Source organism: Microplitis mediator, chromosome 6, assembly GCF_029852145.1.
Source record: "Microplitis mediator isolate UGA2020A chromosome 6, iyMicMedi2.1, whole genome shotgun sequence".
NCBI lineage: Eukaryota > Metazoa > Arthropoda > Insecta > Hymenoptera > Braconidae > Microplitis > Microplitis mediator.
The window spans coordinates 1903665-1975753 of NC_079974.1; the positions used below are offsets into that span (position 1 = coordinate 1903665).

Consider the following 72089-nt stretch of genomic DNA (forward strand, 5'->3'; position numbering starts at 1 on the left):
GTCATTCATCGTTTTAACAGTAATTTATAACGTAATCAGTTTTATGCTTGTAATGTACCGACGTTCTAAAAAATTCAAATTTTTTCATTATGAGCATTAAAAACTTGTGTTTTTCTTTATATATGTTGCAAATAAAATTGAACTCATTTTTCACTTATAAACCATAACACCAACTCCTAATTAACCTCAAACTTCAGTTTTCAATGTACGCTTGGAGTAATGTTAGCAGATAAGGTAGTTTTAAGTTTAGAATCCAAGCTTAGGAGGAATCTTATCTTACGCGTGGAAAAAAAGTTAATAGAAAGGTATATTTGGAGGTTAGTTACACTTTGAAGACTTGTCATAGAATTCATTCTAATAACAACCTAGAATAAAGCTTACAAAACAAGACTTAGATGTTAAGCTAAAATAAAGCTATTTTGAAGTTTCAAACTTGTCCGACTAAGACAATTTTCTACCTGGGTACATATAAAATTCAGTATCAAAGTATACATATACGAGTGATTTGTTTTGAACTAAAATATTTTTTAGGAAAATCTCTAAATCCAAAAGGGTGGATAAAAATATATATTTATTTGGAATTTGTAGGGCAAAATATCGATTTTACGACTTTAATTTTCGCTGCGTAACATTACAGAAATTAGTAGAACAAAAAAAAAATGGATTTGTAGGTTTTTTTGAAATTTCAAGTTACCAATCAAAATTCACTTACCCAACCACCCGCACATCCTTTAACTGCAACAGTATAAAGGCCAATCATCAAGAAAATTGATAATAATAATAAAAGTGTTTTCGACATCTTGGTTCTGATTCTGGAAAAATAGTAAAATTATTATTTAAATAAAATATTCTTGCTATGTTATCAAGTTTATGTAAAACAATCATGTTTTTTTGAGAAAATCAAAATTTCTATGAAATAATTTGGATAGGATTCTATTCAGTCTCTCAAACAATATTTGATGTTAGATAGGACAAAAATTTTCTTATACATTTTAACAAAAAATTAAATTTCTTAAAAATAAAGAAAGTCTTGAATCATTTTTAGATATGCCAAAAATTCTTCAAGTTATTAAAACGTTGCTTTTACTATGGTAAAATTATTCTTGGAAACAATTATCTTACGTACGTCTTCAACAACGATTTCAGTATTTGCCAGTCGAACACAAGATTGCATATAAATTATTTACTGTTGAGTTGGGCCATAAATAGTAATTTTGCTGGAGGCTTTTTTCCTTTATTTGAACAATCGAGATTAGATCTTCAGTTCAACAGATAAAAAAAATTAAGTATCACAAATAACCTCCGATAACTTTTGGTTGTAAGACCTTTGAAATGTTTTAGAATGTTACTAACAGCGTAAATTTTCCATCATTATTTTATTTCATCACTTTTTGCTTTGATTCTTAGTAAGTTATCGTAAATCCTTGCTCGATAACCTCATCTCTTTATCGATAGATTGAATCATTTCTTATAGAAAAAAATGCGGAAACTTTTCGCTATTTTAAGGAACATAAGAAGCTTTAAAAATAATTATTGCCAACATTTGTTCAAGCTCTTTGAGCTCGGCAATACCTTTAAGTACTTTTATATTTTCGAGCTTGATAATTTGATAATTCATTATTTTCAAAATTCGATAATTCATTATTTCCATTTTTTTTAAGTTTTAAACATAAAAGTGTGATTTTAACGATGTATGACACTTTTTTTTTCTTGAAAAAAATCTCAAAAATAAAGTATGTTGTACTGAAAATTTTGAGCCTGATCCGATCATGCGGTTCCGATCTGTTCTATTTTTCTTAAATTAAAAAAAAAAAAATAAATTCTGCCTTCCATGCGTCACGTTTTCAATTGTGAGAATGTTGTTGTTGCATAATAGCGAGTAGTGGGAGTTCCTTATTGCATAAATACTTCTTTTTTTTGAATAAAAATTTTTTTTAATTGATCTTATAAAAATCTCACTATTGTATTTGTCCTCATGACGCAGCTTTACGAAAATTTTAACATTTTCTATCTATTTCAATCAAGAAGGTTCCAAAAATACTATTGGTGAAAAAATTGATATATATATATATATATATATATATATATATAGGGGAAGGGGGGGCAAAACGGGGTAGGGTGGGCAAAACGGGGTACCCTCAAAATTTTATGAAAAAAAAAAATTTTTTTTTTTCGTCTAATTAGTATAAATCCGATATATTTGCGCACTTTTAGCCCTACGCATGACTCCTGGGGCAAAATGGACCAGCCGAAAATCCTGAAAAAATGATTCTTTCAAATTTTTATCGTTAAATTAAAAAAAATTTGATATAATTCCGCATTTTTAGCCTTACCCATAACACCTAGGGCAAAATGGACCAGCCGAAAATTTTGAAAAAATGATTCTTTTATATTTTTATCGTCAAATTAAATAAATTATGATACATTAATCCATTTTTCGGCTGATTTGTTATAGCTGGGGCAAATTTGGCCACTAAAAATATTCGAAAATAATATTTTATTGTTTTATTGATAAAATATTTTAAATAATGCAAAATAATCTGCAATCTAAAAAATCAAAAAACACGTTTTTTGGGTTCAAAATAATGACAAATAAGAAAAACAGAATTGTTTTTTTTTATTAAATAGCAATTAGTAATTAAGCTAATCGAGGTGAAACGATTTATTACACTTGAAAAAAATTTTCTTGAGTATTATAAAACCAAAAATAGTTGTCAAGAGAAAGAAATACATTCTTAATAATGAAAACAATTTAAAAAAAAAAAAAAAAAAATATCATTTTTTGGAGGGAGGCCTCTCTGCCCCACAAAAATTTTTTTTTTATAACTGCTGCCTTTAAAGTTCAATATTCGAGCGTCGTGTGGCGCGAGTAAAATAGGTCTTTCTCTCGATAGCTCGACGAAACTATAGAACGATGTCGAAAAATCAGCTGTCCCGGGAAAAAATCACCATGCATGATCATGTATGATCATGCAGGATTCATGCATGATTCGTTCCTGATCGTGCATGATTCATGCATAATTCAGGCTTGATCCTGCATGACTCATTCATGGCCAGGCATGACTCATTCTTGATCAAGCATGATCATGCATGACTCATTCTAGATCAAGCTTGCGCATGCATTAAGTTTGAAATAATTGTATCCAGAGATATTATCCATCAGGAAAGGTCATGTTTGAGCATGCTCTATTATGCATGACCATGCATGGTTCATACTTGATCATGCATAACTCATTCATGGCCAGACATGATTCATTGGTGATCAAGCATGATCATTCATGGCTCATTCTAGATTAGACTTGCTCATAACTTACGTTATGAATAATTGTCTACAGAGATATTATTTATCAGGAAAGGTCATGATTGAGCATGCTCTGTCATGCATGACTATGCATGGTTCATACTTGATCATGAATAACTCATTCATGGCCAGACATGACTCATTGGTGATCAAGCATGATCATGCATGACTCATTCTAGATTAGACTTGCTCATAACTTACGTTATGAATAATTGTCTATAGAGATATTATTTATCAGGAAAGGTCATGATTGAGCATGCTCTGTTATGCATGACCATACATGGTGTAATGGGTGTACTTATTACATGAATTTAATTGTGGTCTCCATGCAACGAGTATCCCACTCATGTACAAAACTTCAGGTGTTTTGTAAACCTGTCTGACTATGCTCAGGATCTCCAGGTGAGGGTGAAACCCAACTGGACCACGCAGCAAATTAAAATTTAAGAGAGAGAAGATATTTGTTATAACTTATACTTATAGGGGAAAATGTTTGATTAATTAATAAGAAATTTATATAAGAGAATGAGCCTGGTATTTATTGGAGACGGGTCGTCTTACAAAAATTTTATGACAGTGAACAATTAATAAAATGAACGGTGAAGGTGACTCGACAAAATTTTCCTTGAAAATTATATTTTACAGTGACTCTACTGACAATACCAATTGACTCTACTGACAATACAAAATGACTCTACTGACAATACAAAATGACTCTACTGACAATACAAATTGACTCTACTGACAATTTTCACAGAAAGACTCCACTCACTTTTACACTATCCTCTAGCAAACTCCCAAGCCGTGAAAATTCCAATGGTGTTGCTCCTCACTCTCAAAAACCAAGTCCTCTGTCCTCGATATTTACTCCAGACCAATATTCCAAACTCCACAGTAATTTATATTTCCAGGGTAATAAGCTTCCACTAGCCAGTGGGCTTATTTGCTCTTGGCAATTGGCGTATGTACGAATAGCTTGTACTGGATATTATTTTATATAAGAATTTTATGAACTTCTATTGCAGCGGGTAATTGCGTCCGTCTTCTATGGAAGCCAAAAACCAAGAGGCCGACTCTCGACAATCGCCGAGCCTCATACCCCTCGCTTGCAGGTTGGCCAACATCGACTGAAACAAAACTGTCCCCAAAACTCGACAGCAGTGACCCCAGCGATAAGTGGACTGTTTAATTATCGGCTGTCGTTGTGGGAGGAGGTCGCTCTCGTTTTGGCGCGAGTCGAAAATTGAATTTAAACTTAAAACATGAATTTCACCCCGTTACATGGTTCATACTTGATCATGTATAACTCATTTGTGATCAAGCATGATCATGCATGATTCATTTTAGATCAGGCTTGCTAACGACTTACGTTAGAAATCATTGTATCTCGAGTTTTTTATATATAGTGGAAACCCATTTGAATATAGTGAAAACCTAAACATGCAAACCTCTCAATAAGACAATTTATAGATAAATTGAGAATAATATAGATAGCCCGAACTGGGAATCGAACCCAGACCAATTCGGTATCGCGCCGAGTGCTCTACCAGTTGAGCTATCCGGCACTATACTATATTCTATTCAATTTGATCTATAACTTATTGAGCCACACCGTCCATCGTACGGTAATACACCATTTAAATATAGTGGAAAACTAAACATATTAATGGTTAAATAAATAAAAAAACAATTTGTATTCATAAATTTTAATTGTTTAATGCATTAAGTGAATAATATGTTAAAAACAGTTTTTAATGAAAGTTCAAAATAAAAGAACCAATGAAAATTGATAAATTACTCTCTATCATTTGTATAGTACGATTAATTATATACCTTAGTTTCTAATACTTACAGCAACATCTTTCAAATAAATAAGCTATGGGAATGCATGTGCATGCATAATAACGCGTGCTCATGTATGGGAATGCCTGATCGTATTTTTCGTAAGCAGCCAATATTTAAATACGACCAAACGTGCTCGAGAGCAATCACAGATTATAAAATCATATGCCTGCTCAGGGAAGATCATGCATGATAATGTATGGTTATGCATGATAATGTATGGTCATGCATGATCATGCCTGGCCAAAATTCAGGTCTGATCATGCATGACTGGGCACGATCATGACTTCTCAGGCAGAATCATGCATGATCATGACTGCTCAGGCAAAATCATGCCTGTTCATGTCTGGCCAAAATTCAGGCCTGATCATGCATGAGATTTAAGCCTGCTCAGGCATGATCATGCATGCTGATTTTTTCCCGGGGTTGGACTTTTCAGCATGATTTTACTGTGCTGAAAAGTAATTGCCTATAGGAAATGTATACAAATTACCTAGCAACCGTCGTTCACTCGAGTTAGAAAAAGATAGTGATACTTTTTTCTCCATATACTCCTACTGTCGCATTTATCCTGAAATTCGCACATGCGCAAATAGAAAGACGACAATTGGAAACCTGCATAGTGATCATATGTTTCTTATTCTTACTGAATATCATAACTTGTGTGTTTGTATTGTGAAAATAATATTATTATCATATTATTAATCGTTCAATAAAAATTTTCACATTATTAAAAACAGTCAGAGATTTTAATTAATAAAATTAATAAACTAATTAATAGAATTCAATTGAAAAATAAAACATGAATAGATTGTTATTATTTACACTTGTACAATTGTTTATATTTAGAAGGTAATTTTTTATTCTTTAAATGATTGAATTCCTCTCGATTAAACTTTAAAGGCAGTCGTTATAAAAAATATTGTTCGATACAAAGGATTAAAAAGAGGGATACGGTATGCATGTATTGTCAACACTCGTCTAGGGATATGTTACATTCACAACGAGAACTCGTACCTACATCTCTCTCGCACTCGCTTCGCTCGTGCGAGAAAGATGTATGTACTCGTTCTCGTTGAGAATGCGGCATAACCCAAGACTTGTGTCGCCAATCCAAGCATGCCGCAAACCCTCTTTTTAATCCTACGTATCGAAAATAGCTATTTTTGCCTTCGTGTCCACCAATGATGTGAAATTTAATTTTTCTTTATGTATATTACATATAAAAGATTCAAGTAATAAAATTTGATCAATTTTCAGAAATTTTTTTTTTCAACTTTTTTTAGGGGTACCCCGTTTTGCCCGCCAAAAATAAAAATTTTATTTTTTAACGGCAGCTAAAAATTTTGTCTATTTACCTTGAATATCACTAAAAACAAAAAGATTTAGCGTATTTTAGCCCTCGAAAACTTAGTATTTCCTTAGGTACCCCGTTTTGCCCCCCCTTCCCCTATATATATATATATATATATATGCACCATTCCATGCCAAATCACCTGATTTTAAAAATCATATTTTTTGATCCGGTTGAATTTTTTATATGTTTTTGTACATATAAATAGACAACTAATCCTCAATTTTGAGCCCTTAATTTGCAACAACCTTGGAGATATGAATTTTTAAAAATCGCGAAAAAATAACGATGAGGTAATTTTCAGAAATTCATAACTCCTGATTAAATTATCGTAATTTCTTTTCAGTAGTGACTATTTTCTTCACGATTAAATGTAGTTTTCGAAAAAAGTTAAAAAAAAAAAATTTTTCTTTTTCACCGTTTTTTCTTCCATTTTAACTCAAATTTTAACTTTTTTGAGAACGGATATTTTTAATTTTCTTGAAGAAAATATAGATGTTACTGGACTGTAAAAAAAATGTTTTAAGCCCTTTGTCGAAGTGGGATTCAAATATCTTCGATTTTTTAAGCAACTTTTTCGCATTTTTTTAAAGAGAAATTGAAGTTTTTTTAAGATTTTTTAATTTTTTACCAAAATTTCGATGTAAATATAAACAAATAATAATTTTCTACTTTGCCAATTATATAAATTGAAAATCTTTATAGATATGTTGCGACGAAAATTTGTTCATTTTTTATTTGATAGTTATCATTTTTTTTTTTGCGAAATAAGTTCGTATTAAAAATGTTTTTATTGAAAATGTTATTTGTTTACATTTACATTGAAATTTTGATGAAAAATTAAAAAATCTTCAAAAAACTCGAATTTTTTATTAAAAAAATGCGCAAAAGTTGCTTAAAAAATCGAAGATATTTGAATTCCACTTTGACGAAGGGCTTAAAACATTTGTTTTACAGTCTAGTAAAACATATTTTCTTCAAGAAAATTAAAAATATCCGTCTTCAAAAAAGTTAAAATGTAAGAAAAAACGGTGAAAAAAAAAATTTCTTTTTTTGCATTTTATTTTCGAAAACTACATTTAATCGTGAAGAAAATAGCCACTGCCGAAATGAAATTATGATAATTTAATCAGGAGTTATGAATTTCTGAAAATTACCTCATCGTTATTTTTTCGCGATTTTCATAAATTCATATCTCCAAGGTTTTTGAAAATTAAGGGCTCAAAATTGAGGATTAGGTGCCTTTTTATATGTACAAAAACATGAAAAATTCAACAGGATCAAATAATACGATTTTTAAAATCAGGTGATTTGGCATGGAAAGTCCCATATATACCCCCTCTCTATGTTACTAACATAATTCTTCTCACGGAATACATGTAAATTTTATCAACAACGTGTTAGTAAAATATATTTTATTACTACGGTATGAAATAAAACTATTCATCCAATTTTACCAAATCCTATTATTTACATGTCTTTTATGATTTATAAATATTAAACATTTACTCAATTTATTACTAGTCATAATCAATGTTCAGCTTACTATGGATGCTACTAAGCAAAGTGTTTTCCATTGATATATTTTAGTTCAATTCTTATCGTTCAAAAAATCAAGTCATAAACTCTAAAACAACGAATTATATTTTCATTGAAACTATGCGTAATAATCTAACATCATCACTTATAGCATAAATATGCATTAAATAGAAAGATATTACTGTAGTAGTGATATAATTTATTCATAAATTGTCCGTACAGTAAAACTCCGATTATCCGAAATCAATTTTGCATCTATAAAAATATCTTGAATACTATTCACACGGAGAAAAATATTGGCTCAAAACCTACCAATTTTTATTATGCTGTCAACCAAACTTGAAACAGGAAGGGAAGCATCCAAAAAATTATTATGCTCTTATGAAAAATTACTATGCCGCATCACAATTATTATAATGTATGGAAGTAATTATTATTAAATCTTATCGATAAGTGTCTTGCGCGTAGTAAGTATATGATACAGCATAATGATTTTTCGTATAAGCACACTGATAGAAGGATTTCTTAGTATTTAAAAAATATTTCTTTGTATTAAAGAAATCATTTCTTAGTATTTAAAAAATATTTCTTTGTATTAAAGAAATCATTTCTTAGTATTTAAAAAATATTTCTTAGTATTTAAGAAATATTTCTTAAATACAAAGAAATATTTCTTAAATACCAAGAAATATTTTTTAAATGCTAAGAAATGATGTTTAAGAAATGATTTCTTAAATACAAAGAAATCCTTCTATCAGTGCATAATAATTTTTTGAATGCTTCCCTTCCTGTTTCAAGTTTGGTCGATAGCATAATAAAAATTGGTAGGTTTCGAGCCAACATTTTTCTCTGTGCATCATGATTTTTCTTATTCTCGTCTATGCTTTATTTTCGAGATAGCCCGGGTTAAAAAAAAAATCTTAAATTAGGCTTGATTTAACTTAATTTCCTTTGAAGTCGTCAATATGCCGACAACTGTATTCCACATTTTAACTTTTTAAACTTTTTTTGACTTAATCTTGACTTTTTTTAACTTTTTGCCTTATATTAGACTTTTTTTGACTGAAATTTTTTAGTTTCCTTTAATTTAACTTTTTTTGGCTTAAACTATTTCATTGCTTTGAAGTTGACTTATTTTGTCTTAAAAAAACAACTGATTATCGATTCGAAATCTAGTTCTATATTTGACTTAATTTTAACTTAAAAATTAAGTCAAATCGAATGTGGTTTTTATACTTATTCATTAATTAAACTAATCTAAAATTAAACCTCAATTTTAATTATAGCAAATTTTTTAAAAATTAGTTTTGATTAAATTAAAATTACTATTAAAAAAATTTTTATTGCAGTGATTTTTTTTTATTCTGTTCCTGAAGAATATAATAATTATTTTTTTTAATTAGTAATATTATTATTCAATACATTATTGTTATCATAACATTATGTCTATAACTTCTATTACTGGTGCTACTACCATTAATGTTGACAATAACAACAATAATAATCATAATAATAATAATAATAATAATAATAATAATAATAATAGTAATAATATATTTGGCATAGTTATTAATGTTCATGTTATTATTATCATTTTTATTATTATTATTACTATAATTAACATTATTATTACAACTGTCGCTAATAATTATTACTATCATTAATTACATGTTACTAATTATAAGTATTTTTTAAATTTGCGTTGTAACTGTCTAATTTTGTTTTATTCTGACTTTCATGTAACTTTTTTTGTCTTAAATCTGAATAAAATATATTTCAATTGAATCAATTTTGACTTAAATGAAACTTTTTTTTAACTTGAATCTAAGTAAAATGTATTTAAATCGACGCAATTCTGACTTGAATGTGACTTTTTTTGTCTTAAATCTAAAGGAAATAGAGTCAAACTGAACCAGTTTTGACCTAAACATGACTTATTTTGTCTTAAATCGATCCTAACTAAGCCACAAAAAGTCAAATCTGAGTCAAATGTTATGGAAATTTTACACTGACTAAAAAAATTAACTTAGTTAAATTTGAAGGATTTTGACTTAAATTTTAACTCATAATTACGATTTTTTGTCGACCCGGGAGATCTCATCGGTGTTGTTAATTAACTTAAAAAGTATCTACGCTCAATCTGGATAAGCGGTATACTTTATTCTCTTTTGATGAACATAGTCGATATGACAGCCCGGCTACTCTTCATTAAAATTCATTGGCAGTGTATCCTCAGCTATCCTCATACAGGCTTTAATACGAAATGAAAACTTTTCTCGCACAAATTTTTGGGGTTTGTACCACTTGAGGGCATCACAATAAACAAAGAATGTTTCGATTGTGTAGAGTTATTCCCAACAGTAAAAAAGTTACGGCCACTTTTCACATAAATACATGAACTGGCATCCTCACCGACCCGACCCCCCCCCTCCTTCCGCGTCTTACACGCTATCATAACTTGATTATAATTTTTTTTGGAGCTTTTTGGGGTTTTTTCACAAGTGAGGATGATAATGAACAAATAACGTTAATATTGTGTAGAGTGATTTTCAACAGTTAAAAAGTTACGGCCGTTTTCTATTTAAATACATGAGCTAGTATCCTCACCGATCCTCCCACGCCTTACACGCCATCATAACTCGATTCTAAAATTTTTTTTCGGAGCTTTTTGAGGTTTATTACCACTAGAAGGCATCAGAATAAACAAAATACATTTGTATTGTGTGGAGCTACTTTAAACAGTGAAAAAGTTACGCTCACTTTCCATGAAAATATATGGATTGGCATCTTCTCTGATTCGCCGACGCCATACGCGCCTCCATAACTTGCTTATAAATTACTCATTGACTGTTTGAGTCAATTTTCTCGAAAGTAAACCTCCGTTTATCCGGATTGTTGATAGTGTTTAATAATCGATGTCCGAATCTTTGTATATCGTTTTGATTATTACAGTCATTACTACAAACTAAAATTTATTACATTTGGCTCGATCACATTCGGATATGTGGTACTTTACTGTAGTATAGTGATATAATTTATTCATAAATTACCTAGTAAAGAAACACGTGCCAAAAGCGATGTACATATTCGTTATTGTTCATACAGATGATGACTAATATTAACAAAATCAACTGATATGCAATCAAAACATTCTTTGAATAATAAAAATGAATATTTTCTAATGAAATTTTTAATCGGATGTGCTATCAACAATATTTCACATAGATGTTTTTCAGGATAGTGATAATAATACCAATTACGCATGCTTTGTTAACGCTTTGCCGACTTTTTAAAATAAAATTTTCGACTAGGGTAAAATATTCTACTTTTTATGCTTCTTATTAGTAGCCAATATAGGGGAAGTATATGTATTTATATATGTCGGAGATGAAAGAATAAAATGGAGTTTTTCAATAGAACGGGAAATTCCCAACAGTCAAGACTAGTTTTTATAGTAGAATTAAATAATAAAATTTAAGTTCTAGTTGTTTACAACTTAAGCAGATTATGTTTATTGCGGGAGGCTTAGGCTCGCTGTGGTAAAAATCTGTTCACCAAACGTAGCCACGGTCACAGGATAGGTATAGTAAGACACAGAGGACAAGATAGTGAGATAATGAGACGGTTGTTCTTCTTCGAATATTTTGACCAAAAAGGTTTTTAAGGAAGAGTACAGAGTTTTTGGACGAGTGGAGTCAGGCAGTTCTGATTGAACGTTCGTTGTGCGAGTACAAGTTTTCCTGTCGACCGTGGATTCGTTCTCGAGCCTAGTTTACCGTAGTATTTGTAAATTATTCGATCAGATTTTATTTGAATATTATTGGACTGTCGTGTATTACAATTATTATAATTTTCTGTGTAATCAATTATTGCATTAATTAGTATTTAGTGTATTTTGATATTTGCGCGACACTATCATCATTATATTACTTGTCTAAGCATCATTATTTGTGAACAATACTTATAATATCAAATCACTGTGTTGCACAATTATTATTTGATTACATTTTAAAGAAAAATGAGAGATATTAATATTTCTCATATATATATTAGGGTGCGCCAAAAATAAGAACTAATTTTTTTTCTTTAGTTACCGTGAAAATATCGTTAAGAATGATGAAAAAAAAATTCTGGTAAAGTTTGAGCTCTTAATATTAATATTAAAAGGTGGCGCTTCGTGATTTTTGATTTCCCGTTTAAATAACATGGAAAAAAAAAATTTTTTTAGTTTGAAATTTTTTACCTCGGCAATGGCTTATTGTACGAATAAGCCCAGCATATATTTTTGTAGAAAATTTAACGCTCTACAAAAAAGTCACTATCATTTTTTGATAAATCCATCTATTCAAAAATTATTGGAGCTCGAAGACAAGTAAGAGTAAATTTCGAAATCTTTTTACTTTTCCGGCGAAACTATCATACTTATCATAAAATGTCATTCAATCTTTTTTGTAGACAATTTTATTTCCTACCAATTATCATGAATAAATTTTTTTCGAATTCTGCATTGTTTTCTAGTTATTTCTATTTTCATGCCAAGCTCCTAAAAAAATAGTGTTCTGATCGAATTTAAGAACTTGGCATTGAAATGGAAATAACTAGAAAACAATGCAGAATTTAAAAAAAATTTATGAATAATAATTTGTAGGAAATAAAATTATCTACAAAGAAGATTCAATGACATTTTATGATAAGTATGACAGTTTCGCCGGAAAAGTGAAAAGATCTCGAAATTTACTCCTACTTGTCTTCGAGCTCCAATAACTTTTAAACAGATGGATTTATCAAAAAATGATAGAAGACTTTTTTGTAGAGCGTTAAATTCGCTACAAAATGTATGCTGAACTTATTCGTACAATGAGCTATTGCCGAGGTAATAATGCCAAACTAAAAAAGCTTTTTTTTCCATGTTATTTAAATGGGAAATCAAAAATTACAAAGCGCCACCTCTTAATATTAATATTAAGAGCTCAAGCTCTATCAGAATTTTTGTTTTATCATCCTTAACGATACTCGGGTCGAAAAATTTTATCTGATTTTAGTCTAACTGGACTGTATTTAGACTACTTGGTCTGTTATTGAACTTCTACAAAAATTTTAATCTGTTTTTGATCTACCCGGACTGAAATATTTGACCTGATTTTAGTCTAATTGGACCATTTGATCTGTTTTTGATCTTTTATAAAAATTTTAAGCTGTTTTTGACCTGCTGTTTTAAAAAACATTTGCGTTACGAGCAGACTAAATTAGATTGATTCGTGAACTTTAAAAAATTTCAGTTCTGAAAATTTACAAGGACAAAACTAGATTAAATCATGGACTTATAAAATTTTTATTTATGGGCAATATTTCTAAAAAAATATTAAGTTGCAGAATTGATTATGTTTTATTTACTATCTTTTGTTGGAAGATGTCGGCAGTTAACGAAAATTTTTAGTTGTCTTCATTGAATATTTATATCATTGAATAAAAGTGATAAAGCAACTCTTAAAATGTCAAGAATTTTTTCTTATTTACTGGATAAAATTGAAAATATTTTGGCATAAGAAAACATCAAAATTCTTGTGCTACGGAGAAAAATGTTGGCTCGAAATCTAGCAATTTTTATTATGCTGTCGACCAAACTTGAAACAGAAAGTAAAGTATCCAAAAAATTACTATGCTCTTATAAAAAATTATTATGCTGCATCAAAATTATTATAATGTATGAAAGTAATTGATATTGAAGCTTATCGATAAGTTTCTCGCGCGTAATAAGTAATGTGATACAGTATAATCATTTTTTGTAAAAGCACGATAATTTTTTGGATGCTTTACTTCCTGTTTCAAGTTTAGTCGACAGCTTTGTAAAAATTGGTAGGTTTCGAGCCAACATTTTTTTCTGTGTGACATCTTATTATGGAAGCCCGGGTCAAAAAAAATCTTATATTTGATTTGATTTCACTTAATTTCCTTTGAAGTCATCGATATGCCGACAACTGTATTCCACATTTTAACTTTTTAAACTTTTTTTGACTTAATATTGACTTAATCTTGACTTTTTTTTACTGTTTTGCCTTAAATGAGACTTTTTTCGACTTAAATTGTTTAGTTTCCTTTAATTTAACTTTTTTTGGCTTAAATTATTTCATTGCTTTAAATTTGGCTTGTTAGTCTTAAAAAAACAACTGGTTATCGATTCGAAATCTAGTTCTATATTTGACTTAATTTTAAGTTTAAAATTGAGTCAAATCGAATGTGGTTTTTGTACTTATTTATTAATTAAACTAATCTAAAATTAAAACTAAATTTTAATTATAGCAAATTTTTTAAAAATTATTTCTGATTAAATTAAAACTACTATTAAAAAAATTTTTATTGCAATGATTTTTTTTTATTCTGTTCCTGAAGAATATAATAATTATTTTTTTAATTAGTAATATTATTATTCAATACATAATTGTTATCATAACATTATGTCTAACTTCCATTACTGGTGCTACTACCATTAATGTTGACAATAACAATAATAATAATCATAATAATAATAACATATTCGGCATAGTTATTAATGTTCATATTATTATTATCATTTTTATTATTATTATTATTATAACTAACATTATTATTATAACTGTCGCTAATAATTATTACTATCATTAATTACATGTTACTAACTATAAGTATTTTTTAAATTTGCGTTGTAACTGTCTAATTTTGTTTAATTCTAACTTTAATGTAACTTTTTTTGTTTTAAATCTGAATAAAATATATTTCAATTGAATCAATTTTGACTTAAATGAAACTTTTTTTAACTTAAATCTAAGTAAAATGTATTTAAATCGACGCAATTCTGATTTGAATGTGACTTTTTTTGTCTTCAACATAAAGGAAATAGAGTCAAACTGAACCAATTTTGACCTAAACGTGACTTATTTTGTCTTAAATCGATCCTAACTTAGCCACAAAAAGTCAAATCTAAGTCAAAAGTTATGGAAATTTTACACTGTTTAAAAAAATTAACTTAGTTAAATTTGAAGGATTTTGACTTAAATTTAAAGTCATAATTAAGATTTATTTTCGACCCGGGAGTGCATTAGCATGTTTTAAATACCAAGAAAATTAAAATAAATTAACAAATCTAGATTTTATTTATATTTATAAAAAGTCCTATATTTGTCCTTAAAAACAATTGAACACAGACTAAAAATATAGAAAATAAAGTCTGTTTTTGTCCTAAAAAATATAATTGAACACAGACCAATAATTATAATTAAAACGTCTGTTTTTAGTCTAAACCCGATTTAAAACAGACCAAATATCATACGAAATTAAGTCTGATATTGGCCTGGATAATGATTAGTACGGACAAAAACAGATTAAATTCCTATATAAAAAAAATCCGATTTATAAACTTGAATTAAATGAAAAATATTTGAATTTATCATTTATTTTAAAACAGATCTAATTTTTTGACCCGGGTATTTTCAGTGGAACTAAAGAATAAAAAATTAGTTCTTATTTTTGGCGCACCCTAATATATATATATATATATATATATAAATATATATATATATATATATATATATATATATATATATATATATAAATATATATATATATATATATATATATATATATATATATATATATATATATATATATATATAAGTTAATATTTTATTTATAGAATATATTTAATATTTAGTTTTTCTTATTTAATATATTAGATGCTCTATGGTCTTTATTGATATTTAATAATCAATACTCGTTAAATGCATTATAGTTTTAGGTGTATATTTACAGAAATAATGATTACAATTTTACTATAAATTATAATTTTAAAATATTTACGAAGCGTTACATTATATTTTTCAGTCTGTTAAAAAAGTAATAAACTTATGTATAGTTAATAATACCCAGTTACCAAACAGTTTTTAAAGTGTTTGGTTTTTTGCATACATAATTTTCAACTCTTATGAGTTGTGTTAATATTTTAACATTGGAATAAATAATCAGCATTCTCCTATCACTTTTTTTTATAGGAATTACATGCTCAATAATAGATTTGGTTTTGATGCGATATGATATATATGTATTATACATAATCATATCTAATTATATAAGAGTATATATAACTTATATATAATTATATATAATTAGACCTGGCCAATTTTCAGATCTACTTATATATAACGTATTATATATAATCATATATAACCTATATATAATTATATATAATTAGACCTGGCCGATTTTTAGATCTAATTATATATCAGGTCTTATATATAATTATATATAATTAGGCAAAATCATTTTTTCCCGGGAAGGTATGACCCCGGGTCGAAAAATTTGATCTGATTTTAGTCTAACTGGACTGTATTTGGACTACTTGGTCTGTTATTGAACTTCGATAAAAATTGTAATCTGTTTTTGATCTACCCGGACTGAAAAATTTGACCTGATTTTAGTCTGATTGGACTATTTGATCTGATTTTGATCTTTTATAAAAATTTTAAGCTGTTTTCGACCTGCTACTTTAAAAAACAAACGCATTACGAGCAGACTAAATTAGATTAATTCTTGAACTTTAAAAAATTTTAGTTCTGAAAATTTACAAGGACAAAACTAGATTAAATCATGGACTTATAAAATTTTTATTTATGGGCAATATTTATGAAAAAATATTAAGTTGCAGAATTGATTATGTTTTATTTACTATTTATTTATTATCTTTTGTTTAAAAATGTCGGCAGTTAATGAAAATTTGACAGCTTAATTTTTTAGTTGTCTTCATTGAATATTTATATCATTGAATAAAAGTGATAAAACAACTCTTAAAATGTCGAGAATTTTCTCTTATTTACTGGATAAAATTGAAAATATTTTGGCATAAGAAAACATCAAAATTTTTGTGCTACGGAGAAAAATGTTGGCTCGAAATCTACCAATTTTTATTATGCTGTCGACCAAACTTGAAACAGAAAGTAAAGTATCCAAAAAATTACTATACTCTTATAAAAAATTATTATGCTGCATCAAAATTATTATAATGTATGGAAGTAATTGATATTGAAGCTCATCGATAAGTTTCTCGTGCGTAATAAGTAATGTGATACAGTATAATCATTTTTTGTAAAAGCACGATAATTTTTTGGATGCTTTACTCCCTGTTTCAAGTTTAGTCGACAGCATTGTAAAAATTGGTAGGTTTCGAGCCAACATTTTCTCTCTGTGACATCTTATTATGAAAGCGCATTAGCATGTTTTAAATACCAAGAAAATTAAGGGGTTAGGGGTAGTCAGAATTTTCAAAAAATCGATTTTTTTTTTTTTGCATTTTCTTAAAGTATAATATTTTAAAAATATTGTGTGAAAATTTGAAGTGAATCCGACAAATTCTTTTCGAGTTATTTAACAATGACCAAAGGACGCTCGGGTGCTACGTGGCATTCGAGAGCAGGTAGCTAGAAACAGCTGCAAGCAACCGACCTTTCGGGTTTCATTGTCATGAATATCTCCCCATTTTAATGTATTTATAATTATATATATATATATATATATATATATATATATATATATATATATATATATCCTTCTACATATATTCACAATTTGTAGGTAGTACAAGAACTGAAAAATAATTTTTGGTTGCCAGTATACCTGTAGTCGTTGCACTGATCAGTCGATAGTTTTGTGATAAATTATTTCTCAAGTGAATTAAATTATTAACCATGGGACGTGATTCTAGAAAGGTTTCAAGAGAACTTCGGAGTTCTGAAAAAATTAATAAGTCGCGTTCAGTCAAAAGAAAGAATGTTTTTAATCCGAAAACAGCCGAACGTGATGAAAGTATTCAGAGTACATCTTCTAAAAAATTAAAACAAAACACTGAAGATGATGTACCTGAAGACAGCAGTACTGAATTTCGAATAATAAATTTTATTCAGGTATTCACTGCAATTTCTGCTCTTATAAAATGTAAAAAATGTGATGGAAATGTAGTGTTTCAAACAGCAAGTACACGTGGGCTGGGATTCAAAATTGTAGTTGCATGTAATAACTGTGGAAATGAATATATTCCTTCCTGTTCTTTCGTTGGGCATTCTTATGAAATAAACAGACGTTTCATTTTTGTAATGAGAATACTAGGAATAGGATACGAAGGATTGTGCAAGTTTTGCGGCCTGATGGACATGCCGTCTTTTTTAGATAAATCTACGCATACAATTTTACTGAAACAGATTTTGAATTGTAGTAAAGCCGTCGCAGAAACCTTCATGACGAAAGCTGTGAATGAAGAAAAGCAAGCAATGCCAACAACTGAAAATGAAGATATAAATCATCTAACTGTATCGGGAGATGGAACCTGGCAAAAACGGGGATATACATCGTCATTTGGAGTTTCTTCTATAATTGGCTATTTTACTGGAAAGATTCTTGACATAAACATTAAAAGTGCATATTGTAAGCTATGTGAGTATTGGAAAAAAAAAACAAATACTGTTGAGTTCGAGGAATGGTATCAATCGCATGAAGATGTGTGTTCTGCTAATCATCAAGGGTCTTCTGGGAAAATGGAGGTGGATGCGATGGTCGAAATGTTTTCGTATTCTGAAACTAAATATGGAGTTAAGTATGCCAACTATATTGGTGATGGTGACTCCAAGACCTATTCAGGAATTATAAAATCAGATCCTTACGAAAATACAACTGTAAATAAAAAGGAATGTATAGGGCATGTCCAAAAGCGGATGGGGAGTCGATTACGTACGCTGAAGAGTAAACAAAAAGGTCTTGGTGGTCGAGGTAAGCTCACAGGAAAATTAATAGACAAACTAACTGTGTACTATGGTTTAGCAATACGCCGGCATTGTGATTCTATTGAAAATATGAAATCTGCTATAATGGCAACCTTTTATCACTACGGCTCGAGTGATGAAAAACCGAATCATGATATGTGTCCAAAAGGCGAAGAATCTTGGTGCTCTTACCAGCGCGCTGAAGCAAGAGGAGAGCTTGATACCTTTTCTCACGATTATTCTCCTTTACCTTCTGATGTTTTAAAAGCTATCAAGCCTATATACGAAGATCTTAGTAATGAAAATTTACTTTCAAGATGTGTAGGTGGATTCAATCAGAATAATAATGAAAGCTTTAACCAACTAGTATGGAAAATATGCCCAAAAACGGTAAATACTAGTTTTACTATCGTACAAATAGCTGCATACGTTGCTATGTGTATATTTAATGAGGGTATAAATTCATTATTAGTCTTGATGAATACACTTGGACTTAATTGTGGGCCTAATTCTCATCGGTATGCAGAAAGAATGGATGCTGCACGTATCAAAGTAGCAGATAAGCGCGCTAATGATAACACCCGAGAAGGTCGATTGCAACGTAGGCACCAGCAAATCGATATTTTGGAAGCTGCTATGTCGGCTGAAGAGCTATTATATGGTCCAGGAATAGATGACTCAGTGTAAGTTATTAAATAATTCTTATAATTCGACATAAATCCATAGCAAAACTTTAAATGCGTTTTTCTCAAAACTATGTTTTCTGAACTGGTGATCACTGTAACTTAAAAACTGCTCGGTAGATTTCAATAAAATTTATTGTACTTTTGAAATACATTAAAAACTCGTGCCTGATCGAAGGATTTTTTTTTTTTTCAAAAATTTCGATTTTTTTTTAACAATAAACTGTCAGTTTTTTTCTCGAAAATTTGAAAAAAATTTCCTGAGGCCGCCATTTTGTTAATTTCGAAAAAAAAAAAAAAAGCTTCGATCAGGCACAAGATTATCTATTAATAAAACTAATTTTTCTTGTCCGATTGATTTTAGATGAATCTCCAAGGACTTATGATGATCACCGCAAAGGACTTCGGGAGGAACGGGCTCTACAAAAACAGCGATAACTTTTTGAATTATTAATTTTTTTTTTTGAAATTTTCGTGAAGTCAAATCGAAACGTGTTCTAATAAAGCTATGTTTTTATTTTTGTCAAATAAAGTAATTAACTACAAAAAAAAAATTATTGAAAATCATCATTTTTTCATACCCCTGAGTACCCCTAACCCCTTAATAAATTAATAAATCTAGATTATTATTATTATTTATATTTATAAAAATTCCTGTATTTGTCCTTAAAAACAATTGAACACAGACTAAATATTATAGAAAATAAAGTCTGTTTTTAGTCTAAACGTGATTTAAAACAGACTAAATATCATACGAAAATAAGTCTGATATTAGCCTGGATAAGGAATAGTACGGGCAAAAACAGATTAAATTCTTATATAAAATAAATACGATTTATAAACGTGAATTATAGGAAAAATATTTGAATTTATCATTTATTTTAAAACAGATCTAATTTTTTGACCCGGGACCGTTCATAAAAGCCAAGGCCAAACTTTTTCGTCTGTTTGCGTTCATAATTCAGGCATGACACGAATGATGCAATACGTTGCGTACAGCCGTGTTGGACATTATGGTAATCTTTATATTGAGGGAACGTTTAAACCTCCAGCTCCTTTAGACAATATCAGCGATCTAAAAGTAGAACTAGATCACTTAAAAATTCAAAAACGTTTAATAACGTTTGAGCAGCCTTTAGATGATTTAGAAGGCATTAAAATCGTTTTTCATAATGCATTATCACTACATAAATACATTGGTTGTGTTCGATTTGATAAATGGTTTCATGGGGCAGATATTATGATTTTTGCCGAAGCACGTACAGTGCCTGCTGACAATATCGTAATTGATGGTTATGAAATAATTTATAGATCAGATGGAAACAATATAAATAAAAAGTTCCTTCGAGGATTGATTGTGTACAAAAAACATTATCTTGATGTTACTGTTGTCGATAATCTCACACAAAATATTCAATCAAATGACAATAAAAAAATTGAACATATTGATTTAGTAAGTCTAGTCATAAATGACTTACTTATTATCGGAGGTTATGCGTCACCTGACTCTTCTCGGAAATTACTTAAAGAATCTATTGAAAATATGATTAGATCTTGTAAATCAAACAATAATATGCTAATTATTGGTGACTTTAATCAAGATTGTTACAGCAATGATGTTTCATGGTTAGAAAAGTACATGAATGAAATCAAGGATTTAAAAAGAGCACTACCTCCTTTAATTTCTACTACTAACTTCAATACACAAATCGATGTAATATTTACGAATTTAGACAATTATGTGTTAGGTACTTATAAAAGTATAACTTCAGATCACAAACCTATTTTCTTTTGTAACAAGCTAAATAAAGTTAAGAAAAGAATTTTCATTTCTCATCCGAGGTTATCGCAAGTTAGCAATCCAAAAACTATAGTTATGGACTCTTTGACAGAAAAGGATTGTCCAAGTGATAGAAATACAAATTTGGTAAATTCGAAAAGGGTTATAAACAAGAATACCAATTTAAACACTTTATTAAGTACAAACAAAATACAGAACGAGTATTGTGAAAGGATGGCACATCCATTGAGTCAAAAAAATTCTGATAAAAATATAAAGAAAAAAAGTGATGTTGCTCAAAAAATACAAAGAAAAGTTCGAAATCAAGAAGAAATTCTTTCAATTCAAAAAATTTTACTAAAAATCGTGGCAAGCACATCTCTACAAGAAATTGAAATAGTTTTGAATCAAAATACAGAAATTATTTCAAAGCTTTCTACTGAAATTTGCAAAATTTCCAAACAAAATATGCCAAATTCACTGAAAAATCATTGTAATTACAGTAAATCTACTAAATATACATTAAAAACAGGTAGATTACCAATCATTAATGCTCAAATGAATCGTATACTTAATGATACATTTGTATTAACTGATGTTAAATCTGATGGTAATTGTTTATTTCGAACCTTCGCTGAATTAATCTTTCACGATGAAGACAGATATTTAGAGATCAAACTATATATCATATACTTTGCTTCTTGTTATAAAAATAAATATGAAACTTTGATTTCTCGTGGTTGTATTTCAGTAAAAGATAAACATACACATGATATGGAGTTTCCGAAATTAGATGATTTCTTGCGAATGGTAGCCCGTGATTATGAATGGGGAAACGAAGGCTCACTTTATGCTATGAGCGATGCTCTGAAAGTAATCATAGTTGTTATTGGTGTCGACCGATATACACATAAAAAAAGTAGTATTATCAAATATATACCAAGTAATACATCTTCAGCCGTGCCACTGACTATAATAAATGAAGTTCAATGGCACTTTATCGCAGCACATAGAAAATTCAATTCGCCAACGTTTGATGGAGAGACATGGCAAGGCACACGCATTATTAAAATTAATATAGAGTCGAATATCAACCTTGTTAGTACTGATATTCGTGAAGCACAAAGTGGTATCAATATTCAGGAGAAAATAAACAGTTCTGATGAGCCTGATTTATTGAATGTGCAAGAGATTTTAGATCAAATTTATGTTACTAAATCTATTAAAGAAGTAAATGATATCTTAAAAAGCCATGAGCATGTAGTTTCCAAAATAATCGATAACATTAAAAACAAGTTCGTATTCAATTATACAAATTTTATAGGGAATCATTCTTCAAAAAAGAGAATACAAAAACTACGGTTTCCGAAAATTCTCCTAAATAACTTTCACATTGATAATGTAGATGCTGACGGAAATTGCTTCTATCGATCAGTTGCTGAAATTTTGCTTCACGATGAAAAAAAATATTCTGATATTAAAATTTTCATTATTGCTCATACAACAAAAATAATAAAAGTCAGAACAGATAATAATTTTAGTGCATTAGATAGTTCAGCTTTAGATGATGAAGGCTCAATAATTGCATTAACTAACGCATTAGAAGCTAAATTAATTTTATTTTCCGTTGATGGAATCTCATCGAAACTACAAATGATTACTGAAGTAGGACCTACAGTTACAAAATCTGTAGAAATATTAACGATAATAAATACAGACAATACTCACTTCTTGGTTGCCCGACCAAATAACTGTAGTTTCACTCTTGATAACTTTAGGGAAGTTAACCGTAAAGAACTGGTAAATACTTTGTACATTAATTATGATACCAACGAATTATACCAAAACAATTTGTCAGAATACAATCAAATAAAAGACATTCCAAATTAAATTATTTACAGTGCTATTTATTAATTTACATATCAGGTGATGTATCGAAAATACTTTAAAAATAAAAATTTTTATTTCGTAAATTTCATCATAAGGATAAATGCACTGGTTAAATTTCATAGTAATCTACTAAAAATATGAAAAAAAAACAGTAATATAAAAAAAATATTCCCTTAACTTGAAGTAATAAACATTTTTTTTTTAGTATTGCATATGCCTTAAACGCGACGCGTGTAAGTATGGTCTACTCTTACTTGAAAATGAAAATCCCAATTTTGTCACGTTAAATTGAATCTGACAGTCTGAATATTCGTTTAAATGTAAAAATAATCACTCTGTCAGATCAAAAAATTATTACGGAACTAATTAAAAGTAATTTCAAGTTTATTAATTACTGTTTTTATCACAAAAATTGATTTTTAACTATTATGTTAATGTATTTTTCTTGGCTATCTAGCGTTGAGAACAAAAAAAATTTCATTCGTTATTAACTTTTGTTTAAAAGGTAAAAATAATCAAATAATGAGAATTCTACTTTAATTTCGGCTGCCGAATGGCTTTTTTTTTTTTCTTTAACAGCCGTCCTCAACGATTACAACTTTACATTTTTCTTCTTAACAAAGAAGAATTTCGAAAAAAACGTTTTGCTACGTAATAGATTTTTGAATTATCTATTACGTAGTAAAGCAATTTTCTTCGAAATTCTCATTTGTTTCATAGAAAAACATAAAACTGCAATAGCTTTACTATCACGAGTGCAACAAGGATAGCACCGTTTCTCGCCGTGAGTGCGACCCGAGGAACAGATGAGGATGGTTGTTGAGAAAAAATAAAAAAAAAGTATAGGAGTCTATATGAAAAAGTTAACAAATATACTAATGTAAACATTCAATCTAAATATTCGTGTATGACATGAGTGCTTAAAGCATGCTCATTTGGATTTTCCAAAATTTATTTATTATTAAACTCTTAGAAAACAATGTTTTTATGTATGAAACTTATTAAATTCAATTTCTCTAGGAACCTTTATGATCCCAAGGAATAGTTTTCATACGTGAAGTAATAAAACTAACATCAAACTATTGATATTAACGATATTTCTAACAATACTTTTTCTTCGTTTTGACATTTTTCGCATTTAATCTTTCTAGTAATTTTTTTCTGCATTAGAATATCGTTCGTAATTGTGATTTTGAGATTCTCATACTGCTGATCAAAAATTGTTACTTTCTTGATAAAAATATACATTGTTTATGATAATGAAATACTTATAAAAATTCAAATAAAGAAAAAAGTGATGTTCTAATTGTGCAGAAAAGTTTTTATCGATTCTGTTATTAGTTTTTAAGAGCTTATGATTTGTCAGGAGAACCTATTGCGAATATAAACTGTACTTGCTCCAAACTAATTAATTAATTAGTTAATTAATCAATAAATAGATAAATTAAATAATTTCTACTACAAGTTGTTGCTGCCCATTGTAGGCAACTTTCAGATTGTTTACAATAGGTTCTCCCGACAAATCATAAGCTCTTAAAAACTAATAACAGAATCGATAAAAACTTTTCTGCACAATTAGAACATCACTTTTTTCTTTATTTGAATTTTTATAAGTATTTTATTATCATAAAAAATATCGATTTCATTTGGCACAGTCTAATATATATATATATATATATATATCTGTCCAATAACATCCGTGGGCTTTTGCACAACGATCTTGTTTAAAATCATGAGTCACCTTTAAAAAAAAAAAAAAAAATAAAACAAATTACTAACATTCAAAATCTTCTTGAGAACTTTTAATTTTTTGAGATGTTTATCTTTCGAAATTGAGGATTGATGTATAGAATTCATCAATACAGATAACTTCATGAGACAAGGAAATCCTGAAATGGATTGAGATGCGATTCTATAGCTTTTTTAATGTGTAATTAAAATCGTGAACAAATTTATCATAGACAATAATAAGCAACATATGATCGAATTATTCTAAATAACAGTAAGTCATAAGATTAAAAACAGCAGATTTACAACCAAACTTATCCTAATAACTAATGTTTACTTACAATCTACTAAAATTACACTATGAACATCAAATAACTGTATTTTATCTAACAAGCCGTTGACATGACGAGCTGGAGCACTGTAGAATAACAGAACATGTATTGGATAGCTAATGAGAGACAATGGTTTCTTTGCTTACGAAGATCACGCAATGTTGTTGACAACGGTATGATTACACTTTCGATGGACATAGAAATGCATATATCTATCTCACAAAACGCTGGCGCCCGGTCCACACCTGCGCAGGAATGCACCAAGATAGGAGACATTTCGACACGGTTTTCACTTGAGACCTGAACTTCAACCTCTGAGTCAGCACACCTCACTGCCAAGCCGAAGTCCAGGAACTTAAGTTCTTCACATCTGATGGAACGCCATTCTGAGGCCAGTCCTTGTAAGCGAAATGTTTAATGTTGAATACGGTTCCAGTATTAGTATTAGTAAGACGCAAAGTTGTCACCTTATAGTTGCGAAAGCTTTTTATTTTGTTGGTCTTTATTGTAAGCTTACCGTAGGTCACGGTGAATCCTTTCTAAGGAATCCGATAAGGGTAGCACTTTTGTTTGTTATTTTCATAGGTCTTGGTAAGCATGGCGATAACACGAACGCGGTTTGATACACAGCTCGCCAGAAGTCGTGGGCCATTTCTTTCAATGGAGTCTGGGCACAGATAAATCTTCTCTTGATGTTGTGTCCGTCGACGAAGCTAGCATTGATGTAGTCGTTGAGACCCTTCCAAAACGGAAGGACCTCCCAATGTCAATATTATGACCATTAAAAATATGGTAACAATCACTTCTACTCACGTCAGCATTTTAATTATAATATTTCATAATGACGGAAATCACGTAGACTTTCGGTACCTACGGCATTTTCTATGTAGCCTAATAGGGACGATATTGAATAAGGAAAAAAAATGTATCAATGAGACTCCCGACAAATTTTATTTGTTATTTTTCAATTTTTTTAAGAGCTCATACCTAAGGCATCATACGTCATTCATTACGCGCTTCCGCTGAATGATTATCTGACCACTATTGATCTATATTGACCGTCAGTAGAAATGTGAATATTTTGACTGGCAGAACAAGATTTTTGTTATCTAAACAAACAAAAAGCAGTTTACGCGTGCTTTATCTGCTCGTATTCATGGATACGCATGCTATGATGTGTGGTGACGTGCTTTTGTAGGTGTAGCACATCGTTTGATACAGTCCCTAGATTGTGTTGGATAATGAACCAACGTTCCTTGATGAACTCACAGGTATCCAAGTGTGGATGCCAGAAAGTATGATAAATACAGGTGAACATGAGGTAGGTACAGTGCTTCTGAAAAAAAACAGGAAAACCACAATGTCCATTGTACCTACTTCAAAAGGCATTTTTGGTCGATTTGCCTAACTCGCTGAAACAATGAGGCATTGTTGCTAATGAGGTCCCGAATTCCGATACCGGAAAACCTACTTATATTATTAATTTTAAATATATCTACATCATCTATATCATGAGTTTGGAAAAACCGATACATATTCAGGTAATATAAACTTTTTCCTCTCCCTGGCGGTTTTGAATCACCCTGGAAGCAGCCTGGAAACACCCTGGGAGTGAAAACAGGGTGGAATCACGGTGGATCCAGAGTGGTTACACGGTGGGTTTGTGCCATTTTATCACCGTGTATACACCGTGGAATCAGGGTGGGTACACCGTGTAACCACCGTGTAACCACCCTGACTCCACGGTGGTTACACGGTGTACCCACCCTGATTCCACGGTGTATCCACGGTCAATACGCGATGTACGTGGAATCGCGGTGGGTACACCGTGTAACCACCGTGGAATCAGGGTGGTTACACGGTGTACCCACCCTGATTCCACGGTGATAAAATGAAAAAAAGGCCACCGTGTAACCACCCTGGATCTACCGTGATTCCACCCTGTTTCCAGGGTGTTTCCAGGGTGATTCAAAACCGCCAGGGCTGCCTCACTGAAGTAATTATTGTAAAATATTTCCAGAAAGGCAATGGCATGTTTTTACCCGCACCGGTGGTATCCACCTTTAGATTTCTTACTTTATGAATCTGCTATAGACGCAACGATCCCGGTCCGATACCATCACTGGTACAGCCCATGAGGTATACTATTATGTGGGAATAATGCAAGTCACAACATGGCCAATGCCCGCACCTCATGGTTAGTTTCTTATCTTAAATCTATACTACACGGTAGTACAGCAGTTAATATCTACTGATTCTATTACAATATTCCGGTTATCTGTTCTCCTCACTCGACTTCTTTATGGAAGCCAAGTGATGCATCATCAACCGGAAATAAAGATTCCGTTAGAAAATCATGTATAATTAAACATTACGAGGAAATTATTTTTTGGGCCTCATTCTCAGTTGTCATTAATTGATACTAAAGTTTCCAAGGTTAGATGGGTTAACTGTGCTCGTGCTCACGTATACAAAATTTCCAGCGATTACGTAATCAAACTAACAATGAACAAACAGTTCGGAGAAGACCTGTCATAAAAGTCTAGGTCACATTAGCATTCACGCCCCTGTCGTAAAGAAAATTTATAGCCTAATAATCGTTGGCACGAAATTAAATGGAGAACCTTGAGTAAATAGTATGACAATCCACGCTATGGTGAAAGAGTTAACTCAATTGAATTCCCACCAATATTATCCCTCGCAGATTTGAATCACGGTGGAAACACCGTGAAAGTGTAAACACCGTGGATCCACTGTGGTTACACGGTGGGTTTGTTCCATTTCACCACCGGGTATACACAGTGTATCCACTGTGATTACGCGGTGTATCCACCGTGATTCCACGGTGGCTTTGTGCGATTTCACCACCCTGGTTCCACGGTGTATCCACCGCGTAATCACAGTGAAAACACCGTGTATACACGGTGGCATAGCCACCGTGGAATCACGGTGGATACACCGCGTAATCACAGTGGTACAATGGAACAAACCCACCGTGTTTCCACCGTGATTCAAATCTGCAAGGGATGGTCAATAAATAAAAAATGGTTATTAATTCCTTTTCTTACTTTTGAAATGTGTAACCTATATTAATCTACCCAATTTGAGAAATCACATAAAATCCAATGGATTTTATAGATCGATTTTCGTATAATGATGAACTTTATGTATAGTGAATGGAATTCACTCCAAGGGATGCAAAATACCCAGTAAACACATTGACGTCAATTTGATGTCAGAGTGACGTTACGCTATGTCATCATTTACGTAAGATATAAGTCGAGAATGAGTCAGGTGTGACACATTATTTCCCACTTTTCTACGTGAGATTATGATGTTAAACTAATGACGTATACACGACGTAAATGTGATGTTCGTGTGACATTGTATGACGTCAATATGACGTATAGGTGTATTACCGCGCAAACGGATTGTAAATTCAGAAACAAGATTAGATACCGTTAAATGATGAAAGAATCCTGGGTGTCTGCTAGGTTCGAACACGGCTCCTCTTGGCTGGTAGTCCTGAACGTTTCTCACTGGTCCACATTACGAGAGTTCAAATCTCGTGCTTAATTGATGTATTAAGAGTAAATACGGGGAAAGACATAGTTTTTAATTTTAATTAAATTAATTAATCTTTTAATTTTTTGTTGTGATGTGAAATTTGAAAAATGTTATATACAATTTTGCGAATCATTAAATAGTTCCAAAAAAATCGTATGAAATTTTATCGATTGAAAAATTGTGATACTAAACTAAAAAAAAAAAAAAAAATAATTAGAATCATAAAATCAAAAGAGTTCAAACTGTCGTTACATTTTCTTTGTCATCCTTAATGATATTTTTGATACTTATATCATTTAAAAAAATAAAGTTAATTTTTTTATACTCACGCTTATGTTTTAATCTAAACCGTCTTAATAATCTATTATCGAGTTTAGCGATTACTTTGGCCCCAAAAATGTTTGACGATTAGTTGTTATTCTTACACAATTTTGAAAATTTATTCTATGATTGTATTATTTTAATATATAGATAATAAAGAACTATAACTCGGAAATTACATCAGCATTGCGTAAAATACTGACTTGTCACTGATGTAAAGATATGATTCAAGAGTGATATCCATATTACGTATAACCGTGACATTGCTACTGACATAAATGTATGATTTTAAAATTATGTCATTATGATATACGATAATGACTTCATTACTACGTAACAATGTAATGTAGATTTCATGTCAAACGTACGTAATACATAAGTCATAACTTTGACGTCATACAAGAGTCATGCTTACATCAATATGATGTCACAAGCTTTACATCATATTAAAGTCATGTAAAACGTCAGATTGACATTAAATTTACATCAGCTGCTGTGACGTTTCTATGACCTACGTATGACATCAAAATGAGGTCATGTGTTCGCCGGGAACATAGTTACCGAGCGCAAACAGTTACGAACAAATAATACTTGGTCGAAAAATGTCGACTAGTTTTCATAGTTCACCCCTATTCTTTGGCTATAAAATCTGGCAATTAGGAATATTATAATGCTTTGTAACACGCAAGTCAGGTATTGTGGTTACCTCTGGAATTCAGAACTGGCAGTTGATATCACTCATTTACTCCAACCAGTTCTGTCTCTAATTAATAACTTTTAAAGTGCGGGTAATTTTCCGTTACAGAATACGATTTTTTTAGAAAAATAATTTTCTAAGGTAAAATTTAAAGATTAAATCGAGTAAAACATTTAAAAATGAAGACATTGTGGATATTAATAGTTGTAATTATTATGGTGGAGGCTGGTCCGATTCCTCCGTTGACAAGAATATTATATCGACGATTTACAGCCCCACGTCACTGCAGATTTAAAGACCATGCCGTAAGTAAACTATTACAATTACACGTAAGAACATATCGTAAATTTTCCACGTAAAAATGCACGACATTCAACCCAGATAAAACCTTTTCATAATACCAGCATCGAAAATTGAAGGTTTAGTGTCTCTACAGCCTGCCGAAACAAGCTAATTTCAAGTCGATGCTACAAACAACTGCTAGCGAATTCGTAATTCAAAAATACCTTCATACAGCGGGCATAAACATGTATGATTCTTCTCTTGGGAAAAAACACAATTGTTTCTGCCCGGTGTCAGTTATATTCAATGTTCATTTGCAGCCTTGTTACTCTCATTTGTTCACTGGTCACTTCGATTTACTTATTTTATTTTCCAAGTGACAGTTTTAATTAACCAAAGAAAATTACTAAAAAATGAGTGAAAATAATATTTTTGTCTTATTTACTATTCAATAAGTGACTGTAAATCGCATATTTCTTATTCTCTAGCAGTTCTCCGCATCATCGGCTTGATATTAACTTGTTCCTTACTGGCTGCTGGCACTGAATCTTAAAGTTCTGATGCAGGTAATCATGAAAAATATAGTGTGTGACTCTGGATAAAACACGATTTCAGGCTGCGGGTGATGTCATCAACCTCACCCTTGTCTGAAATCGTCTTGTTTCATCCCTTGTTACACAATATACTATTTTCTCAATATAATGGTATGAAATATAAGCAGAGCTGAACATTCATTGTGATTAATAAATACGTTTTTTTCTGTTTTTCAGTGCAGAAAAGTGGTAAATTTTCGAAAATGGGCCGATGAATTTCAGAAGTACATGCATCATAAGATTGAAGCTATGGCAATATCTGCGTATAACTTTTTTTTTCTTCCTGATGAAAATAAAAGACCACTGTCAAAAACGACGCGGTGGGGTAAATAGATATCTACCCAAGAACTGCAACACTGACTCTAAATTTCTACCACTGTTAGATTTCCGCTACTTTTGCACTGAAAGAAACATTGAATGTCTATAATTGATTAAGTATCGTTAAGTATTTCTTAAGTATCTAAATTTAATTGTATAGCTTTCTATTACACGCATGAAATGTTTATAAAAAGTCATGAGATATCTAAATTCCTGAAAATCCTACCATGACAACAGCCACTCTTTACAGAAAGTTGTAAACACTATTAACTTAATTAAAATGTAAGTGACTTACGTTCCTTTTTTATTGCTGGTATAGATAATTTTAAAGAACAAACTTCTTGTGTACTTTCATTCATTATATCTAAAACATTGAATCTGTTACAGTTAACCCGATCGAATGACACGAAGTTTTTCATAATCCAAGTTTTAGAGTTGCCGAATCTTCAATGTAAATATAGATTTATTTGAATACCATTATAATGAGACTGACAAAGATGTCTCCGTGGAATGAGACATTTGCACATCGATTAGGGAATTAGAATAACTTAAGATTAACTATTTTAATACTGTACGAATCGAAGTGGCATGGATAATGAGATCATCTTATTATCATGCCTTTATAAAAGCGTAGGCTTCATGCCTCATGGCGTATATAAAGCAGCTTGAAAATTTTGTATTTCGTCACATGGCAACAGGAAATCGACAGAACGTTTATACCAAATAGCTTTTAGCAAACAAATTTAAGTGTAACTTCCAGACAGGTAAATCCCTGAACAAGGCATGACCGATCTGGTCTCTACCCTATAAGTCAACAAACGTCGGAATCGGGCGAGCCGATTGACAATCTGATGAGGCACCGATACTGGAGTGTCAAAGAAGACTCAGTGTTCAAATGCCGTGAAATTAGAATAGAAACCCTACAAGTTGATGTGAAAGCTTTGTATACTACATGACCCTGCTGCTGAAACATAAAAATGGTGCAGTCCGAAAAATGGCGCATTGTTGGACAACATTTCGTATCACCCACAAGAGTTCAAACGTTTTGTTATGACAGTGAATAGTGCACGTGATGAAGTGGATAAGCTCTCTGCACAGAACTTACATGCCCCTACACCTATAATGGTGCATTGTAGTGATGGTTTTAACAATTCCTGTGTGTACTATTGTTAGACATCTGTATATCTAAAGTTGGAGCTGCCAATAAGGTATCTCTACCTAACACTTTCCTTAAAATAAGCTAATCATAAGGAAAACTCTAGAAGATCTGGTCGAGTACAGGCGGCCTTTCTGTAGCAACTTTCCAAAGCAGGGATATGGTAGAAAAAGTCTTGTCCTCGCAGGATCTCGAACCCATGTACCCTGCGACTAAAGTTTCTGGAAGGCCAAAAAAAAGGTTATCTTCTCCTCGATGAATGAATAAAATTCATTTTAATTTTACAGCACATTTATTGGCACTGATAACGATTAACCTATACTTTTTTCCCTCTGAAGCTGGTCAAATAAAAATGGATCTTATTTCCTAGTGTGTAAAAACATAATTATTTGAGGCAACATAAGAAGAATGGAGTTATCCTTATTAATACTATGGATGGGTTTCACCATTTGGTCTGAAGGTTTCTTGACAGCTAAACGTGTCAAAATGTTTTCAAAAGCTGGACGTTTGAAACATGCAGCTGAAGTGCTAAAACTTGAGAATAAATTTTTTGAGCCAAAAAGTCGTAAAAAAAACTATCTGAAGATAAAAACAAGACGAGTAAAGAAATACAAAGTTCCGAAAGACGATACCAATCTCTCAAAAATGAACTGCTGGTTATGTGCGCGAGGAAACGTTTCGTAAAATATGAGGTCGAAATGGCCCTGACGTAATTAATGAGGTAAGTTCAAACGCATTTAACTATTATTCTTCTATCACTGACAACGCAATGTAAAAGACCCTTCTCATTTTCTATTTCAAGATTTTATAAACAGCGTCGTAGAAAAAGAATATAAATACCATGCGAGTAGTTTTAAAAATACGACAACAACAACTTTTGTGTGCACTAGTTTTCGAACGGTATAGTCTTGATCTCAAAAGAGGTTTTGGCGTCCTCTAGGGGGCGTCAGACCAAACAAATGCCACCCTCTACGTGAATTCTGAGACTATTACTCCAACCGTTAGCGGTACCCGCATGTTTTACACCTTGTAACATGTGGCAACTCCGTAATTGCAGGAAGCTAATAGACACCTCTGCGCGGGCGAAGCCAGCCCCTCTTGACTGTCTTAAACATCTAAGTGTAATAGCCCGTACACAATACTATCACTAGCTACGGCTAGCTATAGTGATATTTACTTGGTGATGACGGTAGAGGGCAATCTTTTAATAGTTGCCGTCCTAGATCCAAGTGGAATAATGTGGAAGAAACCCTTTTAGGGTTATGAGTTATGCTGCAACTCACCACTTATCTGCAGCCTGTAGACCAATACAGGGAATTGGTACCATGGGGACCCCATTCCAAGCCCCATTTCAGCCAGAGTCTCTCTATTTCCTGAGATGGAAGGAATGGGGGGCCCGAGTGTGGTGACTGTGGTTAGATACCACACGCAATGGGGACTTTTGATTATACCCCCCGTTAATGTCCACTCTTGGTTTCGGCCGAGAGTGTCGTCTGGGTGGAAGATGGGTGATTACACAGCGCAAGTATGCTCCAAAGAGCGAGGTATCGGCCTTCCGTCAAACGGAGATGGACTTAACGGCCCCGTTACATTAATTAATTATAATCTTGAACTCCCTCGAGCTTCCTTTAACTGTGATTTGGCTTGAAAAATTAGAGTGTGACTTGCTCGGGGAACTAGAAAATCTATCAGGGGATGAAAAAACGGATAATTGCTTGTTGGGAACCCGAAAGAAACAAGTGGAGGAAGCCCGTTATATAGGGTATGGGAAGAAGTTGCTCGTGGTACTACGAGAGGCCTGTCCCAGCCCACTGTGACCAGAGTCTCTTTATTTCGTGAGATGGGAGCAGTGTTTGGCCCGAGAGAGATGAGACTCCCGATGGCTGTGGTTAGATACTACGTGCAATAAAAATTTTTGATTATACCGACGGTTAATGTCCACCTTAGTTATTTTTTTGACTAGGAGTGTCGTCAGGGTAGAAGATGGGAATGCCCGCAGCCCGTGAATGCTCAAAAGAGTGAGGAAACGGCCTACGTTCGGTGGAGGTAGACTTAGGTCCCGTTATACTAATCATCCCTGACGGTTTTGAATCACCCTGAAAACACCCTGGAATCACGGTGGATCCACGGTGGTTACACGATGGGTTTTTTTTTCATTTTATAACCGTGATTCCTCGGTGGTGACACGGTGTACCCACCTTGATTCCATGGTGGTTACACGGTGTACCCACCGTGATTCCACGAACACCGCGTAATCACCGTGGATACACCGTGGAATCATAGTGAGTACACAGTGTGACCATCGTGGAAACACCATGTAACCACCGTGGAATCAGGGTGATAAAATAGCACAAACCCACCGTGTAACCACTCTGGATCCACCGTGTTTCCACTCCCAAGGTAATTCCAGGCTGTTTCCAGGGTGATTCAAAACCGCCGGGGATAGTCTTGATAAAAAAAAACACTGAATTACGTACTAAACTTCGTCTTTTGTTTACTAGTCAAGGGTAATTTTTCGAAGTACTATAAGCTGATATGTTTATTAATCATACTTAGGAGCACACAACACACCACTTATTAAAAGCTTATAGCTTTTAAACATGCATTAAATAGGTGGACATGCGAAAATTTTCCAAACGGACGTTTTTTACGAGTTGACAGATAATTTTGTGATTTAATAATAGGTCATGCGTGTTACACACGCACCAAAAATATAGAAGCTTCAACGCAGTAATGAGAAGCTTATGTTTCAAAAGTACTACTTACAGCGAGTAGTAGTGACTCTTACGAATAATGTTTTTGGTTAATTTTGATGAAACAAGTGAGTTAGATGATTAGCTTCGAGTGACAGTGGATCGGTGGGTATGAGACAACCAAATGCTTCCTAGTTGCGTTGTCCTTATATTAAAATATAAGTTTTAATATTAATTTTGTTTCTTTACAGATACTGCAGCGCGTGTGATAATGCCCGTTGGAGATGAGAGAATAAAAATAATGTATTTCATCAATTACATACAAAAGCCAGACTCACTAAGCTGCATTGTTCAAGAATATCGTGCGATTGGTACCTGAGCAGAAAAACAGGGCATCCTATTCTTCTAACCAAGCCGTAAATAAGGTGCAAAACGGCAATAATCTCCTACCAATCGTACATTTACTTTGCAGCCGAGTGAATCTCCTTAGTAAGGAGAAAGTCTTGAGTGCAAGGTTTGTGGACGGATATAAACATAAGCGGAAGTACATCGTCACTACGAACTCGTGTGCAAATAACACTGACAGATATTTACAAATAGTGTGGGATAAGAAAAATTTTAATAGATTCTGGAGTTTAAATGAAGGTACTGTAATAGCCTGGAACAACTTTCAGATAGAGACTTAAGGAATTATCACAAACCCCCACATTGTGTTAACCTTGTTGGTTCTCAAAAAGGGCAAGCACGCAAGCTATCACATTTTCAGTATACTGCTAGGCCAGCTGATAATTTTTCCTATGACCCAAAGGTTTTTTTAAATTTCTTTTTTAATATCGACAACCTGTACGCTGATTTAAAAAAGCATGGCACCTTCAGAAATTTTGGTCCCATAATTGTGGATTGCATTGGCAATAGTAGCAGCCCAGAGGTATTTTGTGTACTCGATTTCTGTATTACAGAGCTCAAAAAAACTCAACTGCTATCTATTGCAAATGCTGTTAAAAAAGTCAGACAGCAAAAATATGGTTGTATGAATTGATTAAGTGACTATGTCTTCTGATATCATTTAATTCATGCCTAACTCTTAATGAAATTTGATACAGTTAATATGTGTTAAAGGCACAGCCCATTGTTTATGATTTGTTTATCTCGTATCTAGTTAAAAATACTTTGTGTATGACGACGTTCCAAGCCTAAATGCTATGGGAAGGACACTTTATTTTGGAAAACGTCCTCAGGTATTTTAAGATTTGAGTTTTAAATATGAACCGCAGAATCAGTATCTTGAAGACCGAAAGATATAGCCAAGATTTCTCAAAATAATACAGAAAGTCAACGAGTAATTTATTCCAGGTGACTGTTGTCTGTTAATTTCAAATTTCAGGCACATGGTGATTATTCTTGGGTCTAAACATATACGACATTCTCTATCAAATGTTACGTGCTTCCTGGCGGTTTCCAATCACTCTAGAAACAGCCTGGAAACACCCTGGGGGTGTAAGCACGGTGTAATCACGGTGGGTTCACCGTGTAACCGCTGTGGATCCACCGTGATTCCACCGTGTTTCCAGGGTCGTTCAAAACCGCCAGGGCTTCTTTAAAATGAATGTATGTTGTTCATTAGTTTTTAAAAATTACTGTGAAAAATGTAACATGTTTGCATTACTAAGAAAATTTATGTTATATGTTTAAGTACAGAGGTCAAAAAGGTATTGTAAATATTGTCAAACAACTGCTCATGGGGTAATCGTGTTAATAGGTGTCACTTAATTACATGCAAACACGCCGTGTACAACTATTTGTATGAAATGTATCTTTTTTAGCTTACGATAAGTACGATCTCTCTACGATAGAAAATTGTATGACCATACCAACTTTACCGGTGACAAATCGAAAAGTAGCTACAAGTAAATGTTATTATATCTATCAATAAATGATATTAGTTCCGGTTTTGTTGGGTGATCGCATACTGTGCTACCACGTTTTACTAACTAGCTTAAGGTTACCTTAGAATGAAGTAAGACTTAGTATTTAGATTAAATAGAATAACGTATTAGTTTAGTCGACAGATTTATCTTGTGATCTCATCTGTCAATAGTAAATAGAAAGCTATTGCCTATTTTGTATTTAATCCTTCTAATTTCATAATAAACTTATAAATTGCGCTTCGGCTGTCAATCATTTGCAAATTGAAACCCCTGGTTCTAACTTTACCTATTTTGATCTCCTGAGAAATAAGGACAATCCAAAATGTAGACCCTCAGAATAGCGCAAAGTCCTAAACAGGAGGTGAGAATTTCGAAATGGAGGTATGCTACACATTTCAGAATAAGTTACATGTGCGTGCTAGACATTGTTCTTGACATAGTACATAAGAGAACAGTCAATGTGTGCTGTCCTCAAGCAATGGTCTGCGGACCTATTAATGCTTGAGGCCCATTATTTTGTCTCAATGAGTTCTAGATTAAGGAGAGACTGAATTTTTGTTGTGAACTCACTCTTGAATTAAGCCCAAATATTTTAATGCGCATCATCATTTCTCTCACTTCAAAACAAAAAAATTGCTCAACAGATGAGTAAAATTGAATAACATAATAAACTGCAATTGATGATACCACGCTATCGTACGACTGGACTGAAATAAACACACGATAGCCTATGACCTCCACGTAAAACGACGATTTAAATAAAGAATGCACATAAAATGAATCAGTTCTTGAAAACAGTTCATTTGGGGTAGAACCGAAAAATATTTCTCGGTGATGGATAGTTCAGGTAGATCAAATCTGCAACTTCTGCTTGAGATAGACTGGGAGCGACATGAGACCTCTACTAGAGAGAACGTTTTTCACGTCATTGCTAAAAGAGGATGGTTAAAGATGCTGTATGCTATCGAGGGGCTCATAGATGAAAAAATCAAGCTCTGGCTGCAGACGCGAAACAATCAGGGCCATACTTGCCTTCACATTGCAACGGACGCACATAGAGGACAACAAGCAATACGGAAAATAGAGAAGTTAGTGGGATATGGCGCAGATTTTAACGAAAGAGATCGTGGTGTTGGTGACACTGTACTTCACATGGCATTGAAAAACGGTGACAAAGAAGTGATGAAGATATTCGAAACCCATGGTGCAATTACTCTGGTAGAAAGCGACGGTGAAGAAGAAGAAGAGAGTGATTCAGAATAATAATTGACAGTGTGAAAAACAAGTAGTGTAAAAAAAAAAAAAAAAAAATATAAGTGTTGCGTTCGTGACGCAGATAGGATAAGCGCTTTATGGTTATGTGACGCAAATAGGGTAAGAGTGTTTCGTCGGGTAACTACTTAAGACAATGTAGAGTTAGTTAGAGTTGTTTTTTTATTAGAGTGAGTAATTAATTGCACTCAATATGGGAGAGTAAAGACTTAATATTATTAGATATAAACCTGCGGTCAAAACTTAATACGTAAATTTATATACTATACTAATTATAGTTTAGATTCTAGTATAAATAGTAAATTATAGTAAAACTCTCTGGTTTCGTACATACACGATTGCATTTTTGGCAACAAGCTTGTTACTTCAGTAAAAACTAAATGCCATTATTAATTTAAGTTGGCAACACCATGTGATTAAAAAAAAAGCCGGGGATTCCCAAACAACACACTCCGAACAGGCACGGGAATATAAATAGGTAGCATCGATAAAATGCTCCAGTCGTTCGAAATTTTCATCAAAAATAGATGAGTTAACAACTGCTAAACAATGGATGTTTTAGATCTTCTAGTTCTGCTTAAGACAAACTGGCGCGCACATTTTGCGTATAGCGGGGAGAACGTTTTTCACGTGATTGTGAAAAATGGATGGTATTGTTCCTTATGTGAACTCCAACAGTTATTGGATGATGCGTTCAAGACGTGGCTCAATCAGAAGAATGATCTGGGACAAACTTGCCTTCATGTTACAGCGAGAATACATCGAGGGCAGCGAGCAATAAAGATGATAGAAAAATTGGTGAAATATGGAACAGATCTCAATGTACGAGAACGTAATAGTGGTGACACTGTCCTTCACATTGCAGTGGGGAACCAAGACTACGAACTAGCTGCATGGTTCTGTCAACAACCACACATAGATTTAGAAGCAGAAAACTACTACAGTCACATGGCGTTCAAAAAGGCTTCAAAAAATAACGACAAAGAAATGGCAATAATACTCAAAACTTATGGTACGATTTCTCGACGAGATTTCCTGGCTACTGCGAAGAAAGTGTTTCTGATAAGTGGCTAAAAGTGTCGCGAAGTAAATAGTGTAGACATGAGTGTTATGTGTAGGTGTCGCAAATAGCATAAGTGTATTTTATTGATAGAAAGCATAGCTACTAGATGAAGACAATGCAATCTTATTTGGTGTGATTGAAATAACTTGTAGGTTAGTTTGTGTTACATTAGTTTATACATTGCGAAGCGACTAGTATGTAAGATAATGTAATTACTGTTATCGCACCTTATCAAAATGTGTTTCTCAGAATGTTTTTGTAATTTTTTGACCGAAGTGGTTTGAATCTCACATCCGATATAGACAAACAGCAACCGAATATTATGAGATTGTTATTGAAATCTAGATACATTGTAATTTACTATGTGTAACTTGCTTGTAAATCTCCAGAGAGTCTTCAAGGCTCTAGACGTTGGATACATTGTTTCGAATCCCGGCGAGAACAAGATTTTTTTCACCATATCAACGGTTTCCGCTTCGGGAGGTCGCCACAGAAAGGCCACCTGTACTCAACCAGGTCTTCTAGAGTTTTCCTTATCATTGTGGTAGACTTGTTTGCATTCCTATCACAAGCAAATGTAGTACAGTGTAGTAAGACGGACCTAACCACAAAAGTAGGTAGATTTTTTGGGAAAAGTAGGAAACAAACAGACAGATTAATATGGAAAGGCAAGCTCTCTCCACTGTAAAAGGCAGATAATTCGAGAGGATAGATGAAAACAAAAGTGTTTAAAATTCTACAGTAAATGTACATTGCAACCCACTGATAATAATAACTCAATAGGTAAATCTGTATGTTATATTGGAGACAGCTTTTTTGTAAATCGTGCTTATCATATAAGTTTTATGTTATATTTTATTTGTCATGTTTAAGCGGCTAGAGCAGCCGTTCGGCACGCGCGTGGCTTGGGCGATCACCGAAGTTAAGTAGGATTAAGCATGGCCACTACTTGGCTGGGTGACCGTTTAGCCACGCGTTGGGTTCGAACAAAGGTCTCTGACCGTTAGGCGCGGGATGAAGATCCAGTGATCGGTAAAATGCGAATTTTATCGATCACTGGAGCTTCACCCAAACCGAAACTGTACTGGCTAGGTTTTCTCTGTGGTTTCCCTACGCCACTATACCTCCATTGCACAAGAGAGGTTGTAGGGCATCACCGTAATGATGCAGTACAGTATAAGCACAAGTCGGGCCACAGCCGCACAATGAAGGCAGAAAGAGAAGTAAAGCAGTTGCGATATAAAGGGAAAAAGTGTAAAAGGCCGTTACTACGGCTATATACTAGAAAACAATTAAAATAAATAATTATTTGTCATGTTTATAATAAAAATAATAAAATTAATATGCTTTTTTTTTTTACTTCAATACCATACCTATAACTTCGATGCCAGTGTTGACAGTGAAATATAACGAGACGCTGAGGTCGCGCTGACTTTTCACTGACACGCTATGTCCAGTTATGAAGCTACAGTTCAGAAATCTCATGATGATTACTTTTGTCTTTCGAAACTGAAAATTTCTTGGTGGAATGCAGTACTAGTCCACTCTAGTCCATGTTGTATGGAGGTCTCGCACATAACTGACTATGGTCGACTAGGGTTGCACTCCATCGAGAAATTTTCTTACTTGGCGGAGAACAGGTAGAAAAACAAATGACGTCAGAACGGACCTGCTGTTGACGTAATTTCCGGTATTCTGAATTAACTCGTCGATCATATGGGATACGACATGGGTTATAATGAAATGCTACTTTTGAATAAAATTCAAATTATAAAGCTTTTCAAATTATGAGCATGATAAAATAATGTTATTGATATGAATGATTGTATCTATTAACAATACTGAGCCATAGACATCAACTGAAGATTCTATAAGTTTATCTTATATATGTGATAAAAAATTTTTATCATATTTTTTTGTCTTGGATGTTTACGACTCTAACACGAAAATAACTAAAATATCACGTTTTTTAGTTTAGCATACAAAACAGTGTTGGATTCATAAACTCTCGTAATATTATTTTACTAGAAAATAAATTCTTATTATATATTGAGATGAGCTACAATGGTGATATCAAATCAATCATAGTTTTTTGTCTACTTCACAAATAACGTATTTCAGTATAATTTGATGATTCTCAACAAATGTGTTTCTCAATTAGACACAACGTAATTTTTTCAAAATCTCGAATGTTTCTAAATTAATTTTTTTAAGTGATGTGTTATATTAGTAACAAAATGGGGAGTATATAAATATATACATACATATGTATATATATATATATATATATATATATATATATATATATATATATATATATATATATATATATATATATACTCCCCCTCTATGTTACTAATATATTGAAATCATTATGGAAAATCTCATTCTTCTCCCGGAATACATGTAGATTTTTTCAACAACGTGCTAGTAAAATATAATTTATCACTACAGTATAAATTGAAACTGGTGATCTGATTTTACCAAATCCTATTATTTACATGTCTTTTATGATTTATAAATATTAAACATTTACTCAATTTATTAATAGTCATAATCAATGTTCAGCTTACTATGGATGCTACTAAGCAAAGTGTTTTCCATTGATATATTTTAGTTCAATTCTTGTCATTCAATAAATCAAGTCATTAACTCTAAAACAACAAATTATATTTTACATTCAAACTATGCGTAATAATCTAACATCATCACTTAAAGCATAAATATGCATTAAATAGAAAGATATTAGTGTAGTTGTGATATAATTTATTCATAAATTATCCGTACAGTGAAACTCCGAATATCCGAAATCAACATTGCATCTATAAAATTATCTTAAATACTATTCATCATTATTTTTCTTATTCTCGTCTATGCTTCATTTTCGAGATAGATCTCATCGGTGTTGTTAATTAACTTAAAAATTATCTACGCTCAATCCGGATAAGCGGTATACTTTATTCTCTTTTAGTGAACATAGTCGATATGACAGCACGGCTACTCTTCATTCAAATTTCATAGGCAGTGTATCTTCATCCACCCTCATACAGGTTTTTAAAGGAAATGAAAACTTTTCTCGCCCAAATTTTTGGGGTTTCTACTACTCGAGGGCATCACAATATACAAAGAACGTTTCGATTGTGTAGAGTTATTCCCAACAGTAAAAAAGATACGGCCACTTTTCACATAAATACTGGCATCCTCGCCGACCCCCACCCCTCCTTCCGCGTCTTACACGCTATCATAACTTGATTATAATTATTTTTTGTGCTCTTTGGGGTTTTTTCACAAATGAAGATGATAATAAACAGATATCGTTAATATTGTTTAAAGTCATTTTCAACAGTTAAAAAGTTACGGCCGTTTTCTATTTAAATACAGGGGCTAGTATCCTCACCGATCCTCCCACGCCTTACACGCCATCATAACTCGATTCTAAACTTTTTTTTGGAGCTTTTTGGGGTTTTTTACCACTAGAAGGCATCAGAATGAACAAAATACATTTGTATTGTGTGGAGATACTCTAAACAGTGGAAAAGTTACGCTCACTTTCCATGAAAATATATGGATTGGCATCTTCTCTGATTCACCGACTTGCTTATAAATTACTTTTGACTGTTTGAGTCAATTTTCTCGAAAGTAAACCTCCGTTTATCCGGATTGTTGATAGTGCTTGATAATCAATGTCCGAATCTTTGTATATCGTTTTGATTAACACAGTCATCACTACAAACTGAAATTTATTACATTTGGCTCGATCACATTCGGATATGCGGTACTTTACTGTAGTATAGTGATATAATTTATTCATAAATTACCTATTAAAGAAGCACGTTCCAAATACGATGAACATATTCGTTATTGTTCATACAGATGATGACTAATATTAACAAAATCAACTGATATGATATCAAAACGTTCTTTGAATAATAAAAATGAATATTTTCTAATGAAATTTTTAATCAGATGTGCTATCAACAATATTTCACATAGATTTTTTTCAGGATAGTGATAATAATACCAATTATGCATGCTTTGTTAACGCTTTGCCGACTTTTTTAAATAAAATTTTCGACTAGGGTAAAATGTTTTACTTTTTATGCTTCTTATTAGTAGCCAATATAGGGGAAGTATATATATGTATATAATAAGTAAAAAGTTTTAATTTTTTGAGATGTTTCCCTTTCGAAATTGAGGATTGATATATAGAATTAATCAATTCAGATAGCTTCATGAGCTAAACAAGGAAATTCCGAAGATCGATTGAGATGAGATTCTATAGCTTTTTTAATGTGTAATTAAAATCGTGAACAAATTTATCATAGACAATAATAAGCAACATATGAGCGATCTATTCTAAATAACAGTAAGTTATAAGATTAAACACACTAGATTTACAACCAAACTTATCCTAATAACTAATGTTTACTTACAATCTACTAAAATTACACCATGAACATCGAATAACTGTATTTCATCTAACAAGCCGTTGATATAACGAACCGGAGCACTGTAGAATAGCAAAACATGCATTGTGTAGCTAATGAGAGACAATTGTTTCTCTGCTTACGAAGATCACGCAATGTTGTTGACAACGGTATGATTGCACTTTCGATGTACATAGAAATGCATATATCTATCACACAAAACGCTGGCGCCCGGTCCACACCTGCGCAGGAATGCACTAAGATAGGAGACTTTTCTACACGGTTTTCACCTGAGACCTGAACTTCAGCCTCTGAGTCAGCACGCCTCACTGCCAAGACGAAGTCTAGGAGCTTAAGTTCTTCACATCTGATGGAACGCCATTCTGAAGCCAGTCCTTGTAAGCAAAATGTTTAATGTCAAATACGGTTCCAGTATTAGTATTAGTAAGACGCAAAGTTGTCACCTTATAGCTGCGAAAGCTTTTTATTTTGTTGGTCTTTATTTTAAGCTTACCGTAGGTCACGATGAATCCTTTGTAAGAAATCCAATAAGAGTAGTACTTTTGTTTGTTATTTTCATAGGTCTTGGTAAGCATGATAACAACACGAACGCGGTTTTGATACACAGCTCGCCAGAAGTCGTAGTCGTTTCTTTCAATGGACCCTGGGCACAGATAAATCTTCTCTTGATGTTGTGTCCGTCGACGAAGCTAGCAATGATGTAGTCGTCGAGACTCTTCCAAAATGGAAGGACCACCCGGTTGTAATCGAAGCAGGCTGCATCAGGATATCTGTTCTTCTTCACATTCATATTTCCCAGAGAGATGTTGAAGGGAAATGCTACTATCTTTTGCATTACTTGTTCATGTTATTATCTCAAAATTAATGAACAATACTTTTCTGAGTCGAAGTAACACGGTTTTTAGAATACCGTAAACCCATTTCAAATAGAGTATTGTTAGGTCTCATGTGAGTTGGGTCGCAGATTGAGACTGAATGAATGCTTAAGGAAAGTGAGTATTTATAATAGTTTATCAGTAGATTCAGAACATGCCAATATCAATATTATGACCATTAAACATATGGTAACAATCGCTTCTACTCACGTCAGCATTTTAATTATAATATTTCATAATGACGGAAATCACGTAGACTTTCGGTACCTACGGCATTTTCTATTTAGCCTAATAGGGACGATAGTAAATACGGAAAAAAAATGTATCAATGGGACTCCCGACAAATTTTATTTGTTATTTTTTAAACTTTTCAAGAGCTCATACCTAAGGCATCATACGTCATTCATTACGCGCTTCTCCTGAATAATTATCTGACCACTATTGATCTATATTGACCGTCAGTAGAAATGTGAATATTTTGACTGGCAGAATAAGATTTTTGTTATCTAAACAAACAAAAATCAGTTTACGCGTGCTTTATCTGTTCGTTTTCATGGATACGCATGCTATGATGTGTGGTGAGGTGCTTTTGTAGGTATAGCACATCGTTTGATACAGTCCCTAGATTGTGTTGGATAATGAACCAACGTTCCTTGATGAACTCACAGGTATCCACGTGTAGATGCCAGAAAGTATGGTCCAAACAGGTGAACATGAAATAGGTACAGTGCTTCTGAAAAGAACAGGAAAACCACAATGCCCATTGTACGTACTCAAAAGGCATTTTTGGTCGATTTGCCTAACTCGCTGAAACAATGAGGCATTTTTGCTAATGAGGTCCTAAATTTCAATACCGGAAAACCTACTTATATTATCAATTTTTAATATTTTTACTTTATCTATACTATGACTTTGTAAAAACCAATACATATGTAGGTAATGTAAACTTTTCCCTCTGCCTAAGTGAAGTAATTATTGTAAAATATTTCTAGAAAGACGATGGCATGTTTTGTATCCGCACCGGAGGTATCCACTATTGGATCTTTTACTTTATGAATTCGCTATAGTCGCAACGATCCCAGTCCGATACTATCACTGGTACAGCCTATGAGGTGTACTAGTGACGTAGACGTACTATGATATGGTAATAATGCAAGTCACAACATGGCAAGTCAAACAATATATATATATTTTATTTAAATAGAAATATTATTTAAACTTTCTATTTGAATCACTTTATTCAATGAAAGTGATTTTCAAATAGTTGTCATTCTAGTTTAAACATAAAATATACTAAAAAAATTCATTTTTATCACTTTATCTAATGAAAGTGATTTTCAAATAAATTTTATTATTAATTTTGTTAAATTTAAATAACTAGTTTTAATTTGTGAACTTTAAGTACATTACAAAAGTGTTATTTTACGAATTTGATTTCAATTTGTGAACTCTGAACTATGATAATTCGAATATCGATTTCAATATTAATTTAATTTGTGTTTTTCAACAATAATTTGAATACTAATTCAAATAAATCTTCAATTGTGAATATTAGTACTTTATGAAATATAATGAATTCAAATAACAATTTCTAATTTGTGAATTATAAAACAATAGTAATTGAAATAATAATCTAAATAATAATTTAATCTGTGAAGCACTAATGTTTTAATAATAATCTAAATAAATAATTTTAAGTTGGGAATTTAAATATAATTTTATATTGTGAACCAATATTATACTATACAAGATTAATAGTAATACGAATTTAAAGAAACTGTCAAAATATTAACACAAATACGAATTTAAATAACCCGGGAAAAAATGATTTTGCCTAATCATATATGATCATGCATAATTGTCTATATATGATCAGATCCAAAAATTGGCCAGGTCTGATCATACATAACTTGATCTGTTTATACATGATCATATATGATTATATATAATCATGCATGAACGAATATAGTCATTTTTAGAATCTCATTTAGAATATCTGTAAATTATTAATTAAGTAGTTTAATTAGGATTTATTGTCTTCATCAATATCAATGTCGGTTAAAATTAAATAAAAAAAAAAAAAAAAAAAATTATTAACCATCGACAATTATTTTACTACGAGGTCACCCATCCAATTAATGTCCAACGCCGATGCTGCTTAACTTTTGTTATCGATGGTTTGTAGTCTGATCCTCCAGTCTGTTATACACTTACAATCAAGAAACGTTTATGGCATTACTTAACTCAAATAATCAAATTGATACTTTATACTTTTAAATTACTGCCGAAACCTTTGAACATTTTTTAAGTATTGGGGATTTAAGTTTGATTGATAGTTGACAGAATAAAAATTTAATAACATTGATATTAAAAAATTGTCATATTATTTAATACATATATATATATATATATATATATATATATGTATATTTAAATATTAATAGGTTTCATATCAATGAAATCTGATCAGATTTAATCATAGACATATATAACTACATATAGGTTTATATCAGTCACGTCTGATCAGATCTAATTATATATAGGCCTATATCTAATTATATATGGGTTTGTATCAATCGTGTCTGATCAGATCTAATCATGTATAGACTTATATATGATCATATATGGGGTTATAACAGCTAGGTATAATTATATCTAATTATATATAGACTTATAGATGATCAGATCTGATCATATATAGACTCATATATGGTTATATATTGAGTTATAACAGCCAGGTATGATTATATCTAATTATATATAGACTCATATATGATCAGACCTGATCATATATAGACTTGTACATGATTATATATGGGGTCATAACAGCCAGGTATGATCAGATCTAACTATATATAGACTTATATGTAATCAGATCTGATCAGATCTAATTATATATAGACTTATATATAATCAGATCTGATTATATATAGACTTATATATGGGCTTATAACAGCCAGGTATGATCATATCTAATTATGTATGGGGTCATATATAATTATAAATAATTATATATGACCCCATATATAATCATGCATGATTATATATAACTTCATACATGATTATATATAATCATATATGATCATATATATGAACATATATAATCATATATGATTAGGCAAACTCATTTTTTCCCGGGAATAATTTTGAATTTAAAATAAAATAGTTATTCAAATAATATGAATTTGTTAACTTAGAATATTTATAAGCAATTCGTGAACAAGTATATTAAATAACTGAAATATAAATTTAAATAGTAATTTCTTATGGATTTAAATAATTTTAAATTTGTTAATTTTCATTTGGTGTTTAATAATTAAATGTGTGATTAAATAAACTTTAAAACCACGAAATAAAATCTATTATTGTAAAATTTCACATCCATGTTTCCCCGTGAATCCCCCGAAACAAGTTATTCCAAGAAATCTATAGATTTCTAAAAATCAAAATATAAACACAATAAATTACATAAAATTTTCACGGGGACATAACAACCCCATGGTTAGTTTTTTATCTTAAATCTATACTCTACGGTAGAACAGCAGTTAATATCTACTGATTCTATTACAATAATCCGGTTATCTGTTCTCCTCACTCGATTTCTTTATGGATGCCAAGTAATACATCATCAACCGGGAATAAAGGTTCCGTTAGAAATTCATGTATAATTAAACATTACGAGGAAATTATTTTTCTGCCCTCCGGCCGGAAAGTGGCAACTTTCGGGCCGCTGCCCTAAACGAAGTTGCAACTTTCCGGCTTCGTCGAGCAGAAAAATAATATACACACCTTGGCCAGTAAAAAAGAAAGCCTCAGACCACATGTTTGTCAGCCTCGGCTTCGCCTCGGCCAACAATTACATGTGCTCTGAGACTTTTCTTATTTTACTGGCCTAGGTATGTAATATACTATTTCAGGCCTCATTCTCAGTTGTCATGAATTGATACTAAAGTTTCCAAGGTTAGATGGGTTAACTGTGCTCGTGCTCACGTATACAGAATTTTTAGCGATTACGTAATCAAACTAACAATGAACAAACAGTTCGGCGAAGACCTGTCATAAAAGTCTAGGTCACATTAGCATTCACGCCCCTGTCGTAAAACAAAATTATAGCATCATAATCGCTGGCACATAATTAAATGCAGAACCATGAGTGAATCATGCGAACAAATAATACTTGGTCGAAAAATGTCGACTAGTTTTCTTAGTTCACTCCTATTTTTTGGCTATAAAATCTAGCAATTAGGTATATGTTATAATGCTCTATATCACGCAAGTCAGGTATTGTGGTTACCTCTAGAATTTAGAACTGGCAGTTGATATCACTCATTTACTGCAACCAGTTCAGTCTCTGATTAATAGATTTTAACGTGCGGGTAATTTTTCATTACGGAATACGTTTTTGTTTGAGAAAAATTATTTTCTAAGGTAAAATTTGAAGATTAAATCAAGTGAACCATTTAAAAAATGAAGACATTGTGGATATTAATAGTTGTAATTATCATGGTGGAGGCTGGCCCAATTCCTCCATTGATAACAATGTTAGATCGACATCCATATGCAGACCCAGGTAGCTGCGAATCCAACGATGTTGCCGTAAGTAAACTATTACAATTACAAGTAAAAACATATCGTAAATTTTCCACGTAAAAATGCACGACATTCAACCCAGATAAAACCTTTTCATAATACCAGCATCGAAAATTGAAGGTTTAGTGTCTCTACAGCCTGCCGAAACAAGCTAATTTCTAGTCGATGCTACAAACAACTGCTAGCGAATTCGTAATTCAAAAATACCTTCATACAGCGGGCAAAAACATGTGTGATTCTTCTCTTGGGAAAAAACACAATTGTTTCTGCCCGGTGTCAGTTATATTCAATGTTCATTTGCAGCCTTATTACTCTCATTTTTTCACTGGTCACTTCGATTTACTCATTTTATTTTTCAAGTGACAGTTTTAATTAACCAAAGAAAATTACTAAAAAATGAGTGAAAATAATATTTTTGTCTTATTTACTATTCAATAAGTGACTGTAAATCGCATATTTCTTATTCTCTAGCAGTTCTCCGCATCATCGGCTTGATATAAACTTGTTTCTTACTGGCTGCTGACACTGAATCTTAAAGTTCCGATGCAGGTAATCATGAAAAATACAGTGTGTGACTCTAATTAAAACACGATTTCAGACTGCGGGTGATGCCATCAACCTCACCCTAGTCTGAAATCGTCTTGTTTCATCCTTGTCACACAATATACTATTCTCTCAATAGAATAGTATGAAATATAAGCAGAGCTGAACATTCATTGTGATTAACAAATACGTTTTTTCTCTTTTTTAGTGCAGAAAAGCGATAACTTTCCAACAATGGGCCGATGAATTTCAGAAGGACATGCGTTATAAGATTGACGCTATGGCAATGTCTATGTATGACTTTTTTTTCCTTCCTGATGGAAGAAGAAGGCGACCGTCAAAAACATTGCGGTGGGGTAAATAGATATCTACCTAAGAACTGCAACAATGACTCTAAATTTCTATCACTGTTAGATTTCCGCTACTTTTTCACTGAAAGAAACATTTAATGTCTATAATTGATTAAGTATTATTAAGTTTTTTTTAAGTATCTAAATTTGATTGTATAACTTTCAATTACACGCATGAAATGTTTATAAAAAGTCATGAGATATCTTAATTCCTGAAAGACCTACTATGACAACAGCCACTCTTTACAGAAAGTTGTAAATACTTTTAATTTAATTAAAATTTAAGTGACTAACGTTTCTTTTTTATTTCTGGTATAGATAATTTTCAAGAAGTTCGAGTCTGAAAAATACCGAGTGTTGTTTAGTAAATAGGCACCTAGTATGTTTATGAAAAGCAGTTCAATTAATTTAAGGGCATCTAATATTCGCTACATTATTTAGACTACCTATGATTTTTGGGTACCTAACGATGTATAATCAGATATGACATATTGAGCGCACACAGTCTAGACAAATACCTCGTGCGTATTTTTTAATCACTGGCTACTTGATAGAACTGGGCGGATGACGTAAGTGCGACCGTGGCAGATAAAGTAACCTAGATTTTATTATGATAAAGTGTACTTTCATTTATTATATCTAAAACATTGAATTCGGCACAGTTAACCCGATCGAATGACACGAAGTTATATATAATCTAAGTTTTAGAGTTGCTGAATCTTCAATGTAAATATAGATTTATTTGAATACCATTATAATGAGACTGACAAAGATGTCTCCATAGGATGAAACATTTGCACATCGATTAAAGAATTAGAATAACTTAAGATCAACTATGTTAATACTGTACGAATCAAAGTGGTATGAATAATGAGATCGTCTTATTGTCATGCCTTTAGAAAAGCGTAGGCTTTGTGCCTCACGGCGTATATAAAGCAGCCTGAATATTTGGTATTCCGTCACACGGCAACAGGCAACCGACAGGATGTTCAGACCAAATAGCTTCGAGCAAACAAATTCGAGTGTGACCTCCAGACAGGTAAATCCCTGTTCATTATGAGAGTGAATAGTGCACGTAATGAAGTAGATAAGCTCTCTCCACAGAACTTACATGCCCTTTACACCAATAATGGTACATTGTAGTGATGGTTTCAACAATTCCCGTGTGTACTGTTTGTTAGACATTTGTATATCTGAATTTAGAGCTACCAATAAGGTATCTCTACCTAACACTTTCGTCAAAATAAGACAGCAAAATCTCAACGCTATTAGTCAGCCGGAGAACTATGTTTATTGTTATCAAGCGCTATATGTTTGGATTTCATCTATATTGAATTTTGTGCGCAATTAAACCCGTATGTTTTGATAACCTATGTGACCTACGAAAAACCCGAGTGTTAAAACGATTTTTTTAAAAATAAACAATAATTTCCTCATATTGTATATTATTAAGAGAATGGTAAAATGCAGAACTGCGGATCATTACTATACCGTTGAGGGAATGTTACTGCAATGATATTAGTTATATAATCGTCTTTTTCTGAACCATGAGTTAGTAAATAGAATTTTCATAGGGTTATAACAGTTGAACGTTTTCGGACATGCGAAAAGAGGGTCCGGTCAAAATCGTCTGTTATTAACTTTTTGACGCTATTATAGTTTTAATTACCACTTAGATTTATAGAAATGTAAAACGTTTTAATAGTGTACTAAAACTTGGTATTCTCAAGTTAGTTCTGGATAGCTATAAAATGTAATTTATTGACAAAAGCTACTCCCATGTGATATTAAACGGTAGTAAAAAAGTCATTACAAGGTTTATTGTTATGGCTTTCAGATAAGTGTAGACAAATTTTTCGGAGTACACTTAATGTTCCAATTAGCGTAATTATAGAGCATGCGTATTCCACAACTAAGGCCAAATGGTATAAAAGGCTAAAAAATGTAGCGGGAAAGTTAGTTAAGTAAACACTTATCTCAAGGGTTGATCGTAAGGCTCATACCCGTTGTCGGTTTGATTTCGGGACTACCAGTGCACGTTCAGTGATAGTAAATAAGTGGGTTACCTATTGGGAATTACTAACTGCCTATCGGCTAGATCGGTTAAAGTGATTTAGTTCTTCGACGTATAACATAACGGGTAGAACGATGACTACACAAGCGGACAGTATGAGTGCAATAGACTTCCTGATTTTTATGGAACATCCGGGGTCACTCAGCAGCATCATCGACGAATATCATACCATAGTATCTCGACAAGAAGTGAAAGCACTCAGTTCCTCCAACCATACCATGAACGAGGAGCAAGAAAGCAGCTGCATGCGGATCATACGTTTCCTTCACTGCCGAGTGAAGCTCAATGGCAACCGAAAAGTCTTGAATGCTAACTATGTTGACGGACATGAACATAAGCGGAAGTATATTTACACCAGAAGCCCGTCTGAAAACAACACTGACGAATTTTTACAAATGGTGTGGGACAAGAATGTAGAAATAATTGTTGTGCCATCTAGATCAGAGAATAAAGTTAATTTTCACCAATATTGGAGTTCAAACAAAGGTGCTGTAATAGAGTGTGCCAACTTTCAGATAGAGACTTTAGAAGTTACGACAAAACCTCACTACGTCTTAACCTTATTGATTCTAACTAACCAAAAAGGTCGAACACACAGGATATCACATTTTGAATATACCGCTTGGCCAGTTGATAGCTTTTGTCATGATCGTAAAGCCTTTTTGGATGTGGTTTCTAATATTAACGAGCTGTATACTTATCTAGAGAAACACAAGTCCTCAAACGACTTCGGACCCATGATTGTGCATTGCATCGATGGTAGTAATAGCGCAGGGGTATTTTGCGTAGTTGATACCTGTATTACAGAATTCAAAAAGACTGGAATGCTATCTATACCAAGTACGGTGAAAAAAATGAGACAGCAAATATACGGCAGTATGAACCGGTTAAATGACTATGTTTTTTGCTATCGTCTTCTCCATGTCTATGTTAAATATGAAATGGGTATGTATTGAAAGTATTTTGAGGGCATCTCTAGTAAAAATAAGCGAGGGCCACCTCGTTTGTCATCTACCGATGGCGCTAGCCAGTGCATCAATTCATTTTTACTGGAGATGCCTTTACCTGAGTAAAAGTACTATGTAACTTGCAAATAAATATCAACTTTGTCTATGTCTACCTCGCATGATGACCTAGAACTATTCTTAGCTCACGTAGGCTCTTTCCTAAAAATGCTTTAATAATGTACGCATTTCATAACCCGTTTTAATATTAGGTTTAAACTTTGAAATGTACTTGTTTTTAGATTGTTATTAAATTAGGAAAAACCGAAAATCTTATTAGTATGTATTTTTTTCCTAATAAATGATAACGTTTTGCACTTACCTACTCCAGATTGGTCTTGACCCCAAAATTTACGAGGGAGTAGAAGATAATTTTTATTTGGGACAAATAGGGCAAAGTCGGCAAAAATAGGCACGTCAAAAAAATTACTAACTTTAAAAAAATTTTTTTTATTTTAATTATTTAAAAAATAGTTTAAGTTGATAAAACTGTCTAGCTACACCAATTTTGGACGTCGTCAAAAAATGGCTCTTGCGATGTCCAATACATATTTAACCTACTCATTATTTTTCAATTCTTCAAAAATGTGTTAAAAAAAGTAACACGTTTTAATAACCGCGGTCAAAATATGCGCGGCATAATAACCAACGACACAATAACTGAATGACAGAATAACCGAATAAAAAAAGAAACTAAAAAAAAAACTTTTGATTTAGACTATATGGAATACCCCGAAAGTTATGGACCCTAGAAAAATGGTGGTCATAATATTTTGTAAATATGTTAACAACAATCGGATCAACTTTCGGTTCAGTAGCTAGATAGCTTTCAAACTTAATACCGTAGGCGGTGTACATTTTCTTCAGAGTCTTTTACATTTTTGTCTTTAACTGCCTTTGCCTATTATCTGCCTAAAACGACAGAGGAGAGAGAGCTTGCCTTTCAATTAAAATTTACCTGTTTATTTCCTTCTTTTTCCTAACTTCCTACCTATTTTTGTGGCTAGGGCCGTCTTACTATACTGTATTGCATATGCTTGTGTTGGGTATGCAAACACGTCTACGACAATGATAAGGAAAACTCTAGAAGACCTGGGCGAGTACAGGTGACCTTTCTGTAGCAACTTCCCGAAGCAGAGACATGGTTGAAAAAGTCCTGTACTCGCAGGGCCTCGAACCCATGTACCTTGCGTCTAAGGTCGGAAGGACTCTCCCAAGACCGGCGCATTAGACCGCTAGCTATGCCGACTAGGTCATTGAAACTTGAAATTTCAATAATGATCGAAATACCTACTGTGCAGATTGTTTGTGAAGGTAATTATATTATATTTGGTTATCCTCTGCTGAAATTAAATGCTGACTACAATGTATCGGAAAACCCAATAGACTTCAGTTGTAGGCTACATTACGATTGTCTAAACAAATCGGCCTGAATCCACGGGATGACATTGAACAACGCCCACCTTTCGCAGTCACTCACCCTTATGCCTGTTTCAGTATAAAACAATTCCAATACCTACTATCCTGCAGTGCGTGTAAGGTAGTATATGAAGCACTCCTAACGGGCGAATCCCATTCGTCGAATGACTTAGATGGAACGCCTCTTACGCCCACAACCAATGTGTCCTTATCTTCACTTTGCACACATACTTACAGCAAATACTTATTGTAATTATAAACATTACAGATTGTGTAATCTTTCTCAGTCACATATAAACGGCTTCACTCACACATCAATGTTTTACTCTTTCTGATATTATTCGCATAAGGCAAGGTCCTATCGCACGTGCAGCGAGTTGCCATTCACCGATTGCAAAAACTATTCTTCGGCCTTAGATCACTGTAAGTATACCGACAGCATCGTATGCCTATGGAAAAGCATGCTGACAAGACATCTGCTTTTTGTCGCTACGGATGCTGTACGTGACGACTTAAACTTACCTCTTGCTATTGATTTCCTATATATTAATGAATCACACATGATATCAAAGTATAAATTCTACGGGGTGTGACAAAAATGAGCGATCATGGAAGAGCTGCGATGAGAGTAGCATTATTATTGTTGGCAAAAGTTCTTGAACTCCTAGTGGTGAACAAGTGACTTAACAAATATAAAAATTGGCTAACCCCAATTATTCAGAATAGTTAATCTAATTATGAAAAATGGTTTGTTTTTTCTGTTTCTGGAAGGCCGAAGAGAGGTTATCTTCCCCTCAGTGAATGAATACCAAAGTCATTTGAATTTTACAGCACATTTATTGGCACTGATAACGATTAACCTATACTTTTTTCCCTCTGAAGCTGGTCAAATAAAAATGGATCTTATTCCCTAGTGTGTAAAAACATAATTATTTGAGGCAACTTAAGAAGAATGGAGTTATCCTTATTAATACTATGGATGGGTTTCACCATTTGGTCCGAAGGTTTCTTGACAGTTAAACGTGTCAAAATGTTTTCAAAAGCTGAACGTTTGAAACATGCAGCTGAAGTGCTAAAACTTGAGGATAAAATTTGTGAGCTAAAGTGTCGTAATCCAAAAACACCTGAAGATGAAGACAAGATAAGTGAAGAAATACAAATTGCCGAAAGACGATACCAATCTCTCAAGAATGAACTGCTGGTTATGTGCGCGAGGAAACGTTTCGTAGAATATGAGGTGGAGATGGCCCTTACGTAATTAATAAGGTAAGTTCAAACACAGTCAACTATTATGCTTCTATTAGTGACATCGCAGTGTAAAAGACCCTTATAATTTTCTATTTCAAGATGTTATAAGCAGCGCTGTAAAAAAAGAATATCAATTTCATGCGAGTAGTTTTAAAAATACGACAACAACAACTTTTGTGTGCACTAGTTTTCGAAGGGTATAGTCTTGATCATTTCGAGTGGACCGACTTTTCGAGTTGACCGACTTCCGCCATTTGGTGTTTTAAAATATCATAGCGGCCATAAAAAACTCGTAGATTAGAGATCACTAGGTGATGGATGAGGGCAAGTGTGTATAATGGCATGTCTGAAATCTTGGTGCTTATATTCCTAAGTGGAGGTAGCCCTTATGGGTTGGGGAAGAACTTGCCCCCCCCCCCACTAATCCTACGCAAGCAGTTGACCAGAGCTGAAGTCTGGTACCATGGGGGATCCATTCCAAGCCCCGCTTCGACCAGAGATGGGAGAAGTGTTTGGGTCCGAATGAGGTCGGTCTCGTGGTGGTTGTCGGTGAGGCACCCACATGCAATGCATGCCTAATGGGTAAGCTAATGTGGTCTTATGCTCATATTTCGCTTTTATAATATATGGTAGTGTTGTTTATAAAAATAGGGACCACACGCAACGCCCAAAAGGGCGAGGTATCGGCTTCCGTGGAGGAGGTGGACTTAGGTCCCGTCACATTAATTAATTATAGTCTTGATCACCCCCGAGCTCTCATTAACTGTGATTTGGCTTGAATAATAAGAGTGTGACTTGCTCGGGAAAGTGAAAAATCTATCAGGAACAAGCGGATCATTGCTTGTCGGGAACGCAAAAGAAACAAGTGGAGGAAGCCGTTTACATAGGGTATGGGAAGAACTTGCGCCCCACCACTAATCCCACGCAACCATGTTGAGCAGAGCTGGGTCTGGTACCACGAAGGGCCTGTCCCAGCTCACTGTGACCAAAGTCTCGTTGTTTTCTGAGATGGGAGTAGTGTTTGGCCCAAGAGAGATAGGACTCGTGGTGGCTGTGGTTAGATACCACGCGCAATAAGGATTTTTGATTATACCTTCGGTTTATGTCCACCTTAGTTATTTTTTAGACTAAGAGTGTCGTCTGGGTAGAAGATGGGGATGCCCGCAGCGCGTGAATACCCAAAAGGGTGAGGCAACAGCCTACGGTCAGCGGACGTAGACTTAGGTCCCGTTACATTAATTATAGTCTTGATCAAAGTAAACATTAAATTACGTACTAAACTTCGTCTTTTGTTTACTAGTCAAGGGTAATTTTTCGAAGTACTATAAGCTGATATGTTTATTAATCATACTTAGGAGCACACAACACACCACTTATTAAAAGCTTATAGCTTTTAAACATGCATTAAATAGGTGGACATGCGAAAATTTTCCAAACGGACGTTTTTTACGAGTTGACAGATAATTTTGTGATTTAATAATAGGTCATGCGTGTTACACACGCACCAAAAATATAGAAGCTTCAACGCAGTAATGAGAAGCTTATGTTTCAAAAGTACTACTTACAGCGAGTAGTAGTGACTCTTACGAATAATGTTTTTGGTTAATTTTGATGAAACAAGTGAGTTAGATGATTAGCTTCGAGTGACAGTGGATCGGTGGGTATGAGACAACCAAATGCTTCCTAGTTGCTTTGTCCTTATATTGAAATATAAGTTTTAATATTAATTTTGTTTCTTTACAGATACTGCAGCGCGTGTGATAATGCCCGTTGGAGATGAGAGAATAAAAATAATGTATTTCATCAATTACATACAAAAGCCAGACTCACTAAGCTGCATTGTTCAAGAATATCGTGCGATTGGTACCTGAGCAGAAAAACAGGGCATCCTATTCTTCTAACCAAGCCGTAAATAAGGTGCAAAACGGCAATAATCTCCTACCAATCGTACATTTACTTTGCAGCCGAGTGAATCTCCTTAGTAAGGAGAAAGTCTTGAGTGCAAGGTTTGTGGACGGATATAAACATAAGCGGAAGTACATCGTCACTACGAACTCGTGTGCAAATAACACTGACAGATATTTACAAATAGTGTGGGAACGTACTGTAATAGCTTGGAACAACTTTCAGATAGAGACTTTAGGAGTTATTACAAACCCCCACTTTGTGTTAACCTTGTTGGTTCTCAAAAAGGGCAAGCACGCAAGCTATCACATTTTCTGTATGCCGCTTGGCCAGCTTATAATTTTTCCCATAACCCAAAGGTTTTTTTAGATTTCTTTTTTAATATTGACAACCTGTACGCTGATTTAAAAAAGCATGATATCTTCAGAAATCTTGGTCCCATAATTGTGGATTGCATTGGCAATAATAGTAGTTCAGAGGTATTTTGTGTACTCGATATCTGTGTTACAGAGCTCAAAAAGACTGGAGTGCTATCTATTGCAAATGCTGTTAAGAAAGTCAGACAGCAAAAATATGGTTGTATGAATCGATTAAGTGACTATGTCTTCTGTTATCATCTAATTCATGCCTATCTCTTAATGCGATTTGATACAGTTAACATGTGTTAAAGGCACAGCCCATCGTTAATGATTTTTTTATCCCGTATCTGGTTAGAAATAATGAGTGTATGTCGACGTTCTTAAATGCTATGGGAAGGACACTTTATTTTGGAAAACGTCATCAGGTATTTTAAGATTTGAGTTATAAAGATGAACCACAGAATTAGTATCTGAAAGATCGAAGGATAAAGCCAAGTTTTCTCAAAATAATACAGAACGTCAGCGAGTAATTTATTCCAGGCGAATGTTGTCTGATAATTTTCAATTGTAGGAACATGGTGATTATTCTTGGCTCTGAACTTATACGACATACTTTATCAAATGTTACGTGGTTCTTTAAAATGAATGTATGTTGTTTTTTAGTTTTTAAAAATAACTGTGAAAAATGTAATATGTTTGCATTCCTAAGAGAAGTTATGTTATATTTTTTAGTACAGAGGTCAAAAAAGTATTGTAAATATTGTCAAACAACTGCTCATGGGCTAATCGTGTTAATAGGTGTCACTTGATTACATGCAAACACGCCGTGTACAACTATTTGTATAAAATGTATCTTTTTCAGCTTACGATAAGTACGATCTCTCTGCGATAGAAAATTGTATGACCATACCAACTTTACCGGTGACAAATCGAAAAGTAGCTACAAGTAAATGTTATTATATCTATCAATAAATGATATTAGTTCCGGTTTTGTTGGGTGATCGCATACTGTGCTACCACGTTTTACTAACTAGCTTAAGGTTACCTTAGAATGAAGTAAGACTTTGTATTTAGATTAAATAGAATAACGTATTAGTTTAGTCAGCAGATTTATCTTGTAATCTCATCTGTCAATAGTAAATAGAAAGCTATTGCCTATTTTGTATTTAATCCTTCTAATTTCATAATAAAGTTATAAATTGCGCTTCGGCTGTCAATCATTTGCAAATTGAAACCCCTGGTTCTAATTTTACCTATTTTGATCTCCTGAGAAATAAGGGCAATGCAAAATGTAGACCCTCAAAATAGCGCAAAGTCCTAAACACGAGGTAAGAATTTCGAAATGGAGGTATGCTACACATTTCAGAATAAGTTACATGTGCGTGCTAGACATTGTTCTTGACATAGTACATAAGAGAACAGTCAATGTGTGCTGTCCTCAAGCAACGGTCTGCGGACCTATATTAATGCTTGAGGTCCATCATTTTGTCTTAATGAGTTCTAGATTAAGGAGAGACTGAATTTTTGTTGTGAACTCACTCTCGAATTAAGCTCAAATATTTTAATGCGCATCATCATTTCTCTCACTTCAAAACGAAAAAAGAGTGCTCAACAGATAAGTAAAACTGAATGACATAATAAACTGCAATTGATGATACCAAGCTATCGTACGACTGGACCGAAATAAACACACGATAGCCTATCACCCCCACGTAATAATTAGAAAAATCTGAAACCGGAATTCGTAAACAATTGGTGCTACTAATATATAGAAGGCATCCAAAACATCGCCGCCAACGACGATTTAAGTAACGAATCCACATAAAATGAATCAGTTCTTGAATACAGTTCATTCGGGGTAGAACCGAAAAATATTTCTCGGTGATGGATAGTTCAGGTAAATCAAATCTGCAACTTCTGCTTGAGATAAACTGGGAGCGACATGAGACCTCTACTAGAGAGAACGTTTTTCACGTCATTGCTAAAAGAGGATGGTTAAAGATGCTGTATGCTATCGAGGGGCTCATAGATGAAAAAAATCAAGCTCTGGCTGCAGACGCAAAACAATATGGCCATACGCTCACATTTTGCGTATAGCGTAGAAAACGTCTTTCACGTGATTGTGAAAAATAGATGGTATTGTTCCTTACGTGAACTCGAACAGTCATTGGATGACAAGTTCAAGACGTGGCTCAATCAGAAGAATGATCTGAGACAAACTTGCCTTCATGTTGCAGCGAGGATACATCGAGGGCAGCGAGCAATGAAGATGATAGAAAAGTTGGTGAAAACGGTTACTGCTTCGGGAAGCCGCCACAGGGAATCCGCCTGTACTCGAGCAGGTTTTCTAGGATTTTCCTGGACGTTGTGGTAGGGTTTTTTGCATCCCTATCACAAGCATATGCAGTACAGTGTAGTAAGACGGAGCTAGCCGCAAACGTAGGTAAGTTTTTTGGGAAAAGTAGGAAACAAAGAGACAGATTTTAACGGAAAGGCAAGCTCTCTTTTCTTCACCGTAAAAGGCAGATAATAAGAAAAGGTAGTTGAAGACAAAAGTGTTCAAAATTCTACAGAAAATGTACGTTGCAGCCCACTGATAATAATAACTCAATATGTAAATCTGTATGTCATATTGATGACAGCTTGTTCGTTAATCGTGCATATCACATAAGTTTCATGTTGTATTCCATTTCTCACGGTTATAATAAAAATAATAAAACTATTATGCTTTTATTTTCAACTTCAATACCATACTTATAACTTCGATACCAGTGTTAACAGTGAAATATAACGAGACCCTGAGGTCGCACTGAGTTTTCACTGACACGCTATGTCCAGTTATTAAGCTACAGTTCAGAAATCTCATGATGATTTCTTTTGTCTTTCGAAACTGAAAATTTCTTGGTGGAATGCAGTACTAGTCCACTCTAGTCCATGTTGTATGGAGGTCTCGCACATAACTGACTATGGTCGACTAGGGTTGCACTCCATCGAGAAATTTTCTTAGTTGGCGGAGAACAGGTAGAAAAACAAATGACGTCAAAACGAACTTGCTGTTGACGTTATTTCCGGTATGCTGAATTAACTCGTCGATCATATGGGATACGATATGGGTTATAATGACATGCTACTTTTGAATAAAATTCAAATTATAGTGCTTTTCAAATTATGAGCATGATAAAATAATATTATTAATTTGAATGATTGGATCTATTAACAATTCTGCGTCATAAACATCAACTCAAGATTGTATAAGTTCATCTTATACATGTAATAAAAAATTTCAATCATATTTTTTTGTCTTGGATGTTTACGACTCTAACACGAAAATAGCTCAAACATTACGTTTTTCAGTTTACCATGCAAAACTGTGTTTGATTCATAAACTCTCGTAATATTCTTTTACTAGAAAATAAATACTTATTATGTATTGAGGTGAGCTACAAATGTGATATCAAATCAATCATACTTTTTTTTTCTGTTTCACAAATAACGTATTTCAGTATAATTTGACGATTTTCAACACATGTTTTTCTCAATTCGGCACAACATAATTTTTTCAAAAACATATGTTTCTAAATTAATTTTATAAGTGATGTGTTATATTATTAACAAAATGGGGAGTATATATATATATATATATATATATATATATATATATATATATATATATATATATATATATATATATATATATATATATATTAGGGTGCTTCGTTTGAAACGACTATTTTTTTCTTTTCGCTCCCATCCCGAAATTTTGTAGGAAGTACTTCAAAAAAAATTTCCTGAGAGTTTGAGCCCTTAAAATTGATATTAAGTACTCGACCACAGCGTGCGAATATTTCCCATTTAAAATACACGTAAACTTAGGTTTTTATTTTTTAAACTTCTATAACTCCGCGGCATTATATGATCCCTGATTAAAAACTCCGATTGAAACCGATTAATTCCGATTGAAAGTCTATCGGATTTCAATCGGAACCAATCGGATTCAATCGGAAATCAGCGGTTTCAATCGGAGTTTTTAATCAGGGATATCATCTCGCCCGAAGTCGGGATTTTCTCAGAATTAAATGTACTACAAAAGTGTCCGTTGTCGCGAAGTCGTAACTCATACGGGTGGGGTAGTACGGACCGCTAAACCGAATTTTTTCATAGAATTCTTGTTTTTTTCTCTCATTATCTCATAAACAACAAGACCTACAGAAAAAATGTAAGCGACAATTTTATAGGAAATTCAATTTCCTACAAAAAAGGTCCTTAGCACCGAATCACTCAGATTGATATTTTCTGAGATATTAGTCAAATAAAAAATCAATATTTTCTAAGATTTGATATGACATTTTATGGGAATTCAATGCTACTTAAACGTCAATAATTAATATCTCAGAAAATATCAATCTGAGTGATTCGGTGCTTAGGACCTTTTTTGTAGGAAAATAAATTTCCTATAAAATCATTTCCCACAATTTTTCTGTTGGTCTTGTTGTTTATGAGATAATAAGAAAAAAACAAGAATTCTATGAAAGTGTTCGGTTTAGCGGTCCATACAACCCCACCCGTATGAATTACGACTTCGCGACACTAAGCACTTTTGTAGTACATTTAATTCTGAGAAAATCCCGACTTTGGGCGAGATGATATCATAAAATCCCGCGGAGTTATAGAAGTTTAAAAAATAAAAACCAAAGTTTACGTGTATTTTAAATGGGAAATCTTCACACGCTGTGTTAGAGTACTTGATATTGATTTTAAGGGCTCAAACTCTCAGGGAACTTTTTTTGAAGTACTTCCAACAAAATTTCGAGATAGGAGCGAAAAAAAAAATAGTTGGTTCAAACAAAGCACCCTAATATATATATATACTCCCCCTCTATATTACTAATATATTGAAATCATTATGGAAAATTTTATTCTTCTTCCGGAATACATGTAGATTTTTTCAACAACGTGATAGTAAAATATATTTTATTACTACGGTATGAAATAAAACTATTCATCCAATTTTACCAAATCCTATTATTTACATGTCGTTTATGATTTATAAATATTAAACATTTACTTAATTTATGACTAGTCATAATCAATGTTCAGCTTACTATGGATCTTACTAAGCAAAGTGTTTTCTATTGATATATTTCAGTTCAATTCTTATTATTCAATAAATCAAGTCATGAACTCTAAAACAACAAATTATATTTTACATTCAAACTATCCGTAATAATCTAACATCATCACTTATAGCATAAATATGCATTAAATAGAAAGATATAACTGTAGTAGTGATATAATTTATTCATAAATTACCTATTAAAGATGCACGTTCAGAATGCGATGTACATATTCGTTATTGTTCATACAGAAAATAAAATTTCCGACTAGGGTAAAATATTCTAATTTTTATGCTTATTATTAGTAGCCAATATAGGAGAAGTATATATAGGTATATAAAAAGTAAAAAGTTTTAATTTTTTGAGATGGTTTTCTTTCGAAATTGAGGATTGATATATAGAATTCATCAATACAGATACCTTCATGAGCTAGACAAGGAAATCCCGAAGATGGATTGAGATGCGATTCTATAGCTTTTTCAATGTGTAATTAAAATCGTGAACAAATTTATCATAGACAATAATAAGCAACATATGAGCTATCTATTCTAAATAACAGTAAGTTATAAGATTAAACACACTAGATTTACAACCAAACTTATCCTAATAACTAATGTTTACTCACAATCTACTAAAATTATACCATGAACATCGAATAACTGTATTTCATCTAACAAGCCGTTGATATAACGAACTGGAGCACTGTAGAATAGCAGAACATGTATTGTGTAGCTAATGAGAGACAATTGTTTCTCTGCTTACGAAGATCACCCAATGTTGTTGACAACGGTATGATTGCACTTTCGATGTACATAGAAATGCATATATCTGTCACACAAAAGGCTGGCGCCCGGTCCACACCTGCGCAGGAATGCACCAAGATAGGAGACTTTTCTACACGGTTTTCACTTGAGACCTGAACTTCAGCCTTTGAGTCAGCACACCTCACTGCCAAGCTGAAGTCCAGGAACTTAAGTTCTTCACATCTGATGGAATGCCATTCTGAAGCCAGTCCTTGTAAGCAAAATGTTTAATGTTGAATACGGTTCCAGTATTAGTATTAGTAAGTCGCAAAGTTGTCACCTTATAGTTGCGAAAGCTTTTTATTTTGTTGGTCTTTATTGTAAGCTTAACGTAGGTCACGATGAATCCTTTGTAAGGCATTTTGCATGTAGCCTAATAGGGACGATATTGAATAAGAAAAAAAAATGTATCAATGAGACTCCCGACAAATTTTACTTGTTATTTTTTAAACTTTTCAAGAGCTCATACCTAAGGCATCATACGTCATTCATTACGCGCTTCCGCTGAATGATTATCTGACCACTATTGATCTATATTGACCGTCAGTAGAAATGTGAATATTTTGACTAGCAGAATAAGATTTTTGTTATCTAAACAAACAAAGTAGTTTACGCGTGCTTTATCTGCTCGTACTCATGGATACGCATGCTATGATGTGTGGTGACGTGCTTTTGTAGGAATAGCACATCGTTTGATACAGTCCCTAGATTGTGTTGGATAATGAACCAACGTTCCTTGATGAACTCACAGGTATCCAAGTGTGGATGCCAGAAAGTATGATAAAAACAGGTAAACATGAGGTAGGTACAGTGCTTCTGAAAAAAACAGGAAAACCACAATGCCCGTTGTACGTACTTTAAAAGGCATTTTTGGTCGATTTTCCTAACTCGCTGAAACGATGAGGTCCTGAATTCCGATACCGGAAAACCTAGTTGTTCTCTGTTCTCCTCACTCGACTTCTTTATGGATGCCAAGTGATACATCATCAACCGAGAATAAAGGTTCCGTTAGAAAATCATGTATAATTAGACATTACAAGGAAATTATTATTTAGGCCTCATTCTCAGTTGTCATGAATTGATACTAAAGTTTCCAAGGTTAGATGGGTTAACTGTGCTCGTGCTCACGTATACAGAATTTTTAGCGATTACGTAATCAAACTAACAATGAACAAACAGTTCGGAGAAGACCTGTCATAAAAGTCTAGGTCACATTAGCATTCACGCCCCTGTCGTAAAGAAAATTTATAGCCTAATAATCGTTGGCACGAAATGACATGGAGAACCATGAGTAAATAATATGATAATTCACGCTATGGTGAAAGAGTTAACTCAATTAAATTCCCACCAATCTTATTGTCAATAAATAAAAAATGGTTATTAATTACCTTCCTTACTTTCGAAATGTGTAACCTATATTAATCTACCCAATTTGAGAAATCACATAAAATCCAATGGATTTTATAGATCGATTTTCGTATAATGATGAACTTTATGTATAGTGAATGGAATTCACTCCAAGGGATGCAAAATACCCAGTAAACACATTGACGTCAATTTGACGTCAGAGTGACGTTACGCTATGTCATTATTTACGTAAGATATAAGTCACAAATGAGTCAGGTGTGACTCATTATTTCCCACTTTTTTACGTGAGATTATGATGTAAAACTAATGACGTATACATGACGTAAATGTCATGTTCGTGTGACATTCTATGACGTCAAAATGACGTACAGGTGTATCACCGCGTATAAGCATTGTGAATCCAGAATCAAGATTAGATACCGTTAAATGATGACAAAATCCTGGGTGACTGCTAGGTTCGAAAACGGCTCCGCTTGGCTGGTAGTCCTGAACGTTGCTCACTGGTCCACATCACGAGAGTTCAAATCTCGTGCTTAATTGATGTATTTAGAGTGAAATACCGGAAAAGACAGAGTTTTTAATTTTAATTAAATTAATTAATTAATTAATCGTTTAATTTTTCGTTGTGATGTGAAATTTGAATAATCTTGTATAAAATTTTGCAAATCATTAAATAGTTCCAAAAAATCGTATGAAATTTAATCGATTGAAAAATTGTGATACTAAACTTTAGAATCATAAAATCAAAGAGATCAAACTGTCGATACATTTTCTTTGTCATCCTTAATGATATTTTCGATACCTATATATCATTTAAAAAAATATAGTTAATTTTTTTATGCTCACACTAATGTTTTAATCTAAACCGTCCTAATAATCTCTTATCGAGTTTAGTGATTACTTTGGCCCCAAAAATGTTCGACGATTAGTTGTTATTGTTACACAATTTTGGAAATTTAATCTATGATTGTTTTATTTTAATAAATAGATGATAAAAAACTATGACTCGGAAATTACATCAGTATTGCATAAAATACTGACTTGTCACTGATGTAAAGATATGATTTAAGAGTGATATCCATATTACGTATAACCGTGACTTTGCTACTGACATAAATGTATGAATTTAAAATTATGTCATTATGATTCACGATAATGACTTCATTACTGCGTAACAATGTGATGTAGATTTTATGTCAAACGTACGTAATACATTAGTAATAACTGTGACGTCATACAAGAGTCATGCTTACATCAATATGATGTCACAAGCTTTACATCATATTAAAGTCATGTAGAACGTCAGATTGACATCAAATTTACATTAGATGCTGTGACATTTCCATGACCTACGTATGACATCAAAATAAGGTCATGTGTTCGCCGGGAACCGAGTTACCGAGCGCGAAAAGTTACGAACATATAATACTTGGTCGAAAAATGTCGACTAGTTTTCATAGTTCACCCCTATTCTTTGGCTATAAAATCTGGCAATTAAGTATATCATATTGCTTTGTAACACGCAAGTCAGAGGTATTGTGGTTACCTCTGGAATTTAGAACTGGCAGTTGATATCACTCATTTACTCCAACCAGTTCTGTCTCTAATTAATAACTTTTAAAGTGCGGGTAATTTTCCATTACGGAATACGTTTTTTTTTTAAAAATAATTTCCTAAGGTAAAATTTGAAGATTAAGTCAAGTAAAACATTTAAAAAATGAAGACATTGTGGATATTAATAGCTGTAATTATTATGGTGGAGGCTGGTCCGATTCCTCCGTTGACAAGAATATTATATCAACAATTTGCAGACCCACGTTACTGCAAATCCGAAGACGGTGCCGTAAGTAAACTATTACAAATACACGTAAGAACATATCGTAAATTTTCCACGTAAAAATGCACGACATTCAACCCAAAAAAAAAACCTTTTCATGATACCAGCATCGAAAATTGAAGGTTCAGGGTCTCTACAGCCCGCCGAAACAAGCTAATTTCAAGCAGATGCTACAAACAACTGCTAGCGAATTCGTAATTCAAAAATACCTTCATACAGCGGGCAAAAACATGTGTGATTTTCTTTCGGAAAAAAACACAACTGTTTCAGCCAGGTGTCAGTTATATTTAATGTTCATTTGCAGCCTTATTACTCTCATTTGTTTACTGGTCCCTTCAATTTACTCATTCTATTTTTTAAGTGACAGTTGTAATTAACCAAAGAAAATTACTAGAAAATAGGTGAAATTAATATTTTTGTCTTATTTACTATTCAATAAGTGACTGTAAATCGCATATTTCCTATTCTCTAGCAATTCTCCGCATCATCGGCTTGATATTAACTTGTTTCTTACTGGCTGCTGACACTGAATCTTAAAGTTTCGATGCAGGTAATCATGAAAAATATAGTGTGTGACTCAGGATAAAATACGATTCCTGAGAGCGGGTGATGTCATCAACCTCACCCTAGTCTGAAATCTTTTTGTTTCATCCCTTGTCACACAATATACTATTCTCTCAATAGAATAGTATGAAATATAAGCAGAGCTGAACATTCATTGTGATTAATAAATACGTTTTTTTCTGGTTTTCAGTGCAGAAGAGTGATAAATTTCCAACAATGGGCCGATGATTTTCAGAATTACATGTATCGTAAGATTGAAGCTATGGCAATGTCTATGTATAACTATTTTGTTCTTCATGATGAAAATAGAAAACCACTGGAAGATACGTTGCGGTGGGGTAAATAGATATCTACCCAAGAACTGCAACAATGACTCTAATTTTCTACCACTGTTAGATTTCCGCTACTTTTTCACTGAAGAAAACATTTACTGTCTATAATTGATCAAGTGTTGTTAAGTATTTCTTAAGTATCTGAATTTGATTGTTCAACTTACTATTACACGCATAAAATGTTTATAAAAAGTCATGAGATATCTAAATTCCTGAAAATCCTACCATGACAACAGCCACTCTTTACAGAAACTTGTGAATACTTTTAACATGGTTAATTAAATGTAAGTGACTAACGTTTCTTCTTTATTTCTGGTATAGATAATTTTAAAAAAGATTGTGTCTGAAGAATACCGAGTGTTGTTCAGTAAATAGGCGCCCAGTATGTTTATGAAACGCAGTGGCATCGAAGTGGCATGAATAATGAGATCATCTTATTCTCATGCCTATAGAAAAGCGTAGGCTTCATGCCTCAAGGCGTATATAAAGCAGCCTGAAAATTTGGTATTTCGTCACATGGCAACAGGAAATCGACAGAACGTTTATACCAAATAGCTTCTAGCAAACAAATTCAAGTGTAACTTCCAGACAGGTAAATCCCTGATCAAGGCGTGACCGATCTGGTCTCTATCCTATAAGTCAACAAACGTAAAAAAAAATCACCTGAAGATGAAAACAAGACAAGTGAAGAAATACAAAGTGCCGAAATACGATACCAATCTCTTCAGAATGAACTGCTGGTTGTGTGCGCGAGGAAACGTTTCGTAGAATATGAGGTCGAGATGGCCCTTACGTAATTAATGGGGTAAGTTCAAACGCATTTAACTATTATCCTTCTATCACTGAAAACGCAATGCAAAAGACCCTTATAATTTTCTATTTCAAGTATTTATAAACAGCGCCGTAAAAAAAGGATATAAATACCATGTGAGTAGTTTTAAAAATACGACAACAACAACTTTTGTGTGCACTAGTTTTCGAACGGTATAGTCTTGATCTTGGCGAGTGAAAAACCTCCGCCATTTTGTGCCTCAAAACATCATGACGTCCACAAAAAACTCGTAGATTAGAGATCACTGAGTGATGGATGAGGGTATGTGTTTATAATGGCGTATCTGAAATCTTGGTGATTATATTCCTAAGTGGAGGTAGCCCTTATGGGTTGGGGAAGAACTTGCGCGCCCCACCACTTAACCTATGCAAGCGGTTCACCAGAGCTGAAGTCTGGTACCATGGGGGATCCATTCCAAGCCCCACTTTGACCAGAAATGGGAGAAGTGTTTGGGTCCGAATGAGGTCGGACTCGTGGTGGTTGTTAGTGAGACACCCACATGCAATGCATGCCTAATGGGTAAGTTAATGTGAGCTTATACTCACATTTCGCTTTTCTAATATATGGCAGTGCCAAAGATAGGGACCACACGCAACGCGAGTATGCCCAAAAGGGTGAGGAATCGGCTTCCGGTCGGCGGAGGCGGACTTAGGTCCCGTTACATTAATTAATTATAGTCTTGATCTCAGAAGAGGTTTTGGTGCCCTCTAGGGAGCGTCAGACCAAACAAGTGCCACCTTTTACGTGGGTTTTGAGACTATACTCCAACCATTAGCGATATCTGCATGTTTTGCACCTTGTACTATAGGGCAACTCCGTAATTGCAGGAAGCTAATAGGCACCTCTGCGTGGGCAAAGCCAGCCCCTTTTGACTGTCTTAAATATCTAAGTGTAATAGCCCGTACACAATACTATCACTAGCTACGGCTAGCTATAGTGATATTCACTTGGTTATGACGGTAGAGGGCAATCTTTTAATAACTGCCGTCCTAGATCCAAGTGGAATAATGTGGAAGAAACCCTTTTAGGGTAATGAGTTATGCTGCAACTCACCACTTATCTGCAGCCTGTAGACCAATACAGGGAATTGGTACCATAGGGACCCCATTCCAAGCCCCATTTCGGCCAGAGTCTCTCTATTTCCTGAGATGCAAAGATGAGGGGCCCGAGTGTGGTGGCTGTAGTTAGATACCACACGCAACGGGGATTTTTGATTATACCCCCGGTTAATGTCCACTCTTGGTTTCGGCCGAGAGTGTCGTCTGGGTGGAAGATGGGTGACTACACAGCGCGAGTATGCCCCAAAGTGCGAGATATTGGCCTTCCGTCAAACGGAGATGGGCTTAACGGACCCGTTACATTAATTAATTATAGTCTGAACACCCTCGAGCTTCCTTTAACTGTGATTTGACTTGAATAATTAGAGTGTGACTTGCTCGGGGGACTATAAAATCTATCAGGGGATGAACAAACGGATAATTGCTTGTTGGGAACCCAAAAGAAACAAGTAGAGGAAGCCCTTTATATAGGGTATGGGAAGAAGTTGCGCCCCACTACTAATTCTACGCGACCATGTTGAGCAGAGCTGAGAGTCTAGCACCACGAGGGGCCTGTCCAAGTCCACTGTGAACAAAGTCCCTTTATTTCCTGAGATGAGAGCAGTGTTTGGCCCGAGAGAGGACTGGTGGTGGCTGTAGTTAAATATCACGTGCAATAAGGATTTTTGATTATACCTTCGGTTTATGTTCACCTTAATTATGTTTTAGACTAAGAGTGTCATCTGGGTAGAAGATGGGGATGCCCGCAGCGCGTGAATGCCCAAAAGGGTGAGGAAACGGCCTACGGTCGGTGAAGGTGAACTTAGGTCCCGTTACATTAATTATAGTCTTGATCAAAGTAAACATTCAATTACGTACTAAACTTGGTCCATTGTTTGCTAGCCAAGGGTAATTCATCGAAGTACTTTAAGCTGGTATCTTTATTAGTCATATTTATGAGCGCACAACACACCACGCATAAAAAGTTTATAGCATTTAAACATGCATGAAATAGGTGGGCTTGCGAAAATTTTTCTAAAGGAGCGTTTTTTACGAGTTGACAGATAATTTTGTGATTTAATAATAGGTCATGCGTGTTACACACTGAAAATATAAAAGCTTCAACGCAGTAATGAAAGGCTTATGTTTCAAAAGTACTACTCACAGCGAGTGGTAGTGACTCTGACGAATAATGTTTTTGGTTTATTTTGATGAAACAAGTGAGTTAGATAATTGGCTTCGAGTGACAGTGTATCGGTGGATGTGAGACTACCAAATGCTTCCCAGTTGGGTTGCCCTTGTATTGAAATATGAGTTTTAATATTAATTTTGTTTCTTTACAGATACTGCAGCGTGTGTAATGATGCCCGTTGAAGATAAGAAAATGAAAATAACGTATTTCATCAATTTCATACATAAGCCAGACTCACTAAGCTGCATCGTTCAAGAACATCGTGCGATGGTACCTGAGCAGAAAAACAGGGCATCCTATTCTTCTAACCAAGTCGTAAATGAGGTGCGAAACGGCAATAATCTCCTACAAATCGTACATTTACTTTGCAGCCGGGTGAATCTCCTTAGTAAAGAGAAGGTCTTGAGTGCAAGGTTTGTGGACGGATATAAACATAAGCGGAAGTATATTGTCATTACGACCTCGTGTGGAAATAACACTGACAGATATTTACAAATAGTGTGGGATAAGAAAAATTTTAATCGATTTTGGAGTTGAAATGGAGGTTCTGTAATAGCCTAGAACAACTTTCAGATAAAGGCTTTAGGAATTATTACAAATCCCCACTTTGTGTTAACCTTGTTAGTTCTCAAAAAGGGCAAGCACGCAAGCTATCACATTTTCAGTATACCGCTTGGCTAGCTGATAATTTTTCCCACAACCTAATGGTTTTTTTAGATTTCTTTTTTAATCTTGACAACCTGTACGCTGATTTAAAAAAAGCATGACACCTTCAGAAAATTTGGTCCCATAATTGTAGATTGCATTGGCAATAGTAGTAGCCCAGAGGTATTTTGTGTACTCGATATCTGTGTTCAGAGCTCAAAAAGACTGGACTACTATCTATTGCAAATGCTGTTAAGAAAGTCAGACAGCAAAAATATGGTTGTATGAATTGATTACGTGACTATGTCTTCTGATATCATCTAATTCATGCCTATCTCTTAATGCAATTTGATACAGTTAACATGTGTTAGAGGCATAGCCCATCGTTGATGATTTTTCATCCCGTATCTGGTTAGAAATACTAAGTGTA

At 33.3% G+C, this 72089-nt stretch overlaps 2 protein-coding genes, 1 long non-coding RNA gene and 7 pseudogenes across 4 annotated transcripts in view; 6 read left to right on the plus strand and 4 right to left on the minus strand.

Moving 5' to 3' along the window:
- Window positions 1-1249, minus strand: part of LOC130670089 (uncharacterized) — a 2572-nt gene extending 1323 nt beyond the window's left edge. Inside the window, exons 1-2 of the long non-coding RNA XR_008990307.1 lie at window positions 1127-1249; window positions 713-812 (exon numbers count right to left, since the gene is read on the minus strand). This is a non-coding gene — a long non-coding RNA (uncharacterized LOC130670089). The remainder of the gene's footprint in view (window positions 1-712; window positions 813-1126) is intronic.
- A 16397-nt stretch (window positions 1250-17646) lies between these two features.
- LOC130670104 (uncharacterized) lies at window positions 17647-20090 on the plus strand. Of its 2 annotated transcripts, XR_008990309.1 has the most exons (3): window positions 17647-19207; window positions 19290-19500; window positions 19865-20090. XR_008990309.1 is itself a non-coding variant. In XM_057473309.1 (2 exons), the coding sequence occupies exons 1-2, from the start codon at window positions 17750-17752 to the stop codon at window positions 19866-19868; spliced, it is 1755 nt and encodes a 584-aa protein (XP_057329292.1). In that variant the 5' UTR covers window positions 17647-17749; the 3' UTR covers window positions 19869-20079. The 2 variants fall into 2 exon arrangements, 1 of the variants encoding a protein (XP_057329292.1); XM_057473309.1 differs by having other exon boundaries at window positions 17647-19500; window positions 19865-20079.
- A 5194-nt stretch (window positions 20091-25284) lies between these two features.
- Window positions 25285-26619, minus strand: LOC130669969 (tyrosine-protein phosphatase non-receptor type 9-like; annotated as a pseudogene).
- Window positions 26620-27404: 785 nt separating this feature from the next.
- LOC130669970 (tyrosine-protein phosphatase non-receptor type 9-like) lies at window positions 27405-51277 on the plus strand (annotated as a pseudogene).
- LOC130670037 (tyrosine-protein phosphatase non-receptor type 9-like) lies at window positions 35129-35938 on the plus strand (annotated as a pseudogene).
- LOC130670036 (tyrosine-protein phosphatase non-receptor type 9-like) lies at window positions 42893-45742 on the minus strand (annotated as a pseudogene).
- Window positions 51278-51655: 378 nt separating the features above from the next.
- On the plus strand, window positions 51656-53197 carry LOC130669814 (tyrosine-protein phosphatase non-receptor type 9-like). The gene has a single exon (XM_057472902.1). It carries the CDS (start codon window positions 52075-52077, stop codon window positions 52954-52956), a length of 882 nt encoding a protein of 293 aa, XP_057328885.1. The 5' UTR covers window positions 51656-52074; the 3' UTR covers window positions 52957-53197.
- A 4237-nt stretch (window positions 53198-57434) lies between these two features.
- LOC130669555 (tyrosine-protein phosphatase non-receptor type 9-like) lies at window positions 57435-58707 on the plus strand (annotated as a pseudogene).
- Window positions 58708-63719: 5012 nt separating this feature from the next.
- LOC130669971 (tyrosine-protein phosphatase non-receptor type 9-like) lies at window positions 63720-64213 on the minus strand (annotated as a pseudogene).
- A 6972-nt stretch (window positions 64214-71185) lies between these two features.
- On the plus strand, window positions 71186-72030 carry LOC130669972 (tyrosine-protein phosphatase non-receptor type 9-like; annotated as a pseudogene).
- Window positions 72031-72089: the final 59 nt, after the last annotated feature.

Excerpts from the sequence above, each read along its gene's own strand:
- LOC130670104 (XM_057473309.1), top strand. The coding sequence starts at position 17,750 with ATGGGACGTGATTCTAGAAAGGTTTCAAGAGAACTTCGGAGTTCTGAA.
- LOC130669814 (XM_057472902.1), top strand. The coding sequence starts at position 52,075 with ATGACTACACAAGCGGACAGTATGAGTGCAATAGACTTCCTGATTTTT.